Here is a 72,089-nt window from a genome sequence, read left to right as displayed (position 1 = left end):
TCAAACCTACTCTCGAGTGAAAATTTTACTTTCTTTATTTTCGCAAAGTTATGATCTGTCCGTTCGTTCATTGACGTCTCTGTTCACTGTAATAAGTTTAGTGTCTGTGTTTTGCGACCGCACCGCAGTACTGTGCTATTAGTAGACGAAAAGACGTGCCTCTCCAATGGGAACCGAAAACATTTGATCGCAAGGTCATAGGTCAACCGATTCCTCCACAGGAAAACACGTCTGATATATTCTATACGACACTGGTGACGGCATGTGCGTCACACGACAGGAATATGTTGTCGACCCACTTCGCGAATGGGTAAAAAGATTCTTCTACCTTGCCCGATTTAGGTTTTCTTGTGGATGTGATAGTCACTCCCAAAAAAGTGATGAAAACATAAGAGTTTGTCATGTAAACCGAAAATAACAAATTAAAATTTTCACTCGAGGGAAGGCTTGAACTAAGGACCTTTCGTTCCGCAGCTGCTCACTCAAACCACGGGACCACGGCGCTCCTCCGTTCACAGTTGCCTAGATATTGCCTATCTTGCACAGGACTACTCGGTTTGTATATTTTGCTTATTTTTTCATAGTTCCACACAACTTCTTCCTGTTGTCTCGATCGATCTGTGTTCAGTTTTTCAAGGCCTATCCACTGTGCCAACTTATAACTAAATCTGAGGGGGGTGCGATGGGGAGGTTCCCTTGTTAGACGCTTCAGTATATAATTACGTCCAAGTGGACGGCACTTGGTCTTCCTTTGATCCTTACGCTTTTTCCGGACGATGCTCAAACTGTTGTAATGCACATCGCATTTCTGTTCTAGATAAATCACAATTCGTAATATTATTCGTGTCAGTTTCTACCTCGGACGGGCCCTTTGCAATCCATATTTTGTTTGCAGTGCAAAGAGCGTCTGTAAAGCAAATATATAATTCACTTTCATTCGAGCAAAGACAATAACTGTACAAAGAAAATGTGTTGGATGTGTAGTATGTTAAAAACAGAAAGAAACTCCTTCAAGCAACTTGCCCTGTTGCCCTCAAATACCAAGTTCACACTTACTGTAGAAGCATCTTTCTGTTATTAACGTTTTACACCTCCTAAACATTTTCTTTGCTTCATGTAGAACTTCGTTTAACAGGAAATGAATAATGTCTTTGCTTGATGCATGGACTTTGCTTTGTAAACTAAAACATTGAATGTAAAGCACGTGTCTAAGGCTGAAATTGAAGTTGATGTGAAGAACATTACGAACCGTTATGAACAGTGATTTAATTAGAGCATGTACGCCGTTTGCACTGAAACAGTTTCCACATCGGCCTGAGAAAGCGTAACGACCAGAACAATACCTAGTTCTATCCCCTGGGAGCATTATGTACGTTTATACAACCTACTTCACCTTATCTGTAATAGACTGCAGGGAAATTAGAATGTTTTTATTTGAAACAACATACGAAGTGACAGTAAATATTGAAAAAATTATTCCTGTGTACTGCAGAAGCGGAAGACGGGCTGCTGCCGAAATCGCTAATGTAGTTGGAAACGTTGGCCATCTGAAGATCGGCATGTTAGCCCGAAAATGGTCGTGGCAATCAAATGAAGCTGTTTTGAAATTATTTGTTGCTGGTTGCGTTACTCAACAACAACTGACTAGAGCCAGTTCAGAACTGCTTTAGGAATGCCACTTCATCAGTAGCAAGTAGATACGAGGAACAGTGTTGCCACGTCTCACACAGAATACACACGTAATCTTATATTTCATTAAATATGTCAAAGTGTCAAGTAAATACGGAATTGGCATCGCTGTATTATATTGTCGTTTTAGTTTCATTTGAGGCATCAAATTATTAAGACAATATACGGACAGTTGATGAAAATCCGTTTTCTGACGACGTTATCAAATTTGGGACATGCGGGAAACTGTCTTTTCGAAGTTAAGTGAACACGTGATGCCAACAGCATCTTATGAATATAGTACGCTTTTACCTACTCCAAACCGTAACTCAAGTCTGTTGTTGCGAAACCAAGATATTTACAATTATATGGTCGCCCGTATGATTTCGTTACGAGAAAATGATCGCTGGGTTTTATTAACCTGTCAAATACATTTTCTGATTCGCTTACTTATTTCCAACATTACAAAAAATAGATTTATACAAGTATATCGTGGTGAGATAACGTATCGTAAATTGGCCAGTCGGTATTGGGAGAAATAATTATAGTGCCACAATAAACTGTTCCTCAGTATTGCAGCAATTATTTTATAAACAGATATTTATCCTTATGGTATAGGATGAATACGTGAAATGAACTCCCCTTATAATTAGTTGCTGATAACGGCCTTCTTCTTGAACTGTCAAAACTTGAGAAAATATAATTTTGTTAGCTACTTATATTGTAAACTGAGCAGCTCATACATGCTACTGAGTCCACCTATGCTTCATTTCCTCTGTTTTCCACAACGTTAGTGCAGTATGTAGTCTTACTTGGGTAAATCGCTTTATGTCGTCCCTGTAATTTACCTGCGACCTCACGGGTTCTCCTTCTAGTAAAACTAATGAATAAAAGATTGAAGAATTGTGTTCTCCGTAGTGGTGTCTCACAGCTCGTAAGTGTATAAAAACTTCATGACTCAATCTCGAATTGCTGTTAATAAACGTATATTCACTCATCTGGTTTCGACCGTCAGATGATCATCATCAGGTATTTTTTTAAGTCATGCATATACCAGCAGTATTAAAACTGATGTCACTGACGTCCAGTAATAATATACAATATGTTGTTTACTAGCTGACGATAGTGACTTAGGATGCCTTTAATGTTATTATACGCCACAGTTTGAACATTGTTGTGTAAGTTCTTGTAAACGAATTTGTTACCATGATGATCAACTGAAGATCATAACAAGTTGTGAACAAACATTTTTAGTGACTCTAGCTGGCTGATTGCGAGGTTTTTTAATGTCAACAAAACCCCCTGAAGTCTCGGAAAAAACGGAATGCAGAGCCAGCTAAAAGAATGGCTATCAAATACGAAAATGAGAAACGTAATGTACATTGCTGAGAAATCATGTTTTTTAAGAGCTATAACTAGAAGTAAAAATATGCAGAGAGAACGTAATGCCAATAAATTGACCGTTGATTTACGTGACTACCATGCAATGACCCAACAGCTTCTCCCTCAGCGAGCATACTTTTACAAAACCAAAGGCAAAATACGATAGGCGATCGTCAACAGAAGAATTGCTGGCAAAATTAGCTACAGGAGAATTATTTTCGAGACCTGATTACGCCGCCTCGTATTTGCAGGTCTTAGATGCAGAAACAAGCCAAACGTTGGTATTAAGTATGCACTTCGATATCTATCCGAAAAGCCAAGTTGCCGCTTGTGGTTTCGGATATATCTCGAAAAATAGTTTCGCAACGCCCAAAAACGGCGCTTATCTGCCTATAATAGAGAAAGGCAATTTTACTTACTCGAGAACAACATCTGATTATTCAATAAGCATCGTTCACCCACTTGCAAGTAAATGGGTTCCATTACCGGCTCAACATTTGTACATTCTCTTTGCTGAATTGAAAATACCTATGGAATATTTTGCGTATGAGCGAGCTAAAACCTGCGGCGGAGCATGCAGATAACATTAATAAATTTCCAGGATCACAAAATTTTCAAAAGAGCTACAGTATTTTGGGGAAAAAGTTAAATAATTTATCAAAATTACAGCAAATTTCCATCAAAGTAACTATGCATGAAAGGTAAGAGTGATACAGTGAATGTTAACTAGCCTTTCTAACGGCACTCACATAAGGCAAACTCATTCGTGGCAACCGATATGCCACAGTACAAAACAGGAACTGCACTACCGCCAAAACTGCTGATGACACAGATCAGTCTGGTGCGCACTAAAGGTTTCAGCAATGGGGAAATGTAGCTACTCTCATAATGAGAAAGAAGCGTTAGCAACTATTTATAGGATGAAAAATATTGTATGCCTCTTACTCGGTTTAATGTTGGATTATTAGCGAAAGCATACCCCGACATGCCATGATCTGGAAAGCTATGCTGTTTCGTTTACAAGGTTTTATCCTATGCAGTTAATTTATGAACACAGCCTGAGTAAAACATAAACAAAGGTACCTGAGCAGTTAACACTTGCTTTAAGAACGGAAAATTTAATTGTAACATAGCAAAAAGGAAGTGAATTTAGTTGAAATGATAAACTCATCTCCAATATCTCAGCAATAATGAATGTGTTTAGCAACGTGGCTTCCAGGCAGCCGCTGTGTGAGGGGAATGTGAGTCCAAGTCTGTAATTACAACTGTTGTATATGATACAGCAAACACACACACACACACACACACACACACACACACACACAACCACATCGTCTTTCCTAGTGACACCAGCGTCATAACTTACCATATGTGCTTAAAAAATTGCATGCAGACAACGGGATATACAACTTCAGAACAGCAGATGTTAGCTTACATTCGAAATATCTGACGATTACTGAAGACAAAAGTTTCGTTTTGCAGCACACAGTCGCATAGTGGCTGCAGAATGGAAGTCACAGTAAAGGAGTTAAATAACAAAGGTGAACTGAAATGAAAGAAAATGTTTGGATACCACTTCACATGACTGACTTCAGAATATGAAATCAGAATGATAATACACGTCCTATCAGTGCAGATGCAACAGGTTGCATTTATAGGTCAGGCACGTGCTCGCCACATGAACAGAAATTCCATACAAGTAACAAAACATTTGCCCTCAGTAGTCGCTCGTGGACTGACAGTACGCACGAATGTATTTTTTTCCGTTTCTTTTAATCTCTTTGTACCTAAGACTCAGTTGACCCAAGTACTTTCCTGCAATCAGCATACTACGTTCTTCTTTTGTTTCATTTGGATCACAGGAGCGTTGGTGGAATGGTCAATAATATTCCGAACGGACAGTGCTGCGCGGACAACGGCGTTCGATATTGTTTTGCATTGTGGCCTTTAGGAGAAATAATAAAAGGTAAGCCATTATAGCCACATTATACTTTATTCTCAAGGGGTTTCTTATTATTGCACTCAACGAGGACTTTTGCGCCTTTTGTCTTAGCAGCTTATTGCAGAACATGGACGAGTCCGAGCTGCCATGGGTAACGTACCATCTAACATTGCTTCAGAGAAAAGTGAATTTGTCCAAATTGAAGAGAAGGAGAGGCGCGTAGAATATCCTAATAAAAAAAAAACTAGACTCTTAGCAACATGCTAGTGTAATGCATTAAGAATGTTTAAAAAGGGAAAAGAGACAGAACTGTATAAGTCCATTCTAATTACCCAGGCTGTTATGCCGTGGTCGTTTGATGAATTCTGTGTCAATTCCCAACGAATCGTCCCCGTCTGCGGAGGACATCTTCAAGGGGATCAGTAGCTCGATGGAAGGTCCAACACACCCACTGGCTCGCTCCTGACTGCCGCTAAATTCTGTGTCCGCGCGCTCCCACACCATGGCGTGACGTCGCGTGTTTTGAAAACGCCAGTGCAATTGGCCACTGTCCGCTGCCGTCGATCAAATGGTTCAAACGGCTCTGAGCACTATGGGACTTAACTTCTGAGGTCATCAGTCCCCTAGAACTTAGAACTAGTTAAACCTAACTAACCTAAGGACATCACACACATCCATGCCCGAGGCAGGATTCGAACCTGCGACCGTAGCGGTCGCTCGGTTCCAGACTGTAGCGCTCAGAACTGCCGTCGATCGCCGTTGCCATCACCCAGTAGTGGACGGGTGGTACACATCTTCTTCAACACCTGCATCCATATACCGTTTAATTTCACGCCCTCCTCATTTCGATTGAAATTATTAGAGTGTTTGGCGATTTCGATTGCCTCCCTGTAGATTATCCTAAGGACAAACACACACACACCCATGCCCGAGGGAGGACTCGAACCTCCGCCGGGACCAGCCGCACAGTCCATGACTGCAGCGCCTAAGACCGCTCGACTAATCGCGCGCGGCAGTTCAGTTCACAATGGAAGAGGAGGTAGACGGCAAATTACATTTCCTCGATGTGCTTGTTTTTAGAAACGAAAATGGTGGTTGGGGCCATTCAGTATACCGCAAACCCATGCACACGGACCGTTATTTGCAGCGGGATTCGAACCACCACCCACAAGAGAAGCGGGGTGTTATCAAGACGTTAACGGACAGAGCTAGAAATATTTGTGAACCTGAGTTGCTCGACGCTGGGTTGGAACATCTCCACAATGCACTAATTAAGAACGGGTATTCGTCCGCCGATATAAAACGTGCGTTTAGACAGTCACGCAGAAATCGTAGTGACGTACAGGCTACTGCAAAATCTAAGGTATTCCTGCCGTTTGTTAAAAATGTAACGGAAAGAATAGTGAGGATCTTGACGAAGCGGAATATTACCGTAATTTACAAGCCCACCAGGAAGATACAGCCTGCCAAGGACGCTCGTAAACCACTGGAAAAAGCTGGAGTGTATAGGATCCCATGCAGCTGTGGAGATGTTTATGTGGGTACCACTAAAAGAACGTTTGGAAAAGCACAAGGGCAATTGTAGAAGAGGAGAAACGGAACGATCAGCTGTTGCGGGGCATGCTTTCCAGCCAGGTAACCACCATATTCATTTCGAGGAGACGCAAGTACTAGCGGCCACAAGCGGTTATTACGAAAGGCTCTACAGGGAGGCAATCGAAATCGCCAAACACTCTAATCATTTCAATTGAAAGGAGGAGAGCGTGAAATGAAACGATATATGGATGCCGGTGTTGAAGATGATGTGTACCACCCGTCCACCACTAGGTGATGTCAACGGCGGTCGACGGCAGTTCTGGGCGCTAAAGTCTGGAACCGAGCGACCGCTACGGTCGCTGGTTCGAATCCTGCCTCGGGCGTGGATGTGTGTGACGTCCTTAGGTTAGTTGGGTTTAAGTAGTTTTCAGTTCTAGGGGACTTATGACCTAAGATGTTGAGTCCCATAGTGCTCAGAGCCATTTGAACCATTTCTCCAGTTATAGCTGGTTTCGCGAAATAAATGAAATGTAGAAATAAAAAAATTGAGGATCGACTGTGACTATTTAACACTCAGCTTTAATATTAACGTGTGTCTTTTTGAACGGTGTTTCATTTAATCGCACACCATACCTCTGACATATGGTCGCCAAGTGTAACCTCCCCGCAAAATTTTCGATGACAATATTAAAATATTAATGGTTATAGAGCCAAGTGTAACCTTCTCACAAAATGAAAGAAAAAAAATATTTTATATGTAAATGGGCATCGTGCTAAACGTAACCTCGCAGCAGAAATAAAAGAAAAGTCTATGATAATGAAAACGAGCCAAATGTTTGCTCCCCACAAAAATTATAGAATAATAATGACCCAATCTAAACTCGACACAAAAATTGAGAAATGAACATTAATCATTAAACCCACAATAATAGGGCAGCATCGCTGACCTTAGGCCCTGTGCAATAATTAATCTGATAAATTGATTCTGGGAGGAAAAGCATAGGAAATATTGTTTCAATTGGAATGATTCTTTTCTTAAAAACGATTGCTTTGAAAACAAAATTATTATTGGGGCATTTCTTGAACAAATTAATTACAATTAACATACATTACATTATCAGATATGCGCAATGCTGCTTCATTACCTTATTTAACAATATACCTCGTCCCGAACCTTGACCAGAGACCCATGTCGACGCCCGCCGACTCCTCACACACAACTCCGACTGAGTACAATTCGCAACTGAACTCTCGCGCAGTCAAGCGCAGACTAGCAACGATAAACAACTCTCTGGTCAGAGATTCTGTCATGCCTCGCCATCGCTGGTGCTGAATACATACGCGTTTCAATAGTACAGCAGTTGAAACTCTAGGTTAGGCAGTCGCTACTTTACGAACACACATCATAGGACTGTTGACGCCATGTGACATCTACTTATGTCGTACAGCGACGAGAAGCTGTAGTATCTCCAGCTGTAGTGGTAGATTTTTTAAACTACAAACACAAAGACATACAGCTGCATGGGTAAAATTTACGTAATTTTGTTTATAAATTATCCGGCCACTGTGGCTGAGCCTCAGTCCGGAAACGCGCTGCTGCTACGGTCGCAGGTTCGAATCCTGCCTCGGGCATGGATGTGTGTGATGTCTTTAGGTTAGTTAGGCTTAAGTAGTTATAGGGGACTGATGATCTCAGATGTTAAGTCCCATAGTGCTTAGAGTCACTTATAAATTATCAAGCAGCCATGTTGGCGAAATCAACAACAGAGAGTATTCTTCGCACAAACATAGTTGACACTCGGCGCGGTGGCTGGGGAGAGACTGTGTAAGTAGGCTGTTTATGTTTTCTCTATGTAAGTAGGCTGTTTAGGTTTTTTTATTGGTAACGCCACCTCTGTATGAAAATCACTGGCTATGCTGTGTGCAGTCTGTGGCTAGTTTGCATTGTTGTCTGCCATTGTAGTGTTAGGCAGCTGGCTGTGAACAGCGCGTAGCGTTGCGCAGTTGGAGGTGAGCCGCCAGCAGTGGTGGATGTGGGGAGAGAGATGGCGGAGGTTTGTAATTTGTCATGAACTGCTATATTTATATATGATGATATCAAGGTAAATACATTGTTTGTTCTCTATTAATATCTTTCATTTGCTAACTATCCCTATCAGTAGTTAGTGCTTTCCATAGTTTGAATCTTTTATTTAGCTGGCAGTAGTGGCGCTCGCTGTATTGCAGTAGCTTGAGCAGCGAAGATTTTTGTGAGGTAAGTGATTTGTGAAAGGTATAGTTTAATGTTAGTCAGGGCCATTCTTTTGTAGGGAATTTTGAAAGTCAGATTGCGTTGCGCTAACAAAATATTGTGTGTCAGGTTAAGTACAGTCGGGCATAATTGTTCAAAGGGGACGTTTCAACTGTACATGGGAAATGCCTTTACGGTCGCTCCCATCAGCCATCGCGCCTTGTGTCAACATTGTTTGCGTGTGTAGTAGTTACCCTTGTTCAATTCATGATTGTTTATCTAACTGAATAATGTCATAACAACAGAAAGTACATATCTTTGTTCATCTCATGATTGTTCATCTCACTGAATAATGTCATTGGTTCACTGGTTCGTAACTTCTTCTATACTGATGACTGTGGCAGAGGTATGGATTCGCTGAATACTATTCGTTACGTTTAAGACGTTTCTGTTAGTGGTGACGTCTATTTGCCTATGTAGCGCCACCCAGTGATTTGCGGCGAATGATGGTTGGTTGATTTGAGGGAAGAGATGCTCCGATACCATCGAAGTATCTATAGTAGCTCAAGCGAGTAGTAGTAAAGTCGTTCTACGATACTACTCCTATGAGTACTTCAAAAGTATCAACGCCTACTCATAACGACATTTCTAAAATTTGTTACGCAAAAGAGTAATGTTGTGTATATATGATATTTTACTTGAGTTCTTATTTTATGTGTTCTAATAATGCATGTAACATACTTTTATTTCCTTAACGATAAACAACCATTTCGAATTTTTCCCAAAACGAGAAACTGCTGTAAATATTTAGGAGACTAGTTATCTCTACTCGGAGTCATAACTGCGTGAGCTTTAAACAGTCACTAGGATCAGATGCTGCAATGGCGATAAGATATAGCTCAGCATATTCATACTAACACGGACAAAAACTTTCAAATCTTCCCATTCTGCAAATGGGCTCGTATGTCCTCACGTTGGTGTGTTTCGTGTTTCTTTTTCTGGCCGCGTGCTGTCTGTGATGTTTCAGAAAGTAGTACTCCTGTATTAAAGTAGACGAAGCAGCGTCTTCCTCCGATTCACCTGAAACTACCTTGTTGCTCATACACCATGCTTCTGAATTTGTGTTTGGTTCGTCCGCATGTCGCTGGATCTTGCTGCACGGTGTTTTAATTCAGTTAACCAATACCTTTTATTCAGTTCTCTCACTAAATTGTACTTGCATTCGTTCACGTTTGGTGAGACTGGCCTGATTGTATTACGATCTATTGACACAGAGCTAATCACTAGTATAATTTCGTATAGCGTAGCATACTTTTTTCTAGACGCTTCTCTTGTGACGTATTGAAAAGGCTCTAACAACTCTCTACAGCAGTTGGCGTGTCAGGTGCTACAGCACTGTCAATTACGATTTCAAAAACCAATTTACTCAAATGTTAGAAGCGCGCATACATGAAAAAGGCTCTATTGATTTTCTGCTGTTTTATTTCTACAATAGTGAGTACTGCCGTGTTTAAATAAATTGAACGCTTTGCCACGAAACTTCACAGCTTGAGAACATTGGAATTACAATGAAATGAAAACCCTTAGCTGCTTATAACCTCCCCCTTCACTTATCGACCTTATGACAGTGAAAAATTAAACTACATGTACCTAATGGAAATTTGGGAAAAGCAATCGTTTCCGAAGTTAATCTATCGGTAAAGAGGGAGGAAAGACTTACATCTAAATGCAAGGAAAAATACAAATAAAGTTGGTGGAAATTAATTTTGGGAAAAGGGTAAAATTAATAAAGAAAGTAAACGTACGGTCGTTATGTTAACAATTAATTGGCGTTAATTAGATATTTGAGATTTGGGGAAAATTACGGTCGCCAGTCCTATGGGCAACTACTATAATAACTGAAAATGAAAGATTAATGCACATATAATTAGTACTAAAAGCGTGGCAACTGAAGGTTGACACATATTGTGTGAAAACTGACTGTTTGTCAGAAGTAATAAATTTCGCTACACTCTGACTTAATTTAGCAAAAGAATTAATAAAACCAGAAAATTGAAAGTTAATTTAGTGACTGAAATTAAGAGTGAACTTTGCTTTTGAAGCACTACAAAATTAAATTAAATAAGGCTAGTCTTGGGCTACCTCAACAATCTTCTCAAAACCTACTTGAATCTACGCAATTTAGAAATAAGAGATTTAACTTTGAACTTGAATTAAATGATTTTCAACAATTAACAATAGTAAAATTTAGTACGTACCAAGCTGAGTTGCATTCACAGGGAAGCTAAAATACGGTAACAAAACTCACACTCTTAATTTGTGCTTGTGTAATCTAAATATTGTAGCCAGCTATGAATACTTTAACTAAACTTTGAAATTAAAGCAGTGAAATAGAATGATATTACTTTAATGCTGGCGTTTGAATTTCAACGACACTCGGGTTCATTTCGCAAAAGGAAGGGACCCTGCTTGGTAATGCAATTGGGATAGTGAGCAACAAAGGTTCATGCTAAGTTGCTGTACTTTAGTGATGTAAATGGAACAGTTTAAAAAGCTAAGGTCTGCCACACAGTTCTAAAACTTTACGTTCTTTCAGTCTTCCTTGTTGGTTGATTGAAGGTTTGAAGTTGCCGATCGAGGAGGTGGCGACAGTCACTCATTGTCGGCCGTCGCTGTTGCAGAAACTGGATGTTGGCGCGCCTTCTTCTCGACACGGTCACCAGGCGAAACGGGCTCTTGATGTGTGCCAGCTAATGCTTCCCATCCGCGACACCGTGCCAGAAATTATCATTTATTTACTACTTATTTCATATATATCCTGAAAAAAGAGAGAGAAATTTTTAATAATGAGGTTGGACATAAAAAAGGCTGAGCCACCGAGGACATAGACGATAGTGCGACTGCAGGGATTTATCTCTGGCACGCCTCCTCCGAAACCCACATTCTCAACATGTTGTCCCGCACTACATTCGTAGTGCCGCCGCCCATTATACTCATTATTCGCGGCGCGTTGCCGATTCCCGTAAGAGTTGGGGCACTGTTTGTGCATCCACACAGAAGAAGAAGATGGTCAGGTGGCCGGTGAGCCTTAAGTATATATATGAGGACATTGGTTTGCACTTTGTCGTGGTATGATCCATTGTAGTAAAACATGTCCAATCTTTGGATTTCGACGATGCCATGACACAATAAATACTTATAAAATTTCGAGAAGAAGACGCGCGAACTGCATGATTGCAAACCACAACGAATACCACGGCCGACGAACAAATTTACAGCTTCAGCGAACGAAGGGCAGCTCGGGAGCCGGCTGACAGTCAGTTTCGTACTCGATGGGTCATTTGCACGATAGATCGTAGTGACGGGGAATGAATCATTTTATATTCACATCGTAAGTTAGTTTGTATCTGTGGCTACTTGCTGAACATTTATGAGGTTTTTTCCCAAATATACAGATGTTAGTTAGTAATTCCTACCCACCGTCTTTTACCTATTACAATAACAGAAATTCTTCTAGAGAATGTAAGCAGTTGTCACTTACAAACTTTTTTATTTTGTTTTCAAAGTTTTCTTTGCTATCTACCAGATATTATACATCACTGGGTAAACTATCTAAAACTTTAGTTGCAGCATTGGGCACCTGTTTTGTGCCAAAGACAACCTTAATTTGAGATAACGAATTTTATTTTTCCTTCAGGCATTGTATTTGTGTAGATCGTTGTTCCTTTTGAAATGCAGTGGATATTTTACAGGAAACCTAATGAGGAATTACATATACTGTGAAGCAGTAGTCAGAATGGGTAACTCCTTAATCAGATGTCTGCAAGATGATCGTGGGTGAGCACCACATATTATTCTTACAGCACGTGTTCGAGCATACGCTTGGAGAAATACAAGATAAGTGTATCTTCTGTTTGATGTGTTAACTTGTTCGCTAATTATTTCCACTCTGGCCCGGCTTTCGTACTACGACAGTTGCTGCACCACTCTGTAGCCCACATCTCCTGTCCATTGCGTACAAAGTCGCACTGTAGCGTTACGAGTATATTAGTTGTTCGTCCATCTGTGGCTGATATCGAGGAAAAGCAGAATTTGCTTACTCGATTGTGTGCAGGTCGAGTGGACGAGGTCGTGGTCACCCCAGGCGATCTCAGTTGCAGAGACAGTGAGCTCGTCGCCGGAAAAGGGTAAATCCGAGCTGGGAATCTGAACGGCTGAGGCTCGCATTGCCTTTGTACAGATTATGCTCCAGGAAGACGGAGAGTCAAACAATCCTACGGATGGCCAAGTTACAGCTCTTTGATACTCGATAACAATTCACATCAAATATTAGTTCAGATCTGAATACATTTGCAATCTCAGAAAAATGCGGGCCATACAGTGACACGACAATATTTCAATATCTATAAAACTACAGAAGTAAATATTTCACAGTGAATGAACATTTACACAGTGAACCTCTGAATTAACAGCTTTTAATTGCTTCGTGCGATTCCAAGAAACATGTCATATATGAAACTTCCTGGCAGATTAAAAGTGTGTCCGGACCGAGACTCGGATTCGGGACCTTTGCCTTTCGCGGGCAAGTGCTCTACCGACTTTCTTTTGTTTTTGGTTTTTATAGTTTTTATGACCGAGACTCGAACTCGGGACCGGTCCTCCTGAGTCGTGCTTGGGTAGCACAGTTGGTAGAGCACGTGCACGCGGAAGGCAAAGGTAAAGGTCCCGAGTTCGAGTCTCGGTCCAGCACACAGTTTTAATCTGCCAAGAAGTTTCATATCAGCGCACACGCCGCTGCAGAATGAAAATTTCATTCTGCAAAGATCTCCCAGGCTGTGGCAAAGCCATGTCTCCGCAATATTCCTTCTTCCAGGAGTGCTAGTTCTGGAAACTTCGCAGAAGAGTGTGTGTGAAGTTTGGAACTTAGGAGACGAGGTACGGGCGGAATTACAGTTGTGAGGTGGTGTCCTGAGTCGTGCTTGGGTAGCTCAGATGGTAGAGCACTCGCCCGTGAAAGGCAAAGGTCCCGAGTTCGAGTGTGGATCCAGTACACAGTTATAACTTACCAGGGAGTTTCATATCAGTGCACACTCCGCTGAAGAGTAAAAATTTCATTCTCGATTATCTCAGATGGTAGCACTGTACTACAGTTACCATCCCTGAAAGCTATATATCTGTATCTATTTTATTCATTGATTTGTGATATCCGTTACACCTATTTTGTTACACAAATGTTTATCGTACTATCGTATTCTCCACACTTACACAGCAAATGAACACAGCACAAATACTTTACATTTTTCATACTTGTCTACTTTTGAATGAACAGTTTACTATTTTGCCAGCAACTTTATTTAAGTTTTGACTGCAAGTGCTATTAGAAACTGTGCTAATTTAAAAGTTGTCAATTTCATGTATTAGCCAACACCACAACTGAAAAGAGAACCAAAAGACGCTTCTGTCAAGAAGACATAAATAATCGCTCGGAAGATGTTTAACAAAAATTCATTGTCATTTAACGTGAGCGCACTTGCGCAAGAATACTGGCTTATTCGTGGACAAACCTGCATTTATATTTATTGGGAATGTTGTAAGTGTGACCAAATGTTTATACGATTTCTTTATTTAAATATTGTCGTAATATACTAGTTTAATGTGGGGAAGTGGTCAAGATGAATCATATCATGTCTGTAGCACATAAGAGGATGTGCTTTTCAATGGGAATGTCCTTCAGAAAATGGATAAGCAGGCAGCAGGGTAACACTGCAGGAGTCAAGTGGAGGCCGTGATTTCTCGAGGGGAGAGCTCAAGGGGGTGATCCTTAACACCTGGTGTCGAGCTCTTGAAGAAGGCAGACTTGCCTGCAGTAATGTGCGCGATTAGATCTTATAAGTAATTGATTCTGGGTGGTGAATGGCCGTTACCATATTTTAATTTCTCTGGGGACAGAGATCTGATGTGCTTCAGAGTAGGACTCTCACCTTATCCGCTTGTTTTACGCAAGTGAGAACAGGCGGAGTACGAGTTACTATTCTTTGTATAGCGAATGCTAATTTCTGAATCATCGTGTTGAACTCAGAACTATTTTGAGCTGGCGAATTTTTGGTGTATTGTGATCACGAAATGAATTTAGTTTTGATGAATCTTTGATGATTATTTAGTTTGAGTATTTTCCTAACATTCTCGTAATGCCCCGAATGTAACTTTACTGCTTTTGATAAAGGTACTTTCTGACTGCATTCAACTGAATATGGAAGGGCCGCATCTGCTTATTTGAGATGTTCTTTCTTGAATAAACATTATTCAACACAATTCTCTGTCGTCTACATCAATAAGAGACGCTATAATAGAACCTTGTTATTTAACTATTGACTTATCTTTTATTTTTTAATTTTGTGTTTTTTAATTAAATCGCTATTCTAGCCAATGCATAGACTGTTTTACTGCACGATCTCGGCTACAGGTTATTAATTGCAACTAATCAACTGTGGGGTATGAAACCAAGACATGCGCGATTCCACCCCATGAGTACATAGAGCAATTCATTTTAAACAGAGCCGTGCATAGCCCAAGTACCTAATGTACGAGTAACCACAGGTAAAGACGTTACTAACTTACTTGTATGGGATGCTCTTTAGAAGATCAACTGCTCATCTGTAACTGTTAGGTACCGTCGCAGTGCGCAACACAAAATCTATGAGACTCGGTTGCCAGTGACCTGATCATATCCAACTGCAATTCTTTTGTCACAGCACACGCTGGTTTTCCACAGAAGGGTGCAGTACAAAGTTACTACATCAATTTGTTTGTCCATACCGTGCCAGACTCGCTAGTTGTTTTAGTTGTACACTGGAGTACCCACTGCAGAGACGTACAATATTATGCTATAATTCTGAGGCAATTAGGACTCCAGTTTGCTCACATGGCATGTGTAACAAACTTATCGCCTTTCTTGTGTAGAAACAGTATAGCGTTGCGCATAATATTGTCGAATAAATCAATCTCAAAATGATTTCTTCTTATTAGGCCTACAGATTCTAATGTAATGTTTCAGCAGCCGTATAAAATGATGATTTTTTGTTGATGACTGAGCGATTCGTTTATGATCAATGAGACAAACGTATAGTGTTTCTGATTCACACTTATCTATTAGACGGCAACATGCTTCTGATGCATCGAATTCCGAGCTATTTCCAAATGGCAATTGAAACATTGTATCTGCGTTTGTTGGCCTAGCAGTGGTGTTATCAGTTTGATAATTAGAAAAAGTTAGTGACCAGTGCTGTGGCTTTTGAGCCGTTCGACCTGGTACATCTTCTGCACATAGATAAATGCTGTCAACGGTTTGTCGTCAGTGACAAGAAAAGTTCTTCTGTCATGCAGATACCGATGAAACTTCGCAACTTCATAAACGATTGCCAAGGCTTCTTTTTATAACCGTCTATAATTTACCTGAGCCTTCCTCAAAATTGTAGACACAAATGATATGGGGCACTGGGTATCGCCAAATTCGTTGTGATATCTTATGAAATTACATCTCTTGCTAGTGCCAGTAGCTTGTTCAGATCGAAGTGCTAAAGACAAGTTTGAATAAGCAAAACGTCCATCAATTTCCAAAAAGATTGTCAATTTGAAAGGGACAGGTTTCAGTCCTGAATGCAGCTGTATCGTTTAAATAATTAGAACATTACGGAACCTTCGTCACCACTTTTCATAAAACCGTTGGATTAAACCTGGTTCTGAGGCGCTGCCGAAACCACCATGTGTATTAATTAGCATGAATTCTTTTGTTTCTCCTGCTAATCGGTTCGTTATTCCTCGGCACGCCACCCGTTTGTTGTACTCGTTTCTATTCAGTCGCTATTTCTTCAAGCAGTGTGTGGCACTGGATATACTCTGTAAAATCTAATTTTGGCTTAACCTTTAATAATACTTGCTCTGAAATTCTTCGCGTAACCCTTGTGGGCCATGAAACAGGCTTTTATATTTGTAACATAATTGCTTAACGCTCTTGTATGAAATAGGAGTAATGACTGCTTATAGATCATCTTGAGTTCCCAGCCCGAACGAGTCGAATGCGTCAATTCCAAACATTGCTGGAAAACATCGCAACCAATGGCTGGTTGCGTCATTCACCAACATTCATTTAATCGGCGTGGGGTTCACAAGATCCAATATGGATTTAAAAAATTTCAAATACTTGTGCACAAGTGAGTGTTACTGCGTTGATCATGTTTTGTTTTGCTCTCAGTGTACACGTCCTAAGAACAGAACGTCTTTCGCCATTGTATAAGTTGTTACACGTAGATTTGCTTGTTTCATATTTGGACGCTTTAATTGTTCGTATGTTTGCTGATGGGACAAAGTAACCTAAGCGCTAGCGTCTAGCTGAAATTTCACATTTTGATTGAGAATTTGGCCGGCCGCGGTGGTCTAGTGGTTCAGGCGCTGCAGTCCGGAACCGCGGGACTGCTACGGTCGCAGGTTCGAATCCTGCCTCGGGCGTGGATGTGTGTAACGTCCTTAGGTTAGTTGGGTTTAAGTAGTTTTCAGTTCTAGGGGACTTATGACCTAAGATGTTGAGTCCCATAGTGCTCAGAGCCATTTGAACCATTTGATTGAGAATTTGGGCAGGAATGAACGGCTTCCGGTTGTTAATTTGAATATGAGTGCCCGTACTTTCTTCTGAAATACGGTTGCGCATTTAATCTTGGTTGGTTGCACAACGTGATTTTAGATTGTTTGGGAACGGCTGATTTGACGTTTTAATAGCGAATTTCTGCTTCGCGCTTTTAATTTCGCGCATCGTGTGATTTCTATTGCGTTGGGACTGAATTGTGCTAGGAGGGGCCATTGATTTCCGATTGTTAAGTCATGTTTATTTCCAATCTCCGTAATTGAAGCCTACGCGGAAATAAATTCACGTTACAATGGTTCTGTAAGCATACTTGTGTGTGTCCTGTTTTATGACAGTGTCGGAATTGTGCTTCGCGGAAAAAAGTAAAGTTTAGCGCTGTGAGTTGTGAAGCACCAAGCACGTGACTTTGGCGTGCGAGGAATGCTGAGATTCCTCTGTTACGCTGTAAATTGTTTGCGCTCGCGGCTCTGAGCGACATGAACTGAACTGCTGGCGAATTGGTGGCGTCTGCAGAGCTCTGGCGCCGACGCCTGGGCCCACGGGCGCGTGGAAGCCTGGACTCCGCGAGGAGCTGCGCTTCCTGAGCTTCAGTCATTCGTGTAACATGTCGCACAGGCAGCGGTTGCAATGCTGTGAGATTTCTGCTCTAATTCTGTTGTCTGCCGTATCATGGGTAATGGCATCGTAAAGCGTTTCGTCCAAAAATGATGCTCCACAAGCTCAGTTAAATTTGCAATTTTTAGTTGCGGAAGAAGAATGGATAGTTTTGAGAGATGAAATACTGAAGGCAGCAGAGAATCGAGTAGGTAAAAAGACGAGGTCTACTAGAAATCCTTGGGTAAAACAAGAGATACACAGAATTTGTGATGAAAGGAGAAAATATAAAAATGCAGTAAATGAAACAGGCGAAACGGAATCCAAACGTCTCAAAATTGAGTTCGGCAGGAAGTGCAAAATGACTAAACAGTAATAGCTAGACGACAAATGTAAGGTTGTAGAAGCATGTATCACTAGGGGCAAGATAGATGCCACGTACAGGAAAATTAAAGAGACCTTTGGAGAAAAGAGAACCACCTGTATGAATATCAAGAGTCCAGATGGTAAACCAGTCCTGTGCAAAGAAGGAAAAGCAGAAAAGTGGAACGAGTTTATAGAGGGTCTATACAAGATAAATGTATTTGAGGGCAATATTATAGAAATAGAAGAGGACGTAGATGAAGATGAGATCGGAGGTATGATACTGCACGAAGAATTTGAAAGAGCACTGAAAGACATAAGCCGAAGCAAGGCCCCGGGAACAGCCTACGTTCCGTTTGAAATACTGATAGCCTTGGGGGAGCCAGCCATGACAAAACTCTTTCATCTGGTGAGCAAGATGTATGAGACAGGTGAAATATCCTCAGACTTCAAGAAGAATGTAATAATACCAATTCCAAAAAAAAGCAGGTGCTGATACGTGTGAAAATTATCGAAGTATCAGTTTAATAAGAAACGGCTGCAAAATACTTACACGAATTCTTTACAGACGAATGAATAAACCGGTAGAATCCGACGTCGGGGAAAATCAGTTTGGATTCCGGAGAAATGTAGGAACACTCTAGGCAACACTAACCATACATCCCATAGAAGACAGATTAAGGAAATGCAAACCTACGATTATAACTTTTGTAGACTTAGATAAAGAAACGCTGACTGAATACTCACTTTCAGATTCTAAAGGTGCCTGGCTTAAAATACAGGGAGCGAAAGGCTGTTTAGATTTTGTACGGAAATCAGATGGCAGTTATAAGAGTCGAAGGGCAGGAAAGTGAGACAGGGTTGAAGCCTGTCCCCGATGTTATTAAATCTGTATACTGAGCAACCAATAAAGGAAACGAAAAAGGACTTGGAGGAGCAGTTGAACGGAATGGACAGTGTCTTGAAAGAAGGAAATGAGATGAATATGAACAAAGGCAAAACGAGGATAATGGAAAGTAGTCGAATAAAATCAAGTGACGCTGAGGGAATTAAATGAGGAAATAAGACACTTGAAGTAGTAGATGAATTTGCTATTTGGGCAGATGGTCGAAGTAGAGGCGATATAAAATGTAGACTGGAAATGGCAACAAAATCGTCTCTCAGGTGGTAAATTTGTTAACATCGAGTATAGATTTAAATGTCAGAAGGTCTTCTCTGAAAGTATTCGTATGGAATATAGCCATGTATGGAAGTAAAACATGGACAATAGACTTTTTAGACAAGAGGAGAATAGAAGGTTTTGAAATATGGTGCTGCAGAAGAATGCTAAAGATTAGATGGTCAGATCATGTAACTAATGAGGAGGTACTGAAAAGAAGTGGGGAGAAGAGGAGTTTTTGGCACAACTTGAATAGAACAAGTGAACGGTTGGTAGGGCTCGTCCTGAGGCATCAACCTATCACTAATCCAGTAAGCGTGGAGGGTAAAAATCGTAGAAGGAGACTAAGGGATGAGTACACTAACCAGATTCAGAAGGATGTAGGTTCTAGTAGTTACTCGGAGTTGAAATTACTTGCACAGGGTAGAGTAGCATGGAGAGCTACATCATACCAATCTCTGGACCGAAGACCACAATAACAACGACAGTTGTGGCTGTAAGTTCCGGTACCCATCGTTTATAAGACTGCTGAGATTGTGTACGAGTTCCGAAAGCGAGCGGCAATAATGTGTATCATATTCGCTTTATTCATGTAATTTATTTACTGGATGGTGATAGGACAAAGTTTGCTGCTGCACTTGAGGGAAGCTTTCCTCGGCGTCTTATCTCCAGATAAGAAAAACGAACGACGGTATTCACCCTTGTATATTTTTTGCAAAGAACTTGCGAGCATACTGTCATTACTGTCATCCGACCGTGAGCAGAACTGTAACATTTACTAGGCGCTAAAAATAAACTAAGAGCTGGTCACATGAATGTTAATAAAGCGAGACATTTGCTAAAATTAATTACATTTGCTAAAATTAATTCCCCTTGAAGTCTAAATTGTTGCCTCATTGACTAGGGCATTGCACGTGAACTACGATAAATACAATCATTGAACACTTGCGTTGCACAACACTTTAAACATTAAGAACTGTTTTTCTCTTAAGGGAGCTCTTAGTTTCGTGAATAGGTCCTTTCCCAAATACAGGGTGCCAGGTCTAAACATATAATAATATAAAATTTTACAACTTGAGACATAATTGAGATATTTATTGGCGGTATGCTTCTACAACTACCGCGCCAGCAGCCACGTGGACTCAATAGCAGAAGGCGTCGTGTGCGTTTCCTCTGGCGGAGCTGAAGTCTGTGACACCGGTACGTCGTGTTTGGAGTGAGGATGGACTGTCACAAGAGACGCCGTTCGCACTTACGTAACACTCAACAACAATCAAGAAACTGGACAAGCGGTTTCGGGATACTGGGAGTTTGCTTTCGATGTCGGGCCAAAAGGCCAAGCACGCGGTTCGAGAGGGTGCTCTTTAATTATTCCCGACCTCATTCCAGCGGAGCCCTCTTAAGTCAGTGCGGCAAGGAAGTAGCCAGTTACAGTGTAATCAAGTGTACGAGACATCAGTTCGGGATCCAACAGATCAGCGCTATCGGCATTCGTGCAGCTGTCCCAAATGTTACGCCTGCAAAGTCGCTAAATACTTGGAGAGCAGTGGAAAACAGATTATACACTAGTAGCAATTAAAATTGCTACACCACGAAGATGACGGGCTACAGACGCGAAATTAAACCGACAAGAAGAAGATGCTGTGATATGCAAATGATAAGCTTTTCAGAGCATTCACACAAGGTTGACGCCGGTGGCGACACCTACAACGTGCTGACATGAGGACTGTTTCCAACCGATTTCTCATACACAAACAGCAGTTGACCGGCGTTGCCTGGTGAAACGTTGTTGTGATGCCTCGTGTAAGGAGGAGAAATGAGTACCATCACATTGCCGACTTTGATAAGGGTCGGATAGTCGCCTATCGCGATTGCGGTTTATCAAATCGCGACACTGCTGCTCGCGTTGGTCGAGATCAATGACTGTTAGCAGAATATGGAATCGGTGTATTCAGGAGGGTAATACGGAACACCGTGCTGGATCCCAACGGCCTCGTATCACTAGCAGTCGAGATGACAGGCATCTTATCCGCATGGCGGTAACGCATCGTGCAGCCACGTCTCGATCCCTGAGTCAACAGATGGGTACGTTTGTAACACGACAACCATCCGCACGAACAGTTCGACGACGTTTGCAGTACCATGGACTATCAGCTCGGAGACCATGGCTGTGGTTACCCTTGACGCTGCATCACAGACAGGAGCGCCTGCGATGGTGTACTCAGCGACAAGCCTGGGCGCACGAATGGCAAAACGTCATTTCTTCGGATGAATCCAGGTTCTGTTCACAGCATCATGATTGTCGAATTCGTGTTTGGCGACATCGCGGTGAACGCACATTGGAAGCGTGGATTCTTCATCGCCATACTGGCGTATCACCCGGCGTGATGGTATGGGGTGCCACTGGTTACACGTCTGGGTCACCTCTTGTTAGCATTGACGACACTTTTAGCAGTGGACCTTACATTTCAGATGTGTTACGACCCGTGGCTCTACCCTTCATTCGATCCCAACGAAACCCTACATTTCGGCAGGATAATGCACGACAGCATGTTGCAGGTTCTGTACGGGCCTTTCTGGATACAGAAAATGTTCGACTGCTGCCCTGGCCAGCACATTCTCCAGATCTCTCACCAATTGAACACGTCTGGTCAATGGTGGCCGAGCAACTGGCTCGTCACAATACGCGAGTGACTACTCTTGAGTAACTGTGGTATCATGTTGAAGATGCATGGGCAGATGTACCTGTACACGCCATCCAAGCTCTGTACTCAATGCCCAGGCATATCAAGGCCGTTATTACGACCAGAGGTGGTTGTTCTGGGTACTGATTTCTCAGGATCTATCCACCCAAATTGCTTGAAAATATAATCACATGTCAATTCTAGTTTAATATATTTGTCCAATGAATACCCGTTTATCATCTGCATTTCTTATTGGTGCAGCAATTTTAATGGCCAGTAGCGTATGTCTGTCGCACCACCAATGGTGCTCATACCGACATGTATTAGATGTGTCAAAACACGTTTTGAGTAACGGTGCTTGTAGTAACATATCGTAAATAAATATCCCAATTTCTTCTCAAGTTATTACATTTAATGTTATCACATTTTTACCGCGAGATCCAGTATACTTGCCGATTCATCCGCCTTTGGCAAAGGGAATTTAAAAATATCTACTTACGCTACATTTCGCATACGTGTATAATTGGAGTTTATATTAAATTTCGTGGCTTTTATTGTAATGGTGCAGTCCAACCACTGTACTTTGAGGACGACTACTTACTTCAGTTATGTTTTATATTGTACAGTAGTCACGTCAATGTATTTTGTATCATTATGTGAAGTAATTGTACCTCGTAAAATAGCCGCGTCTGGAAGTAAATAAAATTTTAAAACAAGTAGCACTCGCGCTTTTTTGACTAGATTTTCAGGCAATGTCGTCGGAGCCGCTCAGTGTCGCCAGCAGGGCTGCGAGGCTCGCGGCGCGTGACAGAGAATCGCGCGAGCAACTAGGCGGCAGAAAGAGCTTAACGTAAATCGGGTAATGCGGAAAATTGGTAATATTTCTACTAATACTTTACGCAGTGTGGTTCGAATATTGAGTAGAATCTCACGAAAGTATTTTTGCAGGTGTACTGTATCCGTTAACAAATGAAAAATTTAGAGCGCTCACAATTATTATGGATAAGTGAACACGAATTATTATCTAAATATTGTGACTTCTAACTCCTACCACCCCTCCCTCTCCTCTCCGTCTCTTTGTCCATCTACTTCTCCTCCGCCCTTTCTCAGTGCATCATCTCCTCTCCCCCCTTCCGCGGCCCCCTTTTATTTGTGTCCATCTTCTCCCCCTCACCCCCTCCTATCCTTATCTACCTCTTTATATCTCTCTGATATAGACCCTAGTTCATTGTTATTCCAAATGGAATCTTGATTGCGAACTGAAGCTACTTAAAATAAATGGGTAAATGGGTTGGGATCATTGGGGTCTGAGAGACACTTCTGCAGCTGCTAGATCTGTGAGGGTAGTAGTGTATCTCTCTGATATAGACCCTAGTTCATTGTTATTCCAAATGGAATCTTGATTGCGAACTGAAGCTACTTAAAATAAATGGGTAAATGGGTTGGAATCATTGGGGTCTGAGAGACACTTCTGCAGCTGCTAGATCTGTGAGGGTAGTAGTGTCAGCGACAGTATTTTGCACAGTTTTAGTCTGCGAATGGGGATGATTACAATGTTTCCGACGACTCAGTTTCGGTACTAGTATTATAATCATAAACCGATAAGCGGTAACAACTTTTTGTTTTCTGTAAAACGGCGGCCGAGAAAAACAGCAATGCAGCACCCTGTTTTCTATACAATTTTTCTGCATAATTATTAAGGGTAATGCCTGAGAAAACCATTTGTCTAATGGTTTACACGCCGCACTATTGTAATTGAAGCTGATTGCGAGAAAGAAATCGAAACTGCACATTTTTGCAGCACAGAATTTTCTTTATCGCAGTCTGTTTACCAGAAAATCTATACATTGTCGTTTAAAAATATACAACCTTCTGTATGTTGATTAGAGTATCGTGTAAAAATCTGAATTAATTCGGCTAAGAACTTTACGAGTATTTTGAAAAGACGTGGAAAGAAAATTATATATATATATATATATATATATATATATATATATATATATATATATATATATATATATATACGAGGGTTGGAACTTTTAATAGTGACAACTATTTATTTATAGATACGTGTTACAAAGTTTTACTGGCCTTCAAAGTAGTCACTACCATTGTGTATAACCCGTTGCCAGCGATGTGGAAGTCGTAGGATACTCTTAGCAGTGCCAGTTGTGTTGACAGTTCGAGCGGCGCTGTCTATTGCTCGAAGAATTTGTAGCAGTTCTGAAGCGAATGCCGTGAAGTGTTTGCTTCAGTTTAGAAATCGAGTTAAAATCACGAACGCTTAAGTCAGGGGAGCGTAGTAGGTGGTATAGCACTTAGCAATCCCATCAGTTAAACAAATCAGTAACAGCTTGCACTGTAGGTGCTTGAGCATTGTCCTGCAAAATGATGGTCAGGTCCTCCAGAAAGTGGAATCACTTCTGTCTCTAAGCTGGTCGTAGGTTGTGTTCCAGAAATGCACAGAGACAAAAGTGATGACACTTTCTGCAGGTCCTGATCATCATTTTGCAGGACAATGCTCAAGCACGTACAGTGCAAGCTGTTACTGATTTGTTTGATTGATGAGGCTGCTAAGTGCTATACCACGTACTCCACTCCCCTGACTTAATCCTTCGTAAGTTCAACTCGACTTCTGAACTGAAGGAAACACTTCACGACATTCGCTTCAGAACTGCTACAAATTTGCCGACCAGAGTGGCCGAGCGGTTCCAGGCGCTACAGTCTGGAACCGCGTGATCGCTACGGTCACAGGTTCGAATCCTGCCTCGGGCATGGATGTATGTGACATTCTTAGGTTAGTTAAGTTTAAATAGTTCTAAGTTCTAGGGGACTGATAACCTCAGACGTTAAGTCCCATAGTGCTCAGAGCCATTTCAACCATTTGTTTCAGTGTGTACAGTGAATTCTTGGACCTAAGTAATGTCGAAAAATAAGTGACTGATATAAACTGTATCGGGCTGTGGTTGGACATTAGCAAATCTACAAATGCAACAGGCACATTCTATTTCGTAATGTCTCGTGTAAACTTATAGACAGAATGGTCAAATATGATAATCACCAACTGCGAGATAATCGCATATACAAAATTAATTATGGTAATTGATTTAGGTTGAAATATTTCGTTTGATGCAATTCTTGTAATATCTAATACTGTAAAATGCTTTTTTATTTCAGTCTCTAATCACAATATGAATTCTTTAGACGATAACCGGTTTCAGTCTGTATTGACCATCCTCAGATCTTTTTTACACCATGTCCTAAAGTGATACGGCCATAATGGCATCGTCATCGTCTAAAGAATTCATATTGTGATCAGAGACTGAAATAGAAAAGCATTTTAAAATATGATAATAAAAACAGTACCAGTGTTGGGATTCTATACACACTAACGAAGTACTGCAGGAACTGCGTGTAACATTAGGGCCGTTCTTCTACTACAGCGTCAAATGGGCGAAATAGTGGAGGCGGCACTCTGCCTCCGTAATTCTGAGTTTCATTACTTGCCCTCTGTACTTCTTGTTGGGTTTGCGCTTGCTGCAGTTGTGTAGTACAAGTCTCTAGCTCGTTAATTTAACGACTGTGAAAATGAGCAAGCGTTGTGTGATTGCTCTCCACTGAGTACCACTTTTACACAGATATTCAGCAAACTTAAAGAATAGAACGCCCAGGGTAGCTGAAAGTAGTTGATTAACTACCGCGGCCACAAAAAAGTAACAAAAGAAAAAAAAAATTACTCCTTTACGTATAACCCTCACTTCTGAAAAGGAAAGAATAATTAAACGCTCTTCTGGATTCTGAAATAAAAGAAAATTCGCAATTGTTGAAATTAATTTCTGCAGACAGCTTTCTGAAAAACAGTTTTTTTTTAGTGCAGAAACCGTATTAAGAGAGCCTTGATTAATTCCAGGCAGCTGCAACTGGAAATTCTCGGTTCCTGCTGCCAGTGTATGAAAAGAACAATCACTACGCTTAGTTCGCGACGTTATTCCAAGAAAAGAAGAATCCCGAGCTCATGGTCAGGGATGTCTGTAGTCTGCAGAAGAGACAGACATTTTAAACACAAAGATATAGAGTGGCATCGGTAAAATTTGTTCACTTTCTGCACAATGTCACAAGTAGCCAAGCTATCAAAAGCAGTAACAGAAAGTACTTACCTTTCTCCGATGAGTTGTGAATCGTTTATCTAAATGAATAACGTCGTTGCTTCACTGATTCGTAACTTCTTGTATAGCGTTGAATGTGGCGCAGGTACTAATTGAACTTCCTCGGTGAGGCTTCGATAGAAGTCTTCCGATGTTCTTTGTGTCATCTACCGCCAGGTTCCCTGAGTGCGTCGACTTTTAAAGGCTATGTTGAGAGTATGGTCATTACCGTTATCTGTGTATGCGACCGTAGCGCCATCCGTCGATTTGCGTCGAGTGTTGAATATTCTTCAGCGAGTTAAGCGCTCACTGCCGGCCACTCTCGAATACCTACACTAAGGCGACAAAAGTCAGGGGATAACTACACTATGTGATGAAAAGTATCCGGACACCCCCAAAAACATATTAGGTGCATCGTGCTGTCACCTACTGCCAGGTAGTCCATATCAGCGACCTCAGTAGTCATCAGACATCGTGAGAGAGCAGAATGGGGCGCTCTGCGGAACACACGGACTTCGAACGTGGTCAGGTGACTGGGTGTCAGTCCCTAGGTCCAGTGTTTCCGAAGTGATAGTGAAGTGGGAACGTGGAGGGGCACGTACAGCACAAAAGCGTACAGGCCGACCTCGTCTATTGACTGACAGAGACCGCCGACAGTTGAAGAGGGTCGTAATGTGTAATAAGCAGACATCTACCCGCACCATGACACAGGAGTTCCTAACTGAATCAGCATCCACTGCAATTACTATGACAGTTAGGCAGGAAGGTGAGAAAACTTGGATTTCGTGGTCGAGCGGCTGCTCATTAGCCACACATCACGCCGGTAGAAGCAAAACGACGCCTCTGTTGGTGTAAGGAGCGTAAACATTGATCGATTGAACAGTGGAAAAACGTTTTGTGAAGTGACGAATCACGGTACACTATGTGGCGATGCGATGGCAGGGTGTAGGTATGGCGAATGCGCGGTGAATGTCATCTGCCAGCGTTTGTAGTACCAACAGTAAAATTCGGAAACAGTGGTGTTATGGTGTGGTCGTGTTTCTCATGGAGGGAGCTTGCAACCCTAGTTGTTTAGCGTGGCACTATCACAGCACAGGCTTGCATTGATGTTTTAAGCACCTTCTTTCTTCCCACTGTTGAAGAGCAATTCGGGGATGGCGATTGCATCTTTCAACACGATCAAGTACCTGTTCGTGATGCACGGCCTGTGGGGGAGTGGTTACACAACAATAACATCCTTGTAATGGACTGTCTTGCACAGAGTCCTGACCTGAATCCCACAGAACACCTTTGTGATGTTTTGGAACGCCGACTTCGTGCCAGGCCTGACCGACTGACATCGGTACCTCTCCTCAGCGCAGCACTCCGTGAAGAATGGGCTGCCATTCCCCAAGAAACCTTCCAGCACCTGATTGAACGTATGACTGGGAGAGTGGAAGCTGTGATCAAGGCTAAGGGTGGGCCAGCACTTTATTGAATTCCATCATTAGTGATGGAGGGCGCCACGAACTTGTAAGTCATTTTCAGGCAGTTTTCCGGATACTTCTGATCACATAGTGTACTTGCACATACACAGAGGGCGGTAGCATCGCGTACACAAGGCACAAAAGTGCAGTGCATTGGCGGAGCTGTCATTTCTAATCAGGTGATTCACGTGGAAAGGTTTCCGACGTGAGTATGGCCGCACGAGGGGGATTAACAGACTTCGGAAATCTTTAGGGAATTCAATTATCCGAGATCCACAGTGTCAAGAGGGTACCGAGAATACCAAATTTTAGTTATTACTTCTCACCACGGACAACTCAGTGGCCGACAGCATTCACTTAACTACCAGGAACAACGGGGTTTGCGTAGAGTTGTCAGCGTTAACAGACAAACAACGCCGAGTGAAATAACCGTAGAAATCAATGTGGGACCTACAAAGAACGTTCCTCTTAGGGCAGTGGCGAAATCTGGTGTTAATAGGCTATGGCAGAAGGTGACCGACGCGAGTGCTTTCGCTAAAAGCACGACGTCGCCTGCAGCGCCTCTCCTGGGCTTCTCGTGACCACATCGACTGGACGCTGGACGACTGGAAAACCGTGGCCTGGTGAGATGAGTCCCTGTTTCAGTTGCCAAGAGCTGGCGGGAGGGTTCGACTGCGGCGCAGACCCCACGAAGCCTGGGCCCAAGTTGTGAACAACGCACTGTGCAAACTGGCGGTGGCTCCATACTGGTGTGGGCTGGGAATAGTCTGGGTCCGCTGGTCCAGCTGAACCGATCATCGACTGCAGATGGTTATATTCGGCTACTTGGAAAACACCTGCAGCCATTCATGGATTTCACGTCCCCATACAACAATGTGCCATGTCATTGGGCTGCAACTGTTCGCAGATGGTTTGAAGAACATTCTGGACAATTCGAGCGAATGATTTGTCGACCCAGATCATCGCTCAATGTGATTCCGTCGGACGTTTGTGAGACATAATCCAGAGGTCAGTTCGAGCAGCAACTCCGCAATTATGAACGGCTTAGGGGCACCGTGGCTCAGTTTTTCTGCACGGGATTTCCAACGATATGTTGAGTGATGCTACGTCGAGTTGTTGCACTGCGCCGGGCAAAATGAAGTCCGACGCGGTAGTAGGAGGTGCATACTTGGCTGACTTTGGGTCGGCACGATGTCAGCGTCGTGTGCGGTCGGAGTAAACACCGCCGATCCCACAGGAGGCATCTGCTTTGCTTTATGTGTCTCATGAGCCACAGCCCAGATGAGTTCCGTGAAACAGCCAGTTGCCACAGCCGCAAGGTGGGGCCCGCTACTTTACCAGTCTCTGACGTCGTATTCTCTTCCCTTTAGGGCCGCCGAACATCTTCATAACATCTACACAAGGCATATCATCTTGCTGTGCGTGTGGTCGAAAAACTCGTCTGCTCCAGTCACGAATAGTATGCAGGAAGGACAGCAGTTGCCGAGCCTTCATGACATCTCTTATTTATTTCGAGAGATAGGTAGGATAAAGCAAAATGTTGGTTGAGTTTTTACAAACTTAGAATGTGGAATTTTAATAGCAGACAATAATGTGATACGGGGGCGTGCTGAAAAGTACTGCTTATGAAAGTTTTATTCTGTTCTCAATATCGATTGAGTGTTATGTGTCAGACGTATTACTCGGTCGACTTTCGTGCTTCGTTGACGCAACTTGTAACACTCTGCTGTTAGTGGGCTCCGAATTGCAGCATGTAACATGGCTGTTTGTGTCGTAACTATGTCGGTGTTTGAGGAACATCGTGCTGTAATCGAGTTTATGGCCTCGGAAAACTTATGTCCAATTGATATCCAAAGGAGAATGAAAACTATGTACAGTGATGGTTGTATCGACTTCTGTAATGTGCGACGATGGGTTGTTCATCGACGATCCTCCAACTCGGCACTGTCACATTTTCATTTGTTTCCGAAACTTAAGAGAACACCATCGAGGACTTCTCTTTGCTAATGGCGATGCGGTGGAAGCAGAGGTGATGTTGTGGCTCCATCAACAAAGTCAAACATTCTTCAGTGACATTATCGACAAATTGGTCTCTCGTTGGGAGAAATGTGTTCACCGCCAGCGTGACAGTGTTGAAAAATAAAGATACAGAGGTGAACACATAGAAGTAGGATGTTAATAAAGTTTCCTTAATTTAAAAAGCTTCAAGAGTATTCACATATGAAAGTTGGAGGCTTTACGTTTCAGCACGGCCTTGTATCAATGTAGCGCTTAACTAAACGAACGCATCATGAAACGAGCTGCTCATTTTTGTCTTCTCCATTTACTCAATCCCCTCTGCTCACGTCCCCAAACTGACGGGAAATACTCAAGTGGCCATCGAATGCAGGATTTGTAAGTTGCCTCCTCTGTGGGTAGATTAGGCTTCCTGAGCATTCTCTTAATTATTCTGTGTGGCATTTGCCTTTCTTACAGTTACATTTATGTGACGGCACCACTTTAAATCGCTCCTTACACGTTCTACCAGTTGTTTAATAGATGACAAAGCTTTCTCTTACAGTTAGGGGCAACTGTGAATCCCTGTACCAAGTGTCTATCGTGTGCAGATTTTCCTGCACTACGCAACGATTTCTCTACTTACAAGAACTTAATAAGATACCATCCTCATGGAGCTTCTGACATTGTACATTAGATCATTTATGTGTGCTGTGAACAGTAATGGTGCTATACCACTCCCTTGGTGTACAACCGAATCCACTTCTTTCAGAAGATACCTCACCGTTAATAAATACAACATGTATTCTTTTTACTAGGAATCAGTCTAGTCACAAAAATGATATAATAGTTCTTTCATTCATATTTTGCTCATATGCGGAAGAGTGTCAGACAAATTCCAGACGTCAAAGGTCATTGTATCAACGAGACTGCTGGTATCATGAGACATGTTCCCAAATTCCCAATAGAGTGACATCATAGATATGGGACTACAGCTGTGTGCACCAATTCGACGATCCTTTTTGCTGCATGAAGAGTAGCAGGCATATTTCGTAATCCCTGTTTTCCGGTAAGCGTTTGACATGGTGCTGCACTGCAGATTGTTGACAAAGGTCCGAACATATGGTTTAGGTGCCCAGATATGGGAGTGGCTCGAAGGTTCTTCAAACAGTAGAACAGAGTTCGTAGCGCTCGACGACAAATGCTCATCACAGACAAGGATATCGTCAGGAGTGTCCTGGGAAATTGTAACAGGACCTTTCTTAGTCACTACATGCTCAAATAGTATACCGGATAGGGTGAGCAGCAATCTGTTAATTAAGTTAATATTACGCCGTAAATAAGTTAATTAGCACCTACTCCAACTTATCTATTGAAGATTTCACTATTCCTAACGTATTTTTAGAGAAAACGAAATATTTCATAGCTGCCAGTTATCGCGTTTTACAGGCGTAGCTTCACGCAAACCTGAGACGTTTGCGTAAGTATTAAGTGAAGTATTTAAGTTGTTTTCGTTCCAAATATATTAAGTAGACCCGTATCTACTCGAGGAATTACAGGTCTAAAGTTCCATCTTTTATTTCTTTTTGAAATGCAAAAGTCCTTACCGCGCTTACGCGAATTTAGTTAATTTTTCTATCGTGCCAGTTCAGCGTTACAACGCAAGTTTAAGTGCATTACGTTCCTACATTAATAGTACATACATATATTAGGGTTCTACATAACTTCATTATGTCCTGTGTTCTGTAGATAATAGAATATTATCGTTGCTTTTTAGCTAAATTTCGTAAATAAGTTTGTGAACAACCACGGGTGTGAATTGTTTGAGCTGTCGGAGAAAATTCTACGCAGCTGTCGTGACGATTGGTTACAATAAGAGCGAGACCGGCGGGGGGGGGGGGGGGGGGGAAAGGACGTGTATTGGCATGGCAATCGGAGAAGTAGGTGAGTCTCTTCCACGGTACTGCAAAGTATGTTCAAGGGACAAGGAAATAGCTGAACAGAAAGGGGAGATTAGAGCCCTTAAGGCTGAACTGGATATTGCATGCGTGATCATGAGGTTAAGGCGGGAGAAGGATGGAGGCAAGTGAGAAGTGATAGCAGGGAAAAGGGGCCACAGAAAGAGAACAGTATCTGATAGTTCCATCATTGGCACAAAAAAACACGTTTGCCTTGCTACCTCTGTTAGGTAAGCAAGAGGCTGAAGTAGACGTAGGCGCAGTGAATACCCAACGGACATTCATTAGGAACCCAACTTTTTCAAAAAAAAGTAGAAAGTGTGAGGGAAGTTCTGGTGCTAGGAAGTAGCCATGGAAGAGGTGTGGGCCAGATTTTGTAGGAAAATTTAGGTGTCAGGTACCAGGTCACAAAGCTTTTGAAGTCCGGTGTATGTCTTAGCCATATAGGGATCAGGGCTATAATACTGAGAATGATCTGGTAAAAACAGCTTCAGCAATGAACCATACAAATGTTGGGTTGGTGCTGCTTTCTTGAGGTATGATCGGCCCCAGATAAACAGCTCTGTAAGGAGGGTGGTTCATTGTGGAGTTGGATTGGCTACTGGGTAAGACACAGGTTTGGTTCCTGTTGATGCTATTGGTACATGGGTTTTCACTAGACATGTTCTGCATCTCAGTAGGGAAGGGTGAAATCCTTAAGGGGGGGGGGGGCACTGAAACGTATGGGAGTACCTCTTTTTTTGGGCCGAGATCGGTTTCTAATGATACAACATTGAAAGGAATTAAGCGTATTGATAAGCTCATACAGGCAGATACTCTCTCTTTCTAAGCATTAATCCCTATCCCGACTTGCTGGTTAATCGTATGTGGCACGTTAATTTTATGGGGTGGCCGGATGCCATTCCTGTCACCACCCCGTACCCCCTGGGAAGGAACTAGTGTACCCCAACTGTCTGCATCTAGAGTAATCCATGGAATAATGCGAATGTGTTCAGATGTCTGCGAGCCGTGTAACTGAGGCGGAACGTGGGGACCAGCCCGGCATTCACCTGTATTACCATACAACTGAGTGAGAAGTTTGTTAACAAGAAGTCAGAGGCTCAAATTATTTTTAATAACCATTTTTAAATGTTGTGGAGGAAACAGAATCCAGATGCCCATTAGAAATGGCAGAGCTGTATATGAAAAAGACGATACCTATGCAGCTAGATAAATTTGAAAATATACTCACCTCTCCTTCTGAAGCCAGGAAAAATAATAAACTCACTCCAAAGTAAAAGCTCACGTGGAACTGATGGTATCTCCAACAAAGTACTAAAAGCTTGTTCTCAAGACATAAGTAGGTTTCTCACTTACTGAAACAGGCCACGTTTACTGATAGATGAAAGTATGCTGTTGTTAAACCATTGCATGTAAATAAGGATTAGGTCTGATGCCAACAGTTACCGCACAGTCTCACTTCTACATCTACATCTACATCTAGATCCATACTCCACAAGCCACCTGACGGTGTGTGGCGGAGGGTACCTTGAGTACCTCTATCGGTTCTCCCTTCTATTCCATTCTCGTATTGTTTGTGGAAAGAAGGATTGTCGGTATGCCTCTGTGTGGGCTCTAATCTCTCTGATTTTATCCTCATGGTCTCTTCGCGAGATATACGTAGGAGGGAGCAATATACTGCTTGACTCTTCGGTGAAGATATATTCTCGAAACTTTGACAAAAGCCCGTACCGAGCTACTGAGCGTCTCTCCTGCAGAGTCTTCCACTGGAGTTTATCTATCATCTCCGTAACGCTTTCGCCATTACTAAATGATCCTGTAACGAAGTGCGCTGCTCTCCGTTGGATCTTCTCTATATCTTCTATCAACCCTATCTGGTACGGATCCCACACTGCTGAGCAGTATTCAAGCAGTGGACGAACAAGCGTACTGTAACCTACTTCCTTTGTTTTCGGATTGCATTTCCTTAGGATTCTTCCAATGAATCTCAGTCTGGCATCTGCTTTACCGACGATCAACATTATATGATCATTCCATTTTAAATCTCTCCTAATGCGTACTCCCAGATAATTTATCGTATTAACTGCTTCCAGTTGCTGACCTGCTATTTTGTAGCTAAATGATAAAGGATCTATCTTTCTGTGTATTCGCAGCACATTACACTTGTCTACATTGAGATTCAATTGCCATTCCCTGCAACAGGCGTCAATTCGCTGCAGATCCTCCTGCATTTCAGTACAATTTTCCATTGTTACAACCTCTCGATACACCACAGCATCATCCGCAAAAAGCCTCAGTGAACTTCCGATGTCATCCACAAGGTCATTTATGTATATTGTGAATAGCAACGGTCCTATGACATTCGCCTGCGGCACACCTGAAATCACTCTTACTTCGGAAGACTTCTCTCCATTGAAAATGACATGCTGCTTTCTGTTATCTAGGAACTCCTCAATCCAATCACACAATTGGTCTGATAGTCCATATGCTCTTACTTTGTTCATTAAACGACTGTGGGGAACTGTATCGAACGCCTTGCGGAAGCCAAGAAACACGGCATCTACCTGTGAACCCGTATCTATGGCCCTCTGAGTCTCGTGGACGAATAGCGCGAGCTGGGTTTCACATGACCGTCTTTTTCGAAACCCATGCTGATTCCTACAGAGTAGATTTCTAGTCTCCAGAAAAGTCATTATACTCGAACACAATACGTGTTCCAAAATTCTACAACTGATCGACGTTAGAGATATAGGTCTATAGTTCTGCACATCTGCTCGACGTCCCTTCTTGAAAACGGGGATTACCTGCGCCCTTTTCCAATCCTTTGGAACGCTACGCTCTTGTAGAGACCTACGGTACACCGCTGCAAGAAGGGGGGCAAGTTCCTTCGCGTACTTTGTGTAAAATTGAACTGGTATCCCATCAGGTCCAGAGGCCTTTCCTCTTTTGAGCGATTTTTAATTGTTTCTCTATCCCTCTGTCGTCTATTTCGATATCTACCATTTTGTCATCTGTGCGACAATCTAGAGAAGGAACTACAGTGCAATCTTCCTCTGTGAAACAACTTTGGAAAAGACATTTAGTATTTCGGCCTTTAGTCTGTCATCCTCTGTTTCAGTACCATTTGGTCACAGAGTGTCTGGACATTTTGTTTTGATCCACCTACCGCTTTGACATAAGACCAAAATTTCTTAGGATTTCCTGCCAAGTCAGTACAAAGAACTTTACTTCGAATTCATTGAACGCCTCTCGCATAGCCCTCCTCACACTACATTTCGCTTCGCGTAATTTTCGTTTGTCTGCAAGGCTTTGGCTATGTTTATGTTTGCTGTGAAGTTCCCTTTGCTTCCGCAGCAGTTTTCTAACTCGGTTGTTGTACCACGGTGGCTCTTTTCCATCTCTTACGATCTTGCTTGGCACATACTCATTATGTACGACGGTTTTGAACTTTGTCCACTGATCCTCAACACTATCTGTACTTGAGACAAAACTTTTGTGTTGAGCCAACAGGTACTCTGAAATCTGCTTTTTGTCACTTTTTCGAAACAGAAAAATCTTCCAACCCTTTTTAATATTCCTATTTACGGCTGAAATCATCGATGCCGTAACCGCTTTATGATCGCTGATTCCCTGTTCTGCGTTAACTTTTTCAAATAGTTCGGGTCTGTTTGTCACCAGAAGGTCTAATATGTTATCGCCACGAGTCGGTTCTCTGTTTAACTGCTCAAGGTAGTTTTCAGATAAAGCACTTAAAAAAATTTCACTTCTGATGGCTTTGTCCTAAATTCTTGACCGAGCGAGGTGGCGCAGTTCAAAAATGGTTCAAACGGCTCTGAGCACTATGGGACTTAACATCTGAGGTCATCAGTCCCCTAGAACTTAGAACTACTTAAACCTAACTAACCTAAGGACATCACACACATCCATGCCCGAGGCAGGATTCGAACCTGCGACCGTAGCGGTCGCGCGGTTCCAGACTGAAGCGCCTAGAACCGCTCGGCCACAACGACCGGCGTGGCGCAGTGGCTAGCACACTGGATTCGCATTCGGGTGGACGACGGTTCAATTCCGCGTCCGGCCATCCTGATTTAGGTTTTCCGTGCTTTTCCTATATCGCTCCAGGCAAATGCCGGGATGGTTCCTTTGAAACGGCACAGCTGACTTCCTTCCCCATCCTTCCCTAATCCAACGAGACCGATGACCTCGCTGTCTGGTCTCCCCCCCCCCCCCACCCCCCAAAACAACCCCGACCAAAGTTCTTGGGAAAATGATGTATTCAAGAATAGCTTCACATATTTTAAAAATAAAGTACTAACAGAATACCAGTTGGGTTTTCAGAAAGGCTTCTGAACAGAAAATGCTATACGTGCTTTAACTGATCAAATATTAAATGCTCTGAATAGCTGAACGTCACCAACTTGGATTTTCTGTGATCTCTCAGAAGCTTTTGACTGTGTATATCATGGAATTATTCTACATTAGCGTTAGTATTGTGGTATGTGTGGGACAGTGGACAGATGATTTAATTCCTATTCAACTGGAAGAGTACAGATGGTTGTTATAAGTAGTTCACATAATGTGAAAAAATCAGCATATTCCAAAAACTGGGGAGGTATCAAGAATGAGATCCCACAAGGTTCAAACTCAGCTCCCGTATTATTCTAAATATATATATTAATGCCTTGCCAGTCTACATTCACGATGATGCAAAGCTAGTTCTTTTTGCTAATGGTACATATACAGTAATCACACCTAACAAACAAGAATTATCTGAGGAAATTGTAAGTAACGTTCTTAAGAAAATTATTAAATGATTCTCTCCAAATTGTCTCTCATTAAATTCTCATAAAACACAATATATACAGTTTTGTACTGTAAACAGCACACCACCATTAATAAATATAGCCTTTGAACAGAAGTCTGTAGCTAAGGCATAATATTCCAAATTTTTGGATGTGTGCATTGATGGCCGGCTGGTGTGGCCGCGCGGTTCTAGGCGCTTCAGTCTGGAACCGCGCGACAGCTACAGTCGCAGGTTCAAATCCTGCCTCGGGCATGGATGTGTGTGATGTCCTTAGGTTAGTTAGGTTTAAGTAGTTCTAGGGGACTGATGACGTCAGATGTTAAGTCCCATAGTGCTCAGAGTCATTTGAACCATTTTTTTTTTTTGTGCATTGATGATAGATTATACTGGAAGAAACAAATTGAAGAGCTTTTGAAACATTTGAATTCAGCTACTTACACTATTAGTGTTACTGCAAATTTTGGCGAAAGAGATGTATGTAAAATAGCTTACTATGCCTATTGTAAGTCATTGCTTTCATATGGTATAACATTTGTGGTACTTCAGCATTAAGGAAAAATAATTCATTGCACAATAGCTGGAGCCCCGCCAAGATCATTTTTCAGACATTTATGTAGGGAACTCGGGATATTCACAGTAGCGTCACAATATATATACATATATATTCACTTACGAAATTTGTTAATAACAGATCATCCCAATTAAAAAGCAATAACATTGTACATGCTTCAGCAATGGGAGAAAGGCTGATCTGTACTGTTTTGGATTAATTCAAACGTTGGCTCGGAAAGGGGTTAATTATGCTGCCACAAAAATCTTTGTCACTTACCAAATAGCATCAAAAGTCTGACAGATAGCCAATCTACATTTGAAAACTAATTAAAAGAATTTCTGAATGACGTCTTCATCAAGTCAGTAGATGAATTTTTATATACAAATTAGTAATCTTACAACTAAAACAAACTTAATTATGGCATCTAAAGAAACATTTCGTTAAACTGACACCTTCCAGATCATTACTAAGTGTCGTATTCGTGGTGTATAGAACATGTGTTAACCTAATCTAATCTGCGGCTATTTTGATGACGACGCTGTGGTGGGAAGGTGCCGTTGAGTGACTGTAGGAGAAGACAAGATGACATAGACAGAATTTCTACTTGCTGTGATGCGCGGCTTCCCCTCCCCCACCCCTCCCCCAAATGCAGAAAAATGTAAGTTAATGCAGATGAGTGGGAAAAACAATCCCATTATGTGCGAATATCACATTAGCAGAGTGCTGCTTGACACAGACAGCTCGATTAAATATCTAGGTGTAACACTGCAAAGTGATATGAAATTGAACGAACGTGTGATAATTGTGGTAGGAAAGACGAATGGTCGACTTCGGTTTATTGGGAGAATTTTCGGAAACTGTGGTTCATCTGCTCGAGTATTTGAGATCTCCGGCAGGTCGATTTAGCGGAAGACATCGAAACAATTCAGTGGAGGGCTGCTTGATTTGTTACCGGTAGATTCGATTAGCAAGCAGATATCACGGCGATAGTTGGGGAATTCAAATGTGCAAAGGGAAGGCGGCGATCTTTTCGAGGAACGCTATTGACAAAATTTAGAGAACCGGCATTTGAAGCTGACAGCCAGACGATTCTAGTGCCGCCAACGTACATTTCACGTAAGGACCATGAAGATAAGATAACAGAAATTAAAGCTCCTGCAGAGGCATATAGACAGCAGTTTTTCTCTCGCTCTGTTTGCGAATGGAAGAGGACAGGAAATGACAAGTACTGGTATGAAGTACCCTCCGCCACGAACCACACAGTCGTGTGCACAGTATGCATGCAAATCTTTAACCTCGGAATCGGTTAGTTTGGTGTTCATGCGACGTTTTGAAGAAGGAATCATGGTATAATCTTATTCATCCTTCTTCATTGCGGGGTTACTATGATAGTTGATGATGGCCTTTTCTCCGTTCACTGTCTTAAAGGAAAGCCAAATTGCTCAAGTTTTAGTCATACCGGTAGAAAGAATTTTACTTTCGCTTTTGTTAAATGGTTCATTCGCGACTGAACTTCAGACACTGTGCTGTTGCTACTAATGAAGAAGGACGTTAGGTCGTTATTCCACCTGCACACTGCTCACGTCACATCTAACACCTGCTCCATGTCTCGCAATGGAGGTTAGCTAGAATGAAGGCACATGCAAGATCTCTCGTTTACCGGACACGAATCGAGAGTGTGGTCGGACGTATGTTCCGGACGTGCTACGCTTATGCCCAGAAATACACAGTCACAGCTTTCACCAGGCCCAGAGAATCGATGAGAATTGTCGGGCACTCAAGTGAATATTGTGGCTTCTTGGAGTGGAGGCGAACCTCACTAAAACTATTACACGAAGTTTTCAGATATTTTAACAGGAGAACGAAGAATAAAAGATCTTAATGGGATATATCTGAACGGCCTCCATTTTGATGACGGCACTGTACTAATAGTCTACAGATGAGAAGTCAGCAATCGACAATGAACTTGACGGAACGAGTTATAAAATCGATTACGGTAAAACTGAAATAGAGTATAATCAACACGTCGAAAATAAATAAAAAATCCAGTTGTATGAAGAATCTTTGAAGACAACCATTGTCTCTACAGGGATAGTGTTAAATTTAAGAGTAATTAGTGGCTGGAGTTGTTTTCGTAAACTAAATACTATTTTCCAACCTATGTTTGGGATATGTGTCAGAAGTAAAGTTTAAAATAAGTGCTTATTATAAATTTTATGGGATAATGTCTTTCATTAGCATGAAACTGAGGGTTGATCAGTGAACAATGGAGAGAGATTGTTAGGAATTGCTAGGTGAGGCAGGAAAAGATACAAAAGATGAGTTAAGAAGCTGGTGTCAGGACTATAAAATGCAATTTTGATTGTGATAAAGTGAGTGGCACATGAAACTAGGAAAAGGGATAGTAAGTGGTCCCAGGAAAATTTAAGATATATTTCAATAGGAAAATGACCAAGATGACGACCTAATGACATATGTTAGCATGCCGTGAGAAGACATATAGAGATAGTATATACGTGTGTAGCTGATCTCTGTAATGCAACGGAAAGTATATAGCAAGCCAATACCCGCCAGTGGATTTCAACAGATTGGTGATAAGTGAGAATTCCGTTTCCCTGAGAAGTTCGTTCACAAAAGGACTAGTAAATTTTTCATAATAATGAGAGTCTTACACATATCGCGAGACTGTAAGTATATGCATTGCTGACAGGTATCACCAGCCATGTTAGTCAGTGGAAAATCTCCGGCAGATGACTACACATGGAATTCCTTGACATGATGATAAGTTATCAAATTTTGCGCATTCTACTGGCACGCTTAGCAATGGAACCAAATATTTCTGTTTGTACTTTCTGTTTCCCTTCTTCCTTCACTTTCGTGCTGTGTTTTATCTGATAAAGATGTGATATATTCGTGTAATGGAGTACATGACTGAGAATGGCGGTATGAAAATGTCAGGCAAACTACGTCCGAGCAGCAGGAGCCAGAGAGCCGCGCGGTTAAATATTCTGCGCCTCGGTGTTTAACTTCCACGTGGGCTGCTTACATCGCACGTCCACCTTCATATTTGCGTAACTGATGAATTCAACTTCTACGTAAAATTTCGTGGAGCTCTAAATGCAACTCCCGTTATGGTTGCCATTGCCGAAACGGCGACCTCGTGGAAACACTGCGTGCTGTGACCTGTATTTTGCTTTTCCCAGTACTGTTTTCTGTTTCCTGTGCTTTTGCTTGTCCCAGTAGTTGAACAACAGAGGCAGGCGAGGGTTTCCTCCGCAAGAGAACTCTCAGCTGCAAGAAATTGCGAGGCTAAACGACACCAGATTATCCAACACGCGGTAGTAATTTCTGTCACTATTAACGCATCTTTATTTATGAATTTCTTTGACCTTTCCTGCAGGTACTGTGTTACAACCATCCAGGCATTCTTACAGATATTGTTCACAGTTAATATTTTATCTGCACAGTAAATGAGTTGTAAATAACAACTGTATGAAAGAGATGAAAGGAATTACAGTAAAAACACAAATTTTACGTTAATTTTACTGTGGCTAGAATACGTCTAATATTACAATTATCTTGCCAAATGAGAGCAGAACGATAAGGCAGCAGTATACAAAGAATCAAGTGTGGAACAACTAATCTACCCAAGAATGAGCAACAAACAATATGGAAAAATTAACGCAGGAAACTTTGAAAGAAAAGGCGATAGAAGATGAAGAAAAAGAGAAAGATAGATAGATAAGGATGAGGTGAGCTCAGCCAATAGAACACGTACTATCTCGCTGTCGGAAAGAAGGCAGTCATATGGGACAATCCGAGAGGAAAGCACCAGCAGTGATAAATGCAAAAACTAGAAATTCTTCTATTAACATTAGTTTTCAAGGTAAGTAAGATTCTGGGGAATTTGTTTTACAGACATAGCAGGAGGAGGCAGATAAAGATTTACCAACAGCCATAGGTACAACAAAGATCCCGGGCATACCAAAACTTGTTCCTCAGTTATGGAATGATGATCTGCATCTACATGTGCATACATATTCCGCAAGTCATCGTATGACGTATGGCTTTGGGTGCTATGTACCACTACAAGCCATTCCTTTTCCTGATCTGCTCGCAAATGCAAGACTGGGAAAACGAGAATCTACACACTTTCTTGCGAGCCCTAATTTCTCTTATTTCTCTATGTGGTCCTTTCGCGAAATGGATGTTGTTGGCAGTAGAATCATTCTACAGTCAGCGGCAAAGCCAGTTCAAAAAATTTTGTAACATTCCCGAAAGGAATGTCGACTTTCCACTAGGGATTCCCACTTGAGTTGATGAAACTTGTCTGTAACACATGTTGCTCGAACCTGCCGGTAACAAATCAAGCAGTCTGCCTCTAAATTGCTCCGACGTCTACCTTTAATCTGACCCAATGTGCGTCCCAAACACACGAGCAGTACTCAAGACTGGTTCGGACCAATGTTCTATACTCCATCTCCTTCACAGATGACCCACACTTTCCTAACACTTTTCCAATAAACCGTAACGACCATTCGTCTTCCCTACTACAATCCTTACGTGCTCGTTCCGTTTCGTAACGTTTTGCAACGCTATGCTTAGATATTTAATCGACATGAATGTGTCAAACAGCACCTTATTAATGCTGTGTCCAAATATTATGGGTGTGTTTTTCAAACTCATCTGCATTGCCTTACAGTTTTCTACATTTACTTACACCAACTAATAACCCTATCGAACTCATCCTCTGTTCTTCTATAGTCGCCGAACGACGAGATGTTCCTGTACAACACATCATCATCAGCAAACGGAAGTAGATTACTGCTCACCCTGTCCTCCAGATCATTCACGTATATACGAGGGTCGTTCAATAAGTAATGCCCCACATTTCTTTTTCTAAGAACGTATTTATTGTTAAGAGTCAGAATCTGGTGAGAATATACATCAACATGTCCATGTCCGATTTTTCTGCGTAGTCTCCATCACGTTCTATGGCCGTACGCCGACGTTGTGGAGCAGCAGGTATTCCCTGCTGGTAAAAGCTCTCGTCATTTAGGCGTAGCCATGTTTTCACTGTACGACGGACAGTCTCGTCATCTTCAAGCGTGTTTCCCGTAGAAAGTCTTCAAGCGGCCCAAACAGATGGAAGTTCGACAGTACCAGGTCTGGACGGTTGTGTGGATGAGGCAATGATGTCCAACCCAATTTAGTGATGTGTTCCCGGGTTCTCAGATTTGTGTGCGGGCGTGAATTATCGTGTTGGAGCAAGACTTCTGCTGGGTTCTTGTCCGATCGAACACTTTGGAAACGGTTCTTGAGTTTATTCAGAGTCTTCACTTATGCCTCTGAATTGGTGGTTGACCCTCTTGCCATCGGAAATGACGCTGTCACAACCCCACAAGACTGTCACAATGACTTTTCCGGCAAAGGGCGTTCTCTTGAATTTCTTTTTAGTGGTGAATGAGGATGATGCACTCCATGGACTGCCTTTTTGTTTCAGGAGCAAAGTGGTGCACCCAGCTTTCGTCCTCTCCGTCGGCCTCAAAACCCTCCAACAATTCTGATGAGATGGCCTTTCTTTGACTCTTGTGGTCCGCTGTGAGCATTCGTGGAACCCATCGTGAGCACCTCTTTGAACATCCGAGAGTTCCGATCATCGCAGTCGCACTTACAATGCTGACCGACAACCTTAGAGCCAATTGTCGAGTTGTGATGCGCCGGTCGCCACTTATAATGGAATTAATACGATTCAGCATGTCTGGGGCAGTGGTTGTGACAGGACGTCCCGAGCGTGGCTGATCATGGAGTTCTGTTTCTGCATTTTCTGAGGCTGTAACTTTCTTTACCCATCGCCCAAATGTACTCCCATCAACTGCAGCATCGCCATGCACTGCACACACACGTTTATGGATGTTCACCACGGTTTCTTTTTCTTCACACAAGAATTCAATAACAGCACGCTGCTTGTAACGTGAGTCGTATGTAGATGCCATTTTGATGCTGTACTACGGTTCTGACATCTGCCAGAACGGTTGAAACTTCACCGGCGCACAGAACAGATATCAAATGTGAAATACCAACAAGGACGTTTGTCTATGTATGTTGATGGCTTTTTGAAAACAATATGGGCATTACTTGTTTAACGACCGTCGTAGAAGATATTAGCGGTCCTATGGCACTTCCGTGGGGCGCTCCTGACGACATCCTTGTCTCTGATGACCACTCACCTCCGACGTATTGACTCATACTGTTTAACAACTCTTCGAGCCACTCACGTAACGTGGGGCTCCATATTAAACGCTTTCCTGAAATTTGGATATGCAATCTGCCTGTTGCCCTTGATTCGTAGTTCACAGGATGTCATATGAGAAAAGAGTGAGCTGAATTCCTCACGTGCGATGCCTTGTAAATTCGTGCTGATTTGTGAACTAAAGCTTTTCTGTCTCGAGGTTATTAATGAAATTCGAACTCAGAACATGTTCCAGGACTCTGCAGCAAGTAGATGTTAAAGATTTGGGTCTGTGAGTTTGTGGATCCGTTCTTTTATCCTTCATGTATACAGGAGTAACCTGCGATTTTTACCAGTAGCTTGGAAGTCTGCGGTGGGCGAGAGATTAGCGATAAATGCAAAGTAAGAGGCCAATCCCGCAGACAACTCTCCCGCGAATTTGTCGCTGTATTTCCACACGCAAAATAAAAATAAATATAAAATTAATTTGAATTACATCCGGACATCGTGGATTATCCATTTTCACCTCTCTTTCAGTTTCGTCTCGTGGTCATATTTAATTTTTCCTATGAATGTAGCAGTTGTGTTGGTCACGATCACAACCCAACCACATCGGTCAACTCGGAGAGTAATTACATACTGCTACAGTAAGAGGCCGTTTACAGTGGTGCTTAGCGCTACATGGACACTGTCCTACGTTGCCGCTAATGAGTCCTGGGAGCCCGCCGCACTTCGCCATGCTCTCAAACTCACCTGACCTCACCTCTAGTGCCGTTGTCTGTGCGCTGCACTGCACCATGTGAATTCTGCTTAGTTTAGCTTTCAACACAACAGCACTTGACGAATTTCAGTACCACTACCAGTAAAGAGAAACTCGTTTTGGTAGTATTTCCTATATTATGGAGGCCCCGTGCCCTCAAAACGATTCGTTGAGCATTCGTAATTACACAGAAACAAAATCAAAAGTGACAACTCGCCAGAATAACTTGGAAAGCCGGAAATAATTAATTCCCCCACATAATTAATTCCCAAATTTCGAGTCGGGGCCAAAAGTCATCAGTGACGTCAATATCCCAGTAACTGAGTAGTTAACAGTTAGCCAGTATGACGCGCCCAACGTGTCTTTACACTCTGGAGTGATGCGTAGCACACATCGTAAGCTTCGCTAGTTAGCTACTTGCGTCTGAGTCTCGGCAGTTTGTCACTAGCAGAAATATACTTGAAACACAGTCATAATGGTCACTGCCTACGCAGTTTTACTTAAACAGTGTTCCCGTTAACTTGATGGCCGTACTACCAGACACTGCAGGTTAGCAAGTATTAACTCTGTTTTATATAACATGATTTGGAGATTTTAGAGTGACCTAGTATAAAATGTGAATAAAACTTTCAAAATCCCAATAATAATGTATTTAGGAATGATTATCTGTTTCGATCTTTATCCTAGCCATCTTCACATCTAACGCACCATTTTGCTGCAGCCGGCGGTACGTGGAACAGCTGTGTAAAATCACAGTTATATACTGCCCAAATACTAAACTGCAGTAAACGGGTGTGATTTCACGCAACTGTTCCATGCACCACGGCTGCAGCAGTATGGTGCGTTAGATCTGAACATGGCTAGCGTAATGGTCGAAACCAGCATGATTTTTAAATAAATAATTATTGTTAAAAAAAAGCTTCAGATGGCTCTGAGCACTATGGGACTCAACATCTGAGGCCATCAGTCCCTTAGAATTTAGAACTATTTAAACCTAACTAACCTAAGGACATCACACACATCCATGCCCGAGGCAGGATTAGACACTGCGACCGTTGCAGTCCCGCGGTTCCAGACTGTAGCGCCTAGAACCGCTCGGCCACTCCGGCCGGCAATTATTGTTATTTTGACTGTTTTATTAAATGATAAACATTAACTCTACTTCTGTGTTGAAGGGAAAAAATCTCAATACCGAAGAATAATTAATCTAGAGTGCTGAAATTTTGGGTGCACATTTGTCTAGATAAGATATTTAAGTGATAACACTGCAAGATCGCAGGTTAATGTAAGAGCCAGGTAAGTCATTGCGTATGTGAAATGTTAATGCATTAATGACCAGTGCGACCGCCAGAATGTTGAATGCAAGCGTGCTAACGTGTTGTACAGATGCCGCATGTCAGTTTATTGGATGGAGATCCATGCCCGTTGCACTTGGTCGCTCAGTACAGAGACGGGAGTACAACATAGTTTGCGGATGGCGCTGGAGTTCGACGGTTGCATTGGATCTGGTGATCGGTCGACACTCCGCAGATCATTTTGGGTTACAATAACGGTATGTGGGCGATCGTTATCCTCTTCGAAAACACCCCCGGAAGTGCTGTTGCTGAATGGCAGTGCAGCAGGGCGAATCGCCAGATTGACGTACGTACAAGTACACAGTCAGAGGCCTTGGGTTAGCTTCGAGAATGCTCGTACCGTCATACGAAATCCCACTACAGACGATAACTCCAGGTGTAGGTCCAGTGTATCTGGCACACAGACAGGCTGCTTGGGAGCCTCAACTGCCCTCCTTGTAACCAACAAACGGCCATCACTGCCACCGAGGCAGAATAGCTTTCATCAGAAAACACAACAGGCGTCTATCCTGCCCTGCAATGAGCTCTGGCTTGACGCCACTGAAATCGCAAATGGCGATGTTTTGGGGCCAGTGGAATGCACGATACAGGTTGTCTGGCTCGGAGCTGTCCAGTGTGTCTAGCACGCAGACAGGTTGTTTGCAGGCCCCTACTGACGCCCTTCTAAGCGACACACGGCCATCATTCGCACCGAGGCAGAACAGCTCTCATCAGAAAACACAACAGGCGTCCATCCTGCCTTCCAGTGAGCTCTCGCTTGACCTCTCTGAAGTGGCAAATGGCGGTAGTTTGGGGTCAGTGGAATGCGAGCTACGTGTTGCCTGACTTGGAGCTTTCCTTGAAGTTACCGACTTGTAACAGTTAGTAACGGCAGAGCGGTGCCAGCTGCTGCTGCAGATGCAGTACGATACGCCAGAGCCACACACGCACAGGTCACGGTGGTCTTCCCTCTCTGCTGTGCCACGTGGCCGTCGAGAGCCCAGTTCTCTTGAGACCGCCCACTCTCGTGAACACCGCAACCAGCAGTCGTGTACAGTGGCTACATTCCTGCAAAGCCTTCCTCCAGTATTGCAGGCGGACCATCCAGCTTTTCGTAGTCCTATTACACGACCTCGTTCAAACTCAATGAGGCGTTGATAACGGCGTCTTTGTCGCCTTAAAGAAATGCCTGACTGACATCAACGTACCACGTCCAATCTCAAAGGTAACTATAGTTCACGACGGTTACAGCGTGCATTTAGAGTAAACCTGTTTTGCAACCTTGTAGTGGCTTTACTAGCACACTCGTATGCGACTGTCGCGAAATTTTTACAGACATATTTCAGATGCAAGAAACACGCCTGCCAAATTTTGTTTATGTCGCACAACAGCTTCTTGTTCTTGGAATTTCCGCACTGTCGCCTCATAAACAAAGTAAGAGCCTACGGAATATCAGACCAGCTGTGTGGCTGGATTGAAGAGTTTTTAGGAAACAGAACACAGCATGTTTTTCTCGGTGGAGAGACGTCTACAGACGTTAAAGTAACCTCTGGCGTGCCACAGGGGAGATGTATGGGACCATTGCTTTTCACAATATATGTAAATGACCTAGTAGATTGTGTCGGAAGTTCCATGTGGCTTTTCGCCGATGATACTGTAGTATACAGAGAAGTTGTAGCAATAGAAAATTGCAGCGGATAGGCACTTGGTGCAGGGAGTGGCAACTGACCCTTAACATAGACAAATGTAATGTATTGCGAATACATAGAAAGAAGGATCCTTTATTCTATGATTATATGATAGCGGAACAAACACTGTGTCCACTGATGGACTTGTCCATGGGAACCAAAGTGAAGTGGTGTCAGCCCCCATTAACTGCGCCACAGCTCTTACATTGAGTCCTTCTTCAGTCTCCCTCCGTCTGCCCCTCCTCTTCCCCAACCCCGCTGGCTTCGCCCTGCACGCTGACCGGCAGTGTTTGGGGCTTGCCAGCGATGCATGCCCCCGAAACAGCTATGCGGCCTCATCTCGCTCCAGTCGTGTCTGAGTAAATTCTGATAGGCTCGCTGAATTAAAAAGTAAATATCTCCAGTATACAGGGTAAACATTAATAACCGGTAAACTGCAGGGACGGCCGGCCGAAGTGGCCGAGCGGTTCTAGGAGCTACAGTCTGGAACCGCGCGACCGCTACGGTCGCAGGTTCGAATCCTGCCTCGGGTGTGGATGTGTGTGATGTCCTTAGGTTAGTTAGGTTTAAGTAGTTCTAAGTTCTAGGGGACTGATGACCTCAGAAGTTAAGTCCCATAGTGCTCAGAGCCATTTGAACCAAACTGAAGGGACGGATTCATGACTGTAAATTCAAGAAAAAAAATTCCATGGACATGAGTCCGGAATTGCATTGTTGCCATGGTAGATGGTGCTGACAATCGAAAGTTCCTCTGACCACCTTCGGTGTGTTCCTCCTGTGTTGCAGCCTGTGTAATTGAAGCAGAGTACTGTAAGAACGGAAATGTCTGGTATTCACAAGCCGAGATTGTGTTTATGTACAGCCAAGACGGGAACGGTCTAGAGCAGCACGACTATGCCACAACAAATACCCTCATAGACACCAACCACATCACACAACACTTGAAGACCTTTTTGGGCGTTTGCGTGATCGTGGGTCCTCTCAGACAGACGAACGTGTAGCGAGGCGGCGGCCTGTGCGTACACCAAATTTGGAGAACCGGGTTCCACAGGATACTGAGATGTATCCTAGTACAAGCTCCAGCCGAGTGACCATCCAACATGGTGCAAGCCAAAGTACGATTATGTGTATCCTGTATTACAACTGCTACTATCGTCACCTGCAACGAGTGCAAGGATTATCAACAGCAGATTTCCCTCTACAGGTAGGAATTTATCAGCTGTTTTCACACCAGACCATCATCATCAGTCTTCTTTACCGACGAAGCAGCCTTTACCAGAACTGGCATCGTCACTCTACATAATCGTCATCTGTGGGCTACAGATAATGGTTAGACATCAGCATTGGTTCAGCATCAACGTGTGGGCAGTGATTCTTGGCAACCACATACCTGGACCAGTTATTATTCCACAACGCCTGAACGGAAGAACCTACCTGGACTTCCTGCTGAATACTCTTCCTGGGCTGCTTCAGAATGTGCCTTTGGCAATACCCCACGTCCGTATTACAGTTCACCGACACCTTAACAACGTCTTCCCTGGACGTTGGATGGGACATGAAGATCCTGTAGCGAAGTCTGCCGGATCACTGGACTTAAATCCATGGATTTTTTATCTTTGGGCGCATCTGAAAAGCGTTATGTATTCTGAACCAGTTCCTGATGGCCATCCCTTTCAACAGCGTGTTCATGACACCTGTGACGCTATCCGAAGAGAGGCCGGAATGTGCGGCAGTCCATGATGCGACGTGTGAACGTGTTCATTGCAAAAATGGTTCAAATGGCTCTGAGCACTATGGGACTTAACTTCTGAGGTCATCAGTCCCCTAGACTTAGAACTACTTAAACCTAACTAACCTAAGGACATCACACACAACCATGCCCGAGGCAGGATTCGAACCTGCGACCGTAGCAGCAGCGCGGCTCCGGACTGGAGCGCCTAGAACCGCTCGGCCACCACGGCCGGCTTACAAATAGCGATACGTCCAGTCACTCGCAGCCTCGGTAATCGCTTGAAATCGAGGCATGCTTCAAAGCAGGTTTTCCGCGTATTTACGTGAAATAGTCGTCCGAATGCATCGAATTTGCTTTGACAACTGTTTCAAAGTGAATTTTTCCTGCGCTTGTCGCAATTTTGTGAATAGGTTTCCCGGAAAAAGATTAGAAATATTTTTTTATTTAACTTTGGAGTCACTTTACCGATTGAGCCACGTTGTTTAAAGTCATCCACGTTTTTAACCAATTTGTAGCGTGTTACTCACTTTTGTACAAACGACTTGGGTTTCCTCATATATTTAGACTCCGCGGCATGGCTCATTCTCGGCCCTTTCGGCTGACTGCAGACAAACACAGCCTCAGAACACGACGCGTAACCCGCACTCATATCTCTCAGTCAAGAATTCAAAGTGAACCGATGCTTTATGGACATTGCATGAAGAACAAGACTTCCCTCTATTGGACTGTGAAAGAACTATGGGTTGACTATTGCAATCTGTGAGAAATGTCAACCATGCTCTTACTGAACGGACTGTTTGCTCAGATCGTTATAATATTTTCAACATTATTAGTGTAATAAATTACTGTAACTTTGAACATTTTAGGTACTTTCTTTTCCTAATTGTTATGCTTAATGGTTGAAGTCGTTCAGTTATCAACTTTAGCATGTGCAGTGTAATGACAGAAAAACGCCCGTGTCAGTACAGGAGTCTGTGGGATGGTAAAACGATGATACGTCTGCATGATTCTCCTGTGTGACTGACTTTTTTAAATGAGGAATTTAAAACTTCTACTTTCCTATTTCCGATTTCTGTTGCCATAACAGAAAGGTCGACGAGTGACTGGATAGAAGCCTTAAGCGACTTCATGTAAAACCAGAATTTTCTCGGGTTACTGACAAAATCCTTCGGTAAGGGGTGATGGAGCAAGTTGTTGCACGCTTCGTGCATCACTCCTTTTACGGGCTCGACATTGCTTACGGGCTCGACATTGCTTACGGGCTCGACATTTCTTTTTTGACCCGAGAGTGCCACAGTCACTGCTTCTTCAGGTTTGTGATAGCTATTGACACACAACGAAAGGCATGGAAACCAATGAGTAAAATAGAGCACGTTTTGATGACGTCATGCTTCTGCTCGCATCCATCCTGAACACAACTACTAACTTACTTTGCAAAAAAAATTAGGTTTAGCTCGAGTCTTGTGCAAGTTTTACTACTTACGAACATCACATTGGCAGAGACATTTCAGTTTTACTGACTGGGCATGTTTTTGTTGTATGCTGGATAAAAATCAGTAGAACTCTGGTACTTTCAAGAATCGAACACCCATGTACAAAACATCTTTAAACTTCTGATTACATTGCAAATGAGTTAATGGATTAAATATTTTTCTTTAAGCGTGTAAGCGACAGGAGGGCTAGTAAAAGGAAAAAGGTTTGAACTTGTGTGTAAAGTTTGTTGGCGATTCGTAAGTGCTTTCAGTCTCTAATAACGGATGGATGAGCTCTTTGTGTATTTGCGCGCCGGCACTTATGCTGCCAGAAGACAAACACACTCTTTGTAAATGTAATGATAGTCTGTGTTGAATTTTTAACGCACGGTTATACCTGTTAATGAGTAGATTATGAAAGAATTTTAATTTTTTAAATTAGTTCAAAACTTATGGGACGTTTTGAAAATCTAATTTTTGTTGAGTTATGTATCCTCTTTCCTCCAGCATAGATAATTATTTTAAATTTATTCTTTTGGTAAAATGTTGTCGAGAGAAAGGGTACATCACACTGCCAATATGAAAAGAAAACATGTAATCGTAAAAATATATACATGCTAGTATTGCCGTTCTGGAAGCTTCTCTTATGATATAAAATGATTCTCGCTTCAAGGCCCAGCAGCGACCTTTACGAGGCTAAACCGTATTATGGTTAATGGTTGATGTAAAAGGTTAATCACAACTGTACTACGTTCGTAGCACAGATTACAAGTTCGACTTACAAATATTGAAATGAGAACACGATAGCGCTATCGTTGCGTCACCGAACTGGATCCACCACATTCATTGCAGACGCCCAAGTACGTCCGATCTCCTGCGGGAATCTCTAGGTAGCGAGCGTGGAAAATATGGACAGGGACTGCGGATAAATGGTACTAGGTGGAAATGCGGGACGACCGAGAGGTACGCTGAGATAGTCGTCGCATTTGCGATGAACAGTGTGTCCGGGTGGCGCAATGGTTAGCGCGACTGGTTACTAAGCGCGAGATCCCAGTTCGAATCCCGCTCCGGCACACAATTACACCGTCGCCGCTGATGCCGCACGAAGTCCTGATGCAGCTGATCTCAACAGTCCTTTCCCTTCCCTTTCTGCCCCCTCGTCCCTCAATTTAGAAAAGTGTAGTCGTTGTTGTGACGCAGAGCTGTTATAATGCAGAACTGTTCATTCCATTCAGCAGATCCTGCAGTTCTTACTCACTAATGACAGCAAAGTCATCAGCGAAGTTTTATCATTGACATCCTTTCACCTCGAATTATAATCCTACTCTTTAACATCACTTTTATTTCCGCCATTGCTTCTTTGATGAATAGATCGAACAGTAGGGGCGATAGACTACAGCCCTATCTGACCAACACCGACTCAAAGGAAGGCCTCGGCGCTTGTTCGTGGCGTCACGTCAGCTAGGCACGGCCAGCGCCCGGTCTGTTGCAGGCATACTCATAACGGTGGTGTCTCCCTCTCTGACACAAGAAAATGTGAAACTATCGGCAGTAGTTGACCAACACACATTGTTCTGAGAGATTTCTGCAGTCAATTAATTGTTCAATTCATTACACTTCTGAATAAATAGTGTACTCCTGAACTTAAATTTCCACCGGTTTTAAGGATTGACATACAAAAACAACTTCATGGTCCAGCAGCAACAGAATTCGTGCTTCTTTACCTTATTTGTAAATCTGAGGAAGTTACGTTTGTACTGGGTTGCTTTTACAAGAAACTGTGATCATATTGGTGCTCTTCTTTAGGTATCTTGGTTGACTATGGGGTGAAGAGCACTGAATGTTAATGAAATACCTTGCGATTGTACACGTTTGGGGATGGGGTGGGGGCCAGAGGAAGAGGCAAAAGAGAGATACTCGTTTTATCAAATAAAATTTTTTATCATATTAAGTTTCTCCTTTCAGTTGCAAGAGGGGAATATTTATCTTTTCTAATGTGCATGTTTAAAAACGTTTAAGCTCAACAGAATTTTCGATGTATGAAGCTATTTTGTTTCCTGTTTAGAATTCCTTTCGTTGAAAACGACTGTAATCTTATGACTGGCAACAGTTGGACATTTACACATGTAAATTAGTTCACATTTCCAGTGACGATGTCAAACGAAAATAAATAAAAGAAACGAGTTCACTGTAAGGGGGTTGGGGTAAGTTTCGATAGCAAAATGGATCAAGTAAATATAGTTATTTGAATGTAAAATTTCCGAAGCTTCCAATGACGCAAAGCATCTTCTCATACTGATCTACGTTTGTTTCGACAGGATTCAGTAACACAGAACTATGATCTTCATTTGTAGCTTTACGATAGTAAGAAAATCTTTTATCTAAATAAAACTGCAGAATCCAAAACAATACCAAACATCTCGTCCAAAAATAAGAGATTTATAGTGATAAGCACGCCCAGGCGTTTCTGCCTGCAACAGACCTGGCGTTCGCCGTTCCTAGCTGACGTGACGTCACCAAGAAGGGCCGAGGCCTTCCTTTGAGTCGGTGTTGATCTTACACTCTTCTTAATCCGAGCACTTAGCTCTTGGTCTTCCACTGTTATTGTTGCCTGTTGGCTCTTGCACATATTGTATATTACCCGCCTTTCCCTATAGCTTATCGCTATTTTGATCAGAATTTCGAACATCTTAGACCATCTGACATTGTTTTCCAGGTCGACAGATCCTATGAACGTGTCATGATTTTTCTTTAGTATTGCTTCTGTTGTCAACCGTAACGTCAGAACTGCCTGTCTGGTGCCGTTACCCTAACGTATCCTCAATTTTCTTTTCCGTTCTTCTGTATGTTATTCTTGTCAGCAACTTGGATGCATCAGCTGTTAAGCTGGTTGTGGGATAATCCTCGAGCTTGACAGTTCTTGCAGTCTTCGTAATTGTGTGGATGATGTTTTCCCGATGGCATATCACCATAATCATACATTGTACATACCAACGTGTATAATCGTTTTGTTGCCACTTTCCCCAATGATTTTAGAAATTCTGATGGAATGTTATCTGTCTCTTCTGCGTTATTTGATCTTAAATATTCCAAAGCTCTCTTAAATCCTGATTCTAACACTGGATCCCCTGTCCGTAATATATCGTGCCTGTTCTTCTATCACGTCAAAAGACAAGTCTTCCAGGTCATAGAGGCCTTCAGTGTGCTCTGCCTGTCTATCCGGATAGTGCGGGAGAAGCTAATTCCGCATTGCCTGACAGCAACTGAACCACGTAACTCTCAAAGGCGAGGCCAGTGTCCACCCACAGCACGCTCTGTCACTGTCGCAGGCGCAGTTGTACGTGTCTCTCCAGCCAGGCAGGGGGCAGCGAGACGCGACGTGGTGGGCGGGTGCCCGAGAAGGGGGCTGCGAGGTGGCCTTGGGGAGAGGCAGGGGCCCGCGGGGTAGCTACAGCCCCGTTACGACCGCGGCGGCGCCAGCGCCAGTAAACGCCGCCGTAACGCTGCCGGCTGCTAGGGAGGCGACCGGGCGCGATTCCAGCACCACTGACCTACACTCGCAAAGTGTTACGGGCGCAGCGGCTGCTGCATTCTTATTACATGGCGGAGCCCCGGGGCGTAACACGGGTTATGGAAACTACGCGTTGGTCCCCTGCTCTCTGACACTTCGTCTGCCGTATGCCATTCTTTGTATCCACCAAATGCGCTTGGCGTCAAGCGTACACTGACGTAAAAAAAAATCGCTGCACGAAAAACTAATTAATGCAGAGTGATGTAATTTCAGAAATACGTTTTTCAGGGGGAGACATGTAAGTGATTAACATTGCAAGATCGCAAGTTAATGTAAGCGCGAGAGAAGTCACTGCAGTTGTGAAATTCTGATACAGTAATAACCGGAGTACCCGCCGTAATGTTGAATGCAAGCATACAAACGTCCTGTGTTGTACAGGTGGCGTAGGTCAGTTTGTAGGATGTAGGTCCATGCCCGTAGCACCTGGTCACTCATTACAGGGGCGGCTAATAAAAAAAAAAAAAAATAAAAAAAAAAAATAAAAAAAAAGAAAGAAAGAAAACGACGTGTGACTAGGGCCTCCCGTCGGGCAGACCGTTCGCCTGGTGCAAGTCTTTCGATCTGACGCCACTTCGGCGACTTGTGCGTCGATGATGATTAGGACAACACAACAGCCAGTCCCTGAGCGGAGAAAATCTCCGACCCAGCCGGCAATCGAACGTGGGCCCTTAGGGTTGACATTCTGCCACGCTGACCACTCAGCTACCGGGGGCGGACAGGGACGGTTAATATTGGTTGTCGATGACGCTGGGGATATCGTCCGATAATGTCCCAAATGTGTTCGACTGGAGACAGATCGGGCGATCGAGCAGGGCAAGGCAACATGTCGACACTCTGTAGAGCATGTTGGGTTACAACAGCAGTACTTTGGCGAGCGTTATTCTGTTGGAAAACACCACCTAGAATGCTGTACAAGAATGGCAGCACAGCAGGTAGAATCCCCAGACTGACGTACAGTTTTGCAGGCAAGTTCCGTGGGACAACCACCGTAGTGCTCATGCTGTCATATGAAGTCGCACCTCCAGATCAGAATTCTATGTGTAGGTCCAACGTGTATAGCACGCAGACAGGATGGTTGCAGGCCGTCAACTATCCTCCATCTGAACAACACACGGTGATAACTGGCGCCAAGGCAGAACAGCTTTCGTCAGACCTCCATCCTGCCCTCCAATGAACTCTCGCTAGACAACACACAAGTCGCAAATGGTGGTATTTTGGGTTCAGAATGCTCGCTACAGGGCGTCTGGATCGGAGCTGCCCTTGAAGTAACCGATTTGTAACAGTTCGTTGTGTTGGGTTGGGTTGTTTGGGGGAAGAGACCAAACTGCGAGGTCATCGGTCTCGTCGGATCATGGAAGGGCGGGGAAGGAAGTCGGCCGTGCCCTTTCAAAGGAACCACCCCGGCATTTGCCTGGAGTGATTTAGGGAAATCATCGAAAACCTAAATCAGGATGGCCGGACGCGGGAGTTCGTTAAGTCGTTGTGATGCCAACAGCAGCTCAAATTGCTGCAGCAGATGCAATAAGATGCGCCAGACCCATACACCGAACACGATGCTTTTTTTCTCGGTAGTGCCTCAAGCTGGTCCGCAGCCCGGCCCTCTTGCGACCGCACATTCTGGAAACCAGTGACGTCATTGCTGCCAATTCTCTCTGCGGTATCACAGAAGGAACATCCAGCCTCTCATAGCCCTATTACCCGACCTCGCTCAAACAAAGTGAGGTGTTGATCATGGCGTCTTTGTCGCCTTTAAGGCGGTTAATATCAACTCACCACGTCCAGTCTCAAACATAGCTAACGCTCATGACCGTTACAGCGCGTATTTAAAGCAAGATTGATTTGTATCCTCGTAGTGGCGCTACTTGCGCCACTATTATGCGACTGGCGCGAAATTTGAAGAGACATCATCTTTCAGATGTAGAACCACGCCCACCAACTTTCGTTATGTCACACAACTCCTTCTTGGGTTTGCGATGTTTCTCGCTTCAGAGTATAAATGTAGCACGAAGAGAATCCCTTACCACCGAAAGCAGTTACTGTTATGGGATGGCTTACTTGCACTCAAGCAAGTATGCAGCTTTGTTCTGGAGTCAATTAGAGTTAGGCTGCAGTTGTGGCTGAAATAGATGACAGCGCAGGTTAGCAACAATTTACAATGATTTATTCAAAGAAGATGCCAATTTCCTTACGACATATTTTCCCAAATATTCGGAAATGTAGTTTACTTAACAGTAGACTCACACTGAAGTGTAAACAGTTTACTCAGCATATCACAGTTGAGATTCCAGAAGTGTTGCTCGACGGAGAATGCTATTCATACATTCATCCATCAAACACTACAAGAATTAAATAATAAAATATCGCTAGTCGGTATTTTTTGAGATCTTTTCGAGGCGCTTGATTGTGTAGATCACGTTACTCTCCTTGAAAAACTTAGGTTTTATGGAAGTGATGGCTTCTTGAACGACAGCTGGTTTGAATCATACTTAACAGACAGAGTGAAAGGTTGTACTAAGTAATGCAGACAATGTCGGAAGAGTAGAAAATTTTAGTGACTGGGGAGAAACTACATAGGGACTTCACAAGGTTTCAGCTTTGAGTCCAGTTCTATTCGTTATACTTTTGCGGGTGTGGGAGGCGTCTTGCTGGGGACCGTTCCTCAACAACCGTCGCACGAAGCCGGCCGGAGCGACCGAGCGATTCTAGGCTCTACATTCTGGAACCGCGCGACCGCTACGGTCGCAGATTCGAATCCTGCCTCGAGCATGCATGTGTGTGATGTCCGTAGGTTAGTTAGGTTTAAGTAAGTCTAAGTTCTAGGGGACTGATGACCTTAGAAGTTAAGTCCCATAGTGCTCAGAGCCATTTGAACCATTTACAAGGAATGTCCGGCGGATTCGCCTCCAGGCCCCCTGAGTGGGAAGCTGGCTGCGGGCAGCCTCGGATACATCGCGATCTCCAGCAGGCAATGCATTAGCGGTCATGCGTTGTCCAGAGCATCCGGCAACAGTGCAATCCAGCGACCAATCGGAGCTCGTGGCGCCAAGTTTCTGTAGTTTAAAAATTGTGCGTTGTCGACAAACACAACATTAGTAATTTTGGTTCCTATTTGCATCAGCTACCCAGGGTTAAAATTTCGTGACACAATTTCTCTCCACCCTATCGTTCTTACGATCTATGCAACCACCTAATGAACAATACTTCTTAACTGAAATGTAAACATTGTGCGTGGTAGTGCAGTAGATCAATGTTCGCTTGCACTGATCTGTCTTTAAACACTGGTATATAAACACTGGTATAGTCGCACATCCAGTGAACGATGATGTTAGGCATCACTTGTGTGATGTCCGTTTCGGCGTTTCTTGGAGGCGAATGTCGATAGCTGATAAGACGTCCGCTTGGACCGGTTCTGAGGTACTAACTGGTGAATGTACTTTTTTCTTTTTTCTTTTTTGTGGTGTCGTCCGAAGGCTTACCGCCCATATCGGCCTATGGTTCGAAGGTGAGAAGCTTTCAAAAATTTTCTCTTTACTGCAATCTGTCAAAGGGAGATTGGTACAAAGACGGGTCCTTTTCATCTTTGGGGAAATGAAGCTACAGTATGAGGATTTTTCTTTTACCCTACCGAGGTAGGATGTGACAGAAGCTTCAGGTTAACGTATTGCAGTTTTGGTGTGGTTTGTAGTTGGAGGTCAGCTGCCGGCGGGCCTTGTACCCTTGCCACGGTCTAGGGGTGTACTGTTGCGACTTGTTTTAAATGTCTAACGACGTGCTGTAGATCGTCATCCCTGGTAAAATCTGCTGTTGCGCGGTATCGCTTTTTCTCGATATGTTATTCTCTTCTAGCGTCCTACATATACATGACCACTCTGCAATTTAAGCTGAAGTGCCTGGCAGAGCGTTCATTGAACTACCGCTCTATTCTCTAACAGTGCGTTGGAATAAGAACACTTGAATCTTTCCGTGCGGGCTCCGATTTCTTTCGCAGGATAGAGAAAATAAAAGTGTCCCGGAGAAGAGAGTTCAAGGGAACAAAGAAACACAGAACAAGAAAGGAAATACAGTATTAACCTGACTATAACAGATGTTGAAAGTGACTACCATTCTTCTCATGGCACTTTAGGGCTGTGGTCAATAAGTTGCTGAAGACGGATAGAAGCTGGGCTGTTGAAACTGCTGAAATCTCATTCGAAAAGTTCTTCTCGAGTCTTGAAGACTATGAGGGTTGTTGCCATACACCGTAGAGTTGAGGACTCTCGACACAAAGTAGTCGCACCTTGACTGATGAGGTGGTTTGGGTGCCCAGCTAGGGCCGCAACCAGACTCACCTCTCCTAACAACACTGTTGGGCGTGAAGCTTGGGTAAATATACTCCAAGGTTCGGCCAGGTGTATGGGCAGTTGCTCCACTCTGTTGGAAGTAAATGCAGGTCTTACCCTCCTTCGTTTATGCTGCCGCAAACGGTTTCAAAATCTTATTCACTCGTCGGGGCCACTTTTATTTGCCCTACCCCGTATTTCATTAAAATAACAACTTTTGCCTGTGTAGATATGTGTTAACAACATACACTATGCGATCAAAAGTATCCGGACACCCCCAAAAACCAATGTTTTTCGCATTAGCTGCACTGTGTTGTCACCTACAGCCAGGTACTCCGTATCAGCCACCTCAGTAGACATTAGACATCGTGAGAGAGCAGAATGGGGCGCTCCTCGGAACTCACTGACTTCGAACGTGGTCAGGTGATTGGGTGTCACTTGGGTCATACATTTGTACGCGAGATTTCCACACTCCTAAACATCCATAGGTCCACTGTTTCCATTGTGATAGCGAAGTGGAAACGTGAAGGGCGCGTACAGCACAAAAATGTACAGGCCGACCTCGTCTGTTGACAGACAGAGACCGCCGACAGTTGAAGAGGGTCGTAATGTGTAATAGGCAGACTTCTATCCTGACCATCAGACAGAATTCCAAACTGCATCAGGATCCACTGCAAGTACTATGAGAGGCGGGAGGTGAGAAAACTTGGATTTCATGATCGAGCGGCTGCTCATAAAACAAACATCACGCCGGTAAATGCCGAACGATGCCTCACCTGGTGTAAGGAGCGTAAACACTGGACGATTGAACAGTGGACAAACGTTATGTAGAATGACGAATCACGGAACACAGTGTGGCGATCCGATGGCAGGGTGTGGGTGTGGCGAATGCGCGGTGAACGCCATCTGCCAGTGTGTGTAGTGCCAACAGTGAAGCTCGGAGGCGGTGGTGTTATGGTGTGGTCGTGTTTTTCGTGGAAGGGTCTTGCTCCTCTTGTTGTTTTGCGTGGCACTATCACAGCACAGGGCTACATTGATGTTTTAAGCACCTTCTTGTTTCCCACTGCTGAAGAACAATTCGGGGATGGCGATTGCATCTTTCAACACGATCGAGCACGTGTTCGTGATGCACGGCCTGTGGCGGAGTGGTTACACGGCAATAATATCCCTGCAACTGACTGGCCTGCACAGAGTCCTGACCTGAATCCTACAGAACACCTTTGTGATGTTTTGGAACGTTGACTTCATGCCAGGCCTCACCGACCGACATCGATACCTGTCATCTGTTCAACACTGCGTGAAGAATGGGCTGCCATTCCCCAAGAATCCTTCCAGCACCTGATTGCCTGCGAGAGTGGAAGCTGCCATGAAGACTAAGGGTGGACCAACACCATATTGAATTCCAGTATTACCGATGGAGGGCGCCACGAACTTGTAAGTCATTTTCAGCCAGGTGTCCGGATACTTTTGATCCATAGTGTATTTTGCATTCCTAGAAGAACGGTAAAGACTGAAATTTAGTGAAAAGATGTCGCCGCAACGAAAAAACGTCTTTGCTTTAATGATTGGCTCCACAAACAGCGTATCATGTCCGTCACACTCTCTCCCCTGTTTCACGATAATACAATACGAGCTGGTCCCCTTTGAACTTCTTCGATGTCCTGCGTTAATCCGATCTGGTAAGGAGCCTATACTGCACAGCACTACTCCCGCAGAGGGCGGACAAACGTATTGTAGGCAGTCTCTTTAGTAGACCCTTTGCATCTTGTAAATGTTCTGTCAATAAAACACAGTCTTTGGATCGTCTTCTCGACAACATTATCTGTGTGAGCGTTCAAATTTAAGTTATTCGTAATTGTAACCCCTAAGTATGTAGTCTTTAGATTTGTCTGATTTATCGTGTAATCGAAATCTAACGGATTCCTTTTAGTACTCTAGTGAACCACCTCATACTTGTCATTGGTTAGAGTCAACTCCACTTTTCGCACTATACGGGTGTCTTACCTAAATCAGTTTGATATTGGTTTTGTTAAGTTGACTCGATTTGGCGGTAACTGGCAGCATCATCCGCAAAGTGTAACTCGACTGCTCATATTGTTTCCTAAATCGTGCATATACATCAGGAATAGCAGAGGGCCTGTTTATTACGAACTGTGGTTTCTAGTACAGGAAATGGCGAACTGAGACGTACTCCACAGGCACCCAGCTTGATTATAAGCCCCTCGTGAGGAGTGGATTTCTCGGATACGTGTGCACGATGGATGTATTAAGGTCCATAAGAGGCACTTTTTTGTTGGGTTTGAAGGTCTTTGATGGAGGCTGTGTCTCATGTTACGCTATCGTATAGTATGGTGGATGAACGGTCGCTGTATAGAGTAAGTTTTGCTGAGAGGTTGAGGGTCGAGGACCTTTGCATTAACGCCCATTTCATTCTGAGTGTCGTATTTTTCTTTTCTTTAACGTGCGTTGTAAGATGATGTCCGGCAAGAGTCCTAGGTATTTTGTTTGCACCTGTCAGGGTACTCGTCGCATATCGTTCATACTGTATCTAGTATTCATCGTTTCTTGGTAAACAGAACTGTTGCTGTTTTAGTAGGGTTTATGGTAATATTGTTCTGTAGTGCCCAGTTTTACGGCAAATCAAGTTTCTGCTGCGTACGACTTACCATGTGAGGTATATGGCGTCTTGTGTCTAAAAACGCCGTCTTACCCGCATAGATATTTCTGGAGGCATAGTTTTCTAGCGGTAAATCTTAAATACACAGGTTAAAACAAAAGGTTTCAGGAATAAGCCTTATCATATGCCTACATCTACATCTACATCTACATGATTACTCTGCAATTCACATTTAAGTGCTTGGCAGAGGGTTCATCGAACCACAATCATACTGTCTCCCTACCATTCCACTCCCGAACAGCGCACGGGAAAAACGAACACCTAAACCTTTCTGTTCGAGCTCTGATTTCTCTTATTTTATTTTGATGATCATCCCTACCTATGTAGGTTGGGCTCAACAAAATATTTTCGCATTCGGAAGAGAAAGTTGGTGACTCAAATTTCGTAAATAGACCTCGCCGCGACGAAAAACGTCTTTGTTTTAATGATTTCCATCCCAACTCGCGTATCATATCTGCCACACTCTCTCCCCTATTACGTGATAATACAAAACGAGTTACCCTTTTTTGCACCCTTTCGATGTCCTCCGTCAATCCCACCTGGTAAGGATCCCACAGGGAGCAGCAATATTCTAACAGAGGACGAACGAGTGTAGTGTAAGCTGTCTCTTTAGGGGACTTGTTGCATATTCTAAGTGTCCTGCCAATGAAACACAACCTTTGGCTCGCCTTCCCCACAATATTATCTATGTGGTCTTGCCAACTGAAGTTGTTCGTAATTTTAACACTCAGGTACTTAGTTGAATTGACAGCCTTGAGAATTGTACTATTTATCGAGTAATCGAATTCCAACGGATTTCTTTTGGAACTCATGTGGATCACCTCACACTGTGGGATATTTGATACCGGGTTTCTATCCGTATATTTGGGCTAAAAGGTTTCCTTTGTGGATGTAGCTGTCCGGGATCTTGGTGTAACAATATACTCGTAATATGACGGTATTAATCTAAAGTGTCTAAGAGCTTTGGTCACCATACCTTCCTCGCAAGCCATTTCTGTATAGGCTCCTAGCGTTGAGAATGAATCGTTCAAATTTGTCTATATGAACTGCGTAATTACTTCGATTTCTGCTGACAGTTTTGTCTGGAAACCGAACTGCTCCAGTCGTAAGATGTTACGTTGCTCCAATCGGTCTGCGACCCTGCTTAGAATTACGCATTGGTGTATTGTTGCCATAGTACATAACAAATGGAAAGGTCCTTTCCAGGCTTTTGAGTATGACTTTAGAGGCCTCAAAAAATTATGCAAGTTTGAGACAGATGTTAAGCACAACAGGCTTACGCGGCAGATGTTTCAATTCGACATTATCTTTGCAGTCTCGACCGGGTGACTTGTTCTCTTGAGTGGAGCCGTGTGTCTACTTGCAGGGTGCCAATTATTGAACTATATGAAATAATATCGTCATAGCTTCTGAACGGTTTGCGTTAGGACGTTCAAACGGCACGTCTTGCTGCAGGGCACGATGGGAATTAAAAATATGTGTATGCGCACGTGCGTTGTTGTTGTCGCCCATTTGCACGTGAAAATGTCACGGTGCAGCGCATTTATGGGACTCAGAATACGCAGTTTGTTATCAAGAAGTCTCTTCATCCACAACGGGTAACTGTGTGGCGTGCAGTGTCCAGTAACGTAATAATCGGTGCGACATTCCTGGTGGCACGGTGACTGGCGAACGGTACGTGAAGATTTTGTAAGAAGATTTGATCCCCATTATCCAAAACGACTCTGATTTAGACAAGATGTGGTTCATGCAAGACCAAGAACTAAGCTGCCAGTTCGGCAACGACATATCTTATTTATAAAATAACTTTATTAATGAATAAATTGACTAGGAACCATTAATTGGTATCCCAAGTTCCTGTACCAGGCTTGTGCAGTATGCTCTCAAATTCACACCACAAATATGAGGAAGTGTCGAAAAGTAATTTCTCCTATTTTTTTCTGAAAACTCTTCAAGCTTTTTAAATAAAATAAACTTAATTAACACACCACATCTTTATCGTTTATGTCGGCAAATTTGTTTCTCAACGTAGTCACCCTGGTGATGAACACATTTCTCCCAAGGAGAGAGACCAGATTGTTAATTGGACTGATTTGGGGGAAGAGACCAAACAGCGAGGTCATCGGTCTCATTGGATTAGGGAAGGATGGGGAAGGAAGTCGGCCGTGTCCTGACAAAGGAAACATCCCGGTATTTGCCAGAATCGATATAGGGAAATCACGGAAAACCTAAATCAGGATGGCCGGACTCGGGATTGAACCGGCGTCCTCCAGAATGCCCAGATTGTCAATACCGTCACTGTACAATATTTGACGTCGTTGACCGATCCACAACCTCACCTCTGCTTGCAACGCTTCATCAGTGTCAAAGTGAAGTCCTCGATGGTGGTCTGTAAGTTTTGGAAACAGACGAAAATTAGATGGGGCTAAGTCTGGACTGTATTGAGGATTATCGATGGCAGTGAACCCAAGGCGTCGGATTGTTGCAGACGTCGCAGGGGTAGTGTGTTATGTTGGCATTGTTATGCTGAAGGAAAGGCTGTTCTGCGTGTGGACCAACGCTTAGAATTCGTCCTTTCTCTTTTATGAGGGCCTCTCACACACCTACATTGTTACGTTACACAGCCCCGCGTTACTCGCTACAAGCCGTAGCCTTCTAGCTGCAGAGGGTAGCAACTTGTCTCAGCGACGCGGGAAGTCGACAGAGCAATATGCATGACATGAAACAGTACCGTCGATACTAAGAACAGAATAAAAAATTCGGAAGATTTACTTTGCAGCATGCCCTCGTAGTTTGTATTACGCCCTTTTCCACTCTGACATTTTTAGCGTTTCTTGAAGATATCACCAACATATAATCCGTATGTACACTATGCTTGTTTGGCAAGTTAGGCCAGCTTATTTTTATTTCATCTATGTCTGATAAAATTCGCATTGTGAATAAAGTGTACAGGATGGCAGCCAGTCAAGGAATATTTTAGGGAATTGGTTTAAGAAATTTATTTCAAAGGCCCAGTGGAATCTTTACAAGTTTTCTCCCAGAATAATTCACGCCGTGTCTACGTGACGCAAGCCGCTTGCCTTTCAAAACCGAGGCGGTTGTGTCCAGTTAAAGCTGCTGACAGGAGACACCCTGAGCCCTCTGCTGAAACTGCTAGCGAATTCACGCCATTGATTTTAGCCAATAGCGCGCTCGGGATACCGATCAGGTGTGTGGACGCCGGAGCGTCCTGCAGTGCCGAACACAGTTACTTTCTCTCTTGTAATCCAGACCTCGAGCAGAACAGACGTCTTCTTGGAAGGCCCATTTTAATTAAGTGTTCGACCTCCTAGACTGGCCTAAACCTGGTAACTTCCGACCCTAGGCGCACCCTTTGTACTGCGTATAGTGAAGTATATCCTGTTCATTGTACTTAATTTGCTGTTCTGGCATTTAACGGCAGCCCTGGATGCCCACTATCAAATCCTGACCGCTCAACCTCCCGCACACTGCCGTCACGAGGCATATTTAACAGCCTTCTTCCCCCTTCCTTGCCAAGCTGTACATTAACATCGGTTGCAGAAGCCCCTCGTAAACTTCCCTTAAGTATACTAAAGGTTTGTTTATATTTTTAATAAGTTTTCGATATACACTACTCTCAAAGGATATCATCATCAATTTGCAAGAACTACTTCAACCAGCATTCCATCATGTCACTCAAATTAAATTTGCTAGTTACTTACCTGAAATACAATGCACTGAAGACGGCTCAAATGTCCCGTAACATGAATGACGAATAATAGTTTTAGTGTAATAAGCAGACTTGAGTTCCCAGAATTTAGCCAGCTGTTACGTGCTTCGTCATTTGTCGCACTCTTACAATGGCTTGCAGCGCTTCGTTGCTCCGGCGGCATACGGCGTGCCGCTGAAAGGAGCCAGGGCACAGCAAGAATTCTCGCCGTAGACAGCGTTCTAGCCGGCCGACACAAAAACCGGCGAATTTCTGCACGAGGAACGTGGAGAACGTGGCAGCCGAGCTCTTGGCTTGGGTGTAGTAGGACGGGCAGCAGCGCAGCTAGCACGCTCGCTGTACGATATGGTTTTTTTCTAACAAAAATGTATTTTCGTAGAAATAGCTCCTCCGCTGCGAGACGAATTTAAATTTAATGCTTCCAGTATACTGTACGAAAAAATGTCAGAATGCAAAATTTCAGGTGCACCATCCGTCCATTTACGAGTCATGCAGCCTAACCAGTCGTTTCTTTCGGACGTCTCGTGGGCAGAACTAAATACGAAACTGAGTATCACTTCAAACTTCATGAATCTGAAGGAGCGACAAATGCTTTACCGTGGAGGTAGAGAAAGACGATGCATTGCTCTTCCTCGACGTCCTCTTCCGCCGCAAACAAAATAGATGCACCCATCTGTACTGGCACGCCATCAGCCATCATCACCCGGCACAGAAGCGTACTGTTTTACGAACATTGGTGCACCGTGCAAGAATGATATCGCACGCTGGTAACCCGACCCATGAACTGAACCGCCTACGCAAGGTCTTCAGGATCAACGGCTATAACGTCCGTCAAATAAATGAAGTGATTTCAAGCACGACTAACAATAACACCACCGACGAGGAGCAGGAAAAGCAACTTGCTTTTCTGCCGTTCTGTGCCTCCGTGTCGGACAAGATAAGCCGCCTGCTAAAACGACACATGGTCAAGTCGATCTTCAGCCATCCGATAAAAATCCTTCAGTTACTGAGACCTAAATAGAGATGGTCGCCTGCAATTCAGCACGACATGGGATCCAGGGACCACGTGGCTAAAGCGGGTGTATCAAATGGCGAGTAAACATATGCTCGTATATGGCAAGGCAGCGGTGTCCAGTGACGTCACAGCCGGCAGCTAGTGTATATAGGGGCGTACCAACATCCCACGGGCAGTCATGCCATTTGACAACCGCCAAAGAGTGCATGGTCGAAACTTCGTGTATTTTTAATCACTTGACGCGACTGGAAACCCTGAAACGCCCCCTTAGAAAAATTTCTGAATTACTGTGCTGATAAACCTCTTACATTATTTGCTTTTCAAACAGCTGAGCAAAACTGAACGTACTCAAACATTCACTAAAGTGACACACAATACTTTTAGCGCAACGCAATCTGACTTTCAAAAATCCCTACAAAAGAATGGCCCTGACTAACATTAACCTATACCTTTCACAAATCACTTACCTCACCAAAAATCTCCGTTACTCGAACTACTGCAATACAGCGAGCGCCACTACTGCCAGCTAAATAAAAGATTCAAACTACTGAAGGCACTAACTACTGATAGGCATAGTTAGCTAATGAAAGTTTTTGATAGAGAACAAACAATGTATTTACCTCAATAGTGTTCAAAAGTCATAATGTATATAGCAGTTCATGACATCCAGTCTTACAAATTTCAAAACTCCGCCATCTCTCTCCCCACATCCACCACTGCTGGCGGCTCACCTCCAACTGTGCCACGCTACGCGCTGTTAACATCCAGCTGCCCAACACTACAATGGCAGACAACAATGCAAACTAGCCACAGACTGCACACAGCACAGCCAGTGACATTCATACAGAGCGCTACGTGGCGTTACCAATATAAAAACCTAAACAGCCTACTTACAACCCAAGAACATTTTATTCGGTATACATGGTGATCCTTGCTAACGTTCAGAAACCTCTAAAGGGACGTAAACGATGCTGAGACAAATAATTTAATATAATATAGGTGGGGATAAAAATGTTGGGAAATACGCGACATTTGGATGACAAATGTTGAACATTTGACGTCACCAGACGGCATACCTCGCCGCACGTGCGTCGGTTGGGCTTGTCGATCCTACCCTCGCCGGTAGGGGGCAGTGTTACACATAGCTCCACTAGACTACTCTTTTTTTCTTTCTTGCATTGTGATAGGGTCGTGCTCGCGGTACTGGTAATACAAGACTACGACATATCGGTTTACATTCAACGATGTGGACAAATTTGCTGGCTGGCAAGATCCCCAGATTTAAACCCACTAGATTTTTTTCTTTTAGGGTATTTTTGAGCGCGTGGGTGAAGCGATAAATTGAGCAACGCAATAATATCATTGAATCAAACGATGCAAATTTCCAACACATTTCGTAAATCTGATTTGGTGTGAACAAAGACGTTACAGAATTATTTTCCTCGCTGTAACCAAGTAAAAACTGTCCTTATCTTGTAGGTGTTTCCTTTTGCCCCTTCTGCTTTGTTTACAGGCTTAATTTAGTAAAGAAAACGTAGCTCGTTCACTGATAACGACGCAAGTTCAGAAGCTTATATTCATTTACTTGTGACGCTATACGGTAGGTTTCTGTCGTACTGCACTTTGTGGCAAGCCAGTAGAGACCGAGGGACCGGTGAATAAAAAAAAAAATCTTACCTCAATGTAAACACGTAATTGTCTAACGCAATGGAAAAACAGTGTCTGCCACACGCAAGACTCGAACCGTGGTCCCCACGTTCTGAAGGCACGGACGTAGGCCCAGAGCCACAACCACGAAATGCATGACTTGAGTTGGGATGATCGGGTGCGATAGATCGATTGACTCACCCGCTGCACACTGCTGGAGTGTTTCCCGACCTTTGCGGCTCCACGTGTCTGATATTAAATTACTTGTCTCAGCAGCATCTACGTCGTTTCGCAGTTTTCTAAACGGTGACAAGAATCACCCAGCAGAATCGTACCCGTGGATATCGCCCGAAGAACGTGGCACCAAAGCAAGGTACGCCACCGCAGCCCATGTTCTAGTTAACGGCCGAGAACGGGAACGCTCAGGCCAGTTCACGAAGACGACTGCATCATCTTAGAGTAGGCCGACAGATATTCTATGCCTTAGGCAGAACTAACTGTGAACACTATCTCAAACGTTCTTCAAGACAAGAGACTTACAAACTGTCTGTATCAAAGTCATTGTCCGCAGCTCGTGGTCGTGCGGAAGCGTTGTAGCTTCCCACGCCCAGGTTCCCGGGTTCGATTCCCGGCGGGGTCAGGGATTTTCTCTGCCTCGTGATGACTGGGTGTTGTGTGATGTCCTTAGGTTGGTTAGGTCTAAGTAGTTCTAAGTTCTAGGGGACTGATGACCATAGATGTTAAGTCCCATAGTGCTCAGAGCCGTATCAAAGTCATACAGACAATTGTAAATACAGACGACAGTCCTGTGGAAATCGTACCAAATTAAGTAAATTTTCTTATTATCCTTGTAATAAAGTGAGCTAATACTTTGTGTTACAGTTTTCACTCATTGTCCTCCCAGAGAAAAGTACAGAACTCACCATCTTACCAGAAAGTGTCGTTTCGTCCGTCATAATAGTACCGTTATCTCTATTCGGTTTCAGGCGCCATACCTCTATTAATTTTAATTTTCTATTTATTTATTATTTTAATTATTTATCCCTTTAACTGCTTGTGATGCGAACTATGTCAGCCATGAATCGGTGCACATAATGTGCTGATGACGTCTTTGGCTCTATTTTGTTAACAGTGTAAGGCTTTCAGGACAGAACAACAACTGTGTAAGATGTAAATATTTTTGGTGTAATGTTGCAATCTTATCACAGACATACACGCATTTACACAGTTTACAATGTGACAATGTTACGACAGTTGTCAAACGAACGCATTTCGTCGTCAGAAAGTGAAATAATCCTAAACACAACAATGGTAAATTTTAAATAGAAGTTTCTTTACAAAATTATTCTTACGACTACATCATGATGTTGGCCTGTACTACGATAAATTATCCGATTCTGGTTCAAAGTTTAGTACTATGTAGGATGACTATCAAGTCAACGAAGGATGGTTAGCATTGTGACAAGATTACCCAAGGTCGCTCGAGTCGACAGTGGACGCAAGCTGGTGAACCAACAAGTTTACGCCTCTGCTCACAGTATTTACCTTAGCTGCGATGAGCTGTAGTCTGCATGGCTGCTCTCGTCCTCTGAAATTCCTATAAAAAATAATTAAGCCTTTGCTGATTTTTCCAGTAGAAACTCTCCCTATGTTTCTCGTTATGTGAGAGAACATGTACTCATCCCTAGTCTTGGAATATGGCTTTATGCATGCGCATGGCTGGAGCAGCGTACATATTAAAATGCCCTCTCAGTCCTTGTGAGAACTAGCTAGTTCTTTTCTCCACAGTTGGAGCTCAATAACGCTAGAGCTAATAACTAGCTGAATGTCAGCCGCTGTGAACTTCTCCTCTGCCTCTGCAACATTCTGCACTTGACGCCAGTTCAGAGAACAGTCACCGAAAATTTAGGTCTTGTCTTTCTCGTAGCCAAACTGTCTTCCCATCTGGGTTCTTGCATTGTCCAAACACGGCTTTTTTCGACCAAAAGGAGCGTTCCTCTTATTTTTGTGGGAACTCCCTCTGCCAATCACAAGGGCCCTACCATTAAGCTGCATCGAAATCTTGGAACTTTACTCCTTCCTAGTTCGTTTCCGCCAATCAGACGTTTTGTGCCAGCTCCAGACACCTAAAAGTTACATGCGTACATCACATGTCCTCGTGATCAACTGCGTCAGTGGTTTTGTTCGTATCCATTTGTTCCGAAACGCAGTTTTCTAAAGTTTCTTTCTGTCCCACTTGTGGTGGCCCGTTACTTGTTCTCCAGTACGCGTCATCTGACTCCCACCATGGGACGCCCCCTGAGAGCTTTTCGTGGTGCCTCCCGTGTTGTGGCGTGTGCTCCTGCCTGCACCTGCTTCCACACAAACCACGCAAAGCGTTTCCTCTCGCTGCTTGTTTCACCTTCTGCTCATTGACGTGCAGTATATAGGAGTGGTGTGTTAATATCGTCGATTGAGTGTCATCCCTTTAGCATTACATACTTATAGGCAAATCCGCTCATTACCGCCGAAGTAAGTTAGGTGTCATATTCACCTTTCTGTTACAATGTATAAATCTGTTGTGTATGGTGCGAAATTGACTTTCATTTATTCTGCACCTCACAACAGGTCATTAGTCAAAATTTGTACTATTTTGGCATGTACACAGCCTGACAAAATAAGTTTATTATTTCTCGTTCGATCTGCCAGGTACATTTTACAAAGAACAGATAAGATTAATATAAATCACAATAAACGTTTGGAACTTGAAATGTGGAAACAAATTATATCAGTTATTACGTTACAATTATGTCAGGGAAACTACATTATTACATTAAATGGAACAAAAATCACATAAAATGAAGACAATTAATTATACAGTAACATTAAGATTGTGGAGCCATTTCCTGGCATGGTCCGTGAACTTGTGGAGCGACATCAGAGAGCCGTCTCTGAAACCATGAATGTTACAAACCAGAAGATGGCCCATTGTTTGTACCTAGCTACAGTCACAACACGAATCGTCTGTATAGCCCCATTTGGTTGTCTGCTGTCTGCATCGTCCAACTCCCGCGCGAAACCTGTTTAGAGCCGACCAGTGTTTCCTGTTGATATTGAAGCCTTCAACCATTTTGGTTGGGTCGTGGATTAGGTGATGGTTTTCCACGACGCCTCTTCTCAGACCCTGCCGTGCATTCTTCCAATCAGCATCGAGACCCTCTGTGCCCAATGTCCTGCTCCAGACGATGGGTTTCCTGGACTAGAGTCTCATGGGTCCTCTGATGTCGGCATGTATGGGTAGCCTTGGGTTGCTTCAATTTTTTCTACTATGTCCTGGGTTGCTTTCTCTCTACGTACGGAAGCAGGAGCGATGTTTGCCAGCACCGGAAGCCACTTGACGGGGGTTGGCCTGAGAGAGCCGGTGACGGTTCTCAGAGCGGCATTTAGCTGTACATCCACTTTTTTGGCGTGCGGGTTTCTGCTCCAGACTGGGGCACAGTATTCTGCAGCGCTGTACACCAGTGCCAGTGGAGCAGTTCGTAGAGTGGCAGCATCACAACCCCAAGTGGTGCCTGCCAGCCTGTTGAGCAGGTTATTTATCGTCTGTAGCTTTTGGGCAGTATCTGTTAGGCGTTGTCTGGAAGTCATGCTGTGATCTAGCTTAATACCGAGATATTTTGGGAAATTCTCGTGGCTGCCTGCCTTACCATTCATAACCAGGCACAGTTCCCTTCTCGCTTCCTTGTTGTTTAGATGCATGACTGTGCTTACTGTTTTGTCACATTGATTTTTAGGTGCTATGTGCCATAGTATTTTTTCAGTGTAGCTATATCTTCATTTAGTGTTGATTCCAGGTTTTCGAACGAGTTACTTTGCGCTGTAATAACTAAATCATCTGCGTAGGCAAATTTACGTGAGTGCAGATCGGGCAAATCTGCTATATAGATGTTGAATACCCAGGGAGCTAAGACTGATCCTTGCGGAAGACCATTTTTTAGGGTATGACACTTGCTGGTAACCATTTAATTTTACGTGACTTCCTTTCGCTCAGCATGTTGTTCATGAGCTTCAAATGTTCAAATGTGTGTGAAATCGTATGGGACTTAACTGCTAAGGTCATCAGTCCCTAAGCTTACACACTACTTAACCTAAATTATCCTAAGGACAAACACACACACACCCATGCCCGAGGGAGGACTCGAACCCCGCCGGGACCAGCCACACTGTCCATGACTGCAGCGCCTCAGACTGCTCGGCTAATCCCACGCGGCTCATGAGCTTCAACGTTGTTTTGCATTTGACTATCTTTGCCAGTTTTAACATGAGACCATTTAGCCACTTAGTGTCGTACGCTGATGTCACGTCAATGAGGACTGTCCCTGTTTTCTTCTTTTCCTGAAAGCCTCGCTCAATGTGTATGGTGAGTGCCAGCACCTGGTCGCAGGAGCTTCTTCCTTGTCTAAAACCTGCTTGCTCCACTGGTAGTTGTTCCTCCAGTACTGGTTGCAGTCTTTCCAACAGTATCCTTTCAGTTTGTAGGTAATGCACAGTAATGAGATAGGCCTGAAGTTCCCTGCGTCAGTTCCACTCTTCCCTGGTTTAAGTATAGCAATGATTTTGGCTGTTTTCCATTCTCTGGGAATTTCACAAGTTTCCATTATTCTCGTGAATAGTTTGCATAGCCATTTCAGCGCTTTTGGTCCAAAATTTTTCAAAAATTCAGGGAGGATGTTGTCTGGTCCAGCAGCATTCCCTGTCCGTGTGTGTTGGAGTGCCATTTTCACCTCTTGTGAGTGAGGCATCGAGTAGGGCAGG

The sequence above is a fragment of the Schistocerca piceifrons genome, chromosome 7 (genome assembly GCF_021461385.2).
Source record: "Schistocerca piceifrons isolate TAMUIC-IGC-003096 chromosome 7, iqSchPice1.1, whole genome shotgun sequence".
Lineage (NCBI taxonomy): Eukaryota > Metazoa > Arthropoda > Insecta > Orthoptera > Acrididae > Schistocerca > Schistocerca piceifrons.
The sequence above is the reverse complement of the archived record's forward strand: the minus strand, read 5'-3'. Positions refer to the sequence as shown.